The following is a 71,367-nucleotide window of genomic DNA, read 5'->3' on the forward strand; positions in this document are numbered from 1 at the left end:
AGCCCAGCCCGGCCCAGCCCGGCGCGTCCCTGCCCGCGGCGGCGGGGCCGGGGAGCCCCGTGTTCGGCCGCGATAAGGGACACGGAGGCGCCGCGCGCCTTCCCGCCCTTTGGCAGCGCGGCTCTACAGGCCGAAGACCGATCTCGCGCCGATGCTTCCCGCGCGCCCGCGCCGCAGGGCGGCGAGTCGGAAGGCGCGAAACTCTCCGCGCATGCTCCCTGCTCCCCGCGGAGCGGGCGGGCGGTTGGCTTAACCGCTCCGCGTGTGCCCGTGCAAGGCACGCTACACCCCGTGACGTCAGCGCGCAGCGTCACGCCGGGGGGACGCACAAAAGTGTAAGTTTCAATTTTTTTTTTTTTTTTACCCCCTCCCCGTTTGCAGGAAAAAAAAAATAATTAAAAAAAAAAAAGAGGGAAGAGCGGCGCGTTCGAGCGCGCGCGTCCGGCGGAGGGGTTGCCCCGCTCACTCACCTTTGCCCACCCCCCCCCCCCCACAACTCCCCGTGCAGCCCCTCGGTGGTTGGGGCGCGGGCCGGGACAGCGGCAGCGGGCAGGTGTGTGGGGCCGCGGGCGGGCTGGGGGGGGCGGTCCGGGTACGTGTATGTGTGTGTTGGGAGGAGGGGGGTGCGCGCAGTGACTGGCCGCGAGCCCGCCAAGCTGGCGACCGGCGGGGGCAGAGGCGGGTTGAGAAGTGACAGCCAACCCGCCGCCGGCGGAGACCCCCCACTCCTCCTGTCCCTTCCCCCCGCCCCGGAGCACGGGGAAGGGGGGCGGACCCAGCCGGCTCCCCCCCGCTCTCCCCCCCATTCCCCTGCCCGAACTGCCGTTGGGGCCGTTGGTCTCCCTCCTCCCCTGCCCCCTCCCGCCGGGCTCGCCAGGCCCGCGCGCGCGCCGCCGCACATGTGCAGTTGGGCGCCTCCGCAGCGGCAGCAGCAGCAGCAGCAGCAGCGCGGCGGCGGGCGGGGGGTGCTGCTCCTGCTCCGCGCTCCGGGTCCCTGTCTGCGGGTGGCGGCGGGGGATGGAGCCGGAGCTCTCTGCCTTCGGCCGCTCAGGTGCGGGCAGCCCGGGCCAGCCTGCAGCAGGAGGAGGATGGGGAGCACTGGGGGGTGGGATGGGGTTGTGGAGGAGGAGGAAGGGGGTGCTGCCGCCGGTTGTGCGAGAAGGATGGGGATGGGGTGGACCGCGCGCCCCATTCCCCTCCCCCTACCGCCGGCAGTGCAGCCCGGCGCGCGGGCGCGTCCCCCCTTCGTCGTGCCCCCGCCGCCTCTGAGGCGATTAGCGCGGCCCCTTGCTGCCGGGGCGGGGGGAGGCGGCGCGGGGCTTAGGGCTTCGCCCGGGTGGTGAGGCCCTGGTCGGGGTGCCCGGGGCGTGGGGTGGCAGCTGCCAGCCTCTGCCGTGTGCCCGGTTGCCTGCGAGGAGGAGGAAGAAGAAGAGATGGGGGGGTTTGCAAGGCCCCGAGGGGGAGCTGGCCCCTGGGGCCTACTTTCGCCTGCTGCTAGAAATGGGGGTGGGGAAGAGGAGGAGGAGGCCGAGGGAGGGATCGTTTGCCCCGCCGCGCCCCGCGCTGCGGTGTTGTAAGGGGTGCAGCTGGACAGGGACCCCGGTGGGGTCGGGTCCACGCAGGGCTCAGCCCCGCTATCGGGAAAGGAGGGATTCCCACACGTAATCGTGAGGGGGGGGGGGGGCCTTAGGGGATGAATTGGTGATGACAGGAAAGTTTTTCCTCTTTAAAACCGGTTATTTGAACACTGAATTGTATTTGGCAGTAGTCAATTGTAAAAACTTTCCCTCCTTTAATTTTTACGGCTGATGTTGTCTTTACTTGTTTTCCAGAAAATAGCACCATTGTCTCTGTGTCCTGCAGCCGTCAAGATTTTAAGAGGACTGATTTCTAGTGTTTGGTAACATGGCAAAAGATGTAAGTATGTTTGTAGCACATCATAGGTGGAAGCATAGCTCATGGAGTATCTTTGTTTCTGTTAACAAAAGCAAGCGAGGTCTTGCTTTATAATAGCTGGCATTAGTGAATATATGAAACTTTATACATTGTACATCAAGCCTAGACTGTGTTTTTCTGTAGATGCAAAAGCATAAACCAGCTTCAGATCTGCAGCCATTTTTTCAGAGTAATTAATCTCTAGAATTTACTATGTTCATAAAAGCATTTGGGCTTTTGGTGTCATGTGCATTCAGACTGAACACTAAACCAACTTGGTTTTGAATTGATTTTAAAAAAACCCAGCAAATACTGTTCAGATGACAAATTTGTCATTGACTGTTGTAGTCAACTAGCATTTCCTTTCTTGAGTTCAAGGAGGCATCATCTATATTCAAGGGAGTGAAGATGGTTCAGTGTCTGTGTTAATTGTTAATCTACCAAAAGATACTAGTTTGTGTATGTGAAAACAGTCTTTGCGGACTTTTATTGTGGACTTCCATTACCATTAATGCTAACGTTAGTGGCTCTGATTCAGTAGCCTACATCTTGAACTGTGTTTACTCTTTACTCTTTCTAATACTTCTAAACAAAATTTAAACAGGTTCTGCCTTTAAGATGTAATTAATTGTTAATACCTAATAAAATGTGGCTTTCACATTTCCTTATTGAAAATAAGACATTGCTCCATATTCAAATGTGAACGTATATCCCCTTCAGAGAAAAAATACCCTCAAAAAACTAAAGAGCATATAAGCTAATAGAAAGTGACATAATTAAAATTCTTAACCAGCAGGTTACAATCTGACTGTGTTAGCTTTCAGATAGCAAGCACTTCCATGAAATAGCGATCAGTTTAACAAACTAACCTTGTAGAGAGTTTTAGTAGTTCAGAAGCAATTGAAAAACATCTTAATGCGCAGAGAAGCAACCAGAAATGCGTAGTTGCTCAGAGCTTGCCTGGAAGAGATAAGGGTGGCCAAGTACGTCGCAGATAGCAGAGTTCAGGGAATGAAAGGCCATATAAGCGGGAAGAAAATGAAAGGGGAATGCTAAACTAGATGAAATTGAAACAGTTCAAATTGAGCTACACAAGTGCAGTTACTTAATATTAGCTTTTGGGGGAGAAATCAACTAAGTGCAGAAGTACTAGCACCTGAATACAGATGAATATCCTGGGAGGTCTAAGGGAGCAGAATGAGAATAAGACATTTAAGAACAAGCCTAATTTTTGAAAGACATAGCTTATTCTAGAAAAGGGAGAAATGACATATAATAAACTTCAGAAATGAAGGAAGATGCTACAGATAGGAAAAGAAAATGTGTTCAGTGTCTTTATTGCAAGAATTAATCAGCTGAGTTTGGAAAAAACGAAAATCTAGGTCAGGTTTTAGGTAAAATTTTCAGTGTATTTGAGTACCCGACTAGGATAGCTAGAAAGGGTATGCAATCTTAAGTGAAGGATTGTCTAACCTGTTCTTAAAAACCTCTATACATACTTAATCCTGCCTCAGGGAGGAAAGATGAACTGCTTAGCTTTTTGCAGACTATTACATACCCCACCATTACATGATGTCTAAAATGTGTAGTGAGTGCTGGGAAATGTTAAATTTCCAGGTTTGATTATGGGTCCTGTTAAGTTTGGTTTAATGCTGGAAAATAGAGATGTTATTTAGTATAGCTCTTTTTCAGAAGAGAAGAGAATTATTCACATATTTTTTGTCCAAAATCCAAGTTCTTTTCCGAGGTAAATAGTGGCATTAATCATGATAGAGACAGTATCACTGAATTTCTGGGTAGTGAATCCATGAAGACCTGCACCACTGTAAATTTAAATATTCTGACATGGAAATACGGCTGTGATGAATGGCTTGTGGTTCTGCCATGTCACCTATGAAGTGCACTAACTGACTGTGAGATGTAGTGGTGAAGAAGATGGCATAGTTGATGACTGCCCCCACCCCTTCCTTCCCTTTTTCTCAGCAAAGCTGAGATGGCTAAACTGTGGTAAGGACCATGCTGTTACTGTGCTAAGTCTGGGTTTCAGATAGCATTTACATGGCCAAACATGCTTCAGTGTGCTCCAGCCTTGGAACACAGGCTTGGTGTATGTCCTACTCTTGTGCTGCTGGGGCCTGTGCTTGCTCTGGCGTGGGTGCAGCAGGCAGCTCTGCAGAAGAGGAAAGGTGTGGAGCCAGGGCGCCAGGAGAGAACATGCTCCTCCTTAACCCCTCCTCCCACCTGCCACAGGAGAGAGCACTTTCCCTTTTGTTGCTCTCTTCCAGCTCTTCTGATACCTCTTTACAAAAACCGTAATTTGGAAAGATTTCTTTGAAAAGTCAAATACCTGTGAAAGTTTGCAGACTAAGACTTTACTGGGTAACTGAGCAAACAGGGAGCATGATGGAGAATACCAGTAAACTCAAGTGTTTTTATAAAGGATTAAATAATTGCAAAGGTACAGATTAGGTAAAATGGCAAGATGCTCATCAGCTGTTTGATCCAAGTCTGAATTCTGTTAAATATTACTTTAAAATTTATCCCTCTAATGCTTTTCAGAGTGTACAATAAAAAGAAATAAGCAACAAAGCTTTCCTTTTTTATTTTTGATTTTCCTCATCAGTGGTCAGGAAGCTATTGGGGGCAGGAGGAAAGATAGATTCATATGGAGCACCTTAAGCAGGAGCCTGGAGGTGAAGGTTTAAGAGCATAATCACAAGTAATGTTATAGCAGGATAAGTTGAAAAGTAATAATGCAAAAAAAAGTACTAGCTGGTGAAGGTTAAAGTAACAGTGGGTATATCAATATTTAAAAAAACACAAACCTTTTATATAAAGTGTAGGGTATCTGGAATGCAGTAAATGTAAAGGGGGAAAAGAGAAGCTCATTGTGGCCTGGTAATAGCAAAAGCATAGCAATTTTTTAGTTTTATGCAAATGATCATTGTGTGGTGGAGCTGAGAAGCAATTCTAACAGAATCAGGCAGATTGGCCATGGAGTATCATTCATTCAGTTCAGAAGACCTTCATTACTTCATTAGAAGACTGTCTTTTGTGTAATTTAAAGAAACAATGGGAAAAAACACATGTGGACAAGAGAACACCAATTACAGTATCTCAAGGACTTGTGTACCGTGGGAGTGGTATCATTCTATTGCTTGTCAGAGGCTGAATGACAAATGAAGTTGAGGTCAGTGGAATTTGGTACAGTTTGGCACATACGTATATTTTGCACTGTGTGGGAAGTTTCTTGGTCTGAGACAGAGGTGGTCATCACATACAGACAGTCTCCAGAAACTCCATCTTAGCCATTCTCTCTGGTTAATCAGTGTTGTTTGCTAAGACTGCCGAGTTTCCTGTAAACTCTTTCACTGCTTACAAATGTGGCAACTTCCAGACAGGAGCTGGAGGAGCCGAGCCAGATGTACGCACTGAGGTCCTCAGCCGACTTCTGCTGCTTGTTGGATTCATGGGATTAATAGGTTGGTGGGGAGTGCAGTTCTCTAGGTGGAACTGTGACCTGTCCATCCTTGGCATCCTTAAGCTTGAGCAGGAGGCAGCATCAGAAGAAGGAGCAGGGATTGCCATAGGAAGAAAGTAAATTTGGTAACTTCCTTTATTTGTCTTTCAGTTCCCACTCTAAGAGTAAGGAATACTTGCTAGCCACTCTTCTGTTATGTATTGAAAATGATCAGTAAATTAAGGCAGCAAATACTTTCTAGTATCAACAGTTAACTTACCTTCCATCACTAAATTAACACTTGCTGTAGGGTAGCTGAAGATCCCACTAGTACTGTGACCATGTTCTGCCTCTCAGGTACCTCTGTTGCAAATGGACTGTTGAGGCCTCTTAAGCAGCCATAAAGAAGGAGAAGCTTGTGGGTCTTTTCTCTAAGACCCACTGTTTAGGTAGAAGAAGCAGGAGTTGCTTGCAGGAACTTGGTCTGTTAGAGGTGGTAGTCCAGTGCATGGTGTTACTGTGGGTACTGAGGAGAAAGGGGCTAGACAAAAGGAGTGAGTAGGATTCCTTCTGATCTCAATAATTGCATATATCAAAGTAGGTAAATTACATAAACAAAATACTGTCTGTTGTAGCAGTTGCTTATGATCGTTTCAATTGTTCGTCAACATTGCATTGACTGTTTCCAGTCATTTAAAAAAATACATAATTGTTCATGAAGAACAGGGAGTTGAAAAACTAATTTGGCGTTTCATGAACTTAAACTGATAAGCAACTGTTAAGCTTCAGTTTCTCACAGACTAAAATATCTTTCTTGAGAGCTGTTCTTCTGGAAAGCTCATGCATTTTAGTATTTCATAGGTTGCTGACCATGGCACTGGATTTTGAACTGCTCGGTTCTAGAATTAGATTATAATTGTTTTTTTAATTATAGTTTACTGATGTATTTTACTTGAATTACATTATGAAGGATTTTTCTCTTCATCTCTAAGTTGCATAAAACTTACTTTATCTCTTCAGTATTTCCTGGTGCTTTTATTAATCTTACTGAGTAGCAGCTATGAGCCAGGTATCTAACTTTGCGAAGAAGGCAGTGTGCACATGGGTGAATCTGAGGGATACCATGTAAGAAGTGATGCCTGAACAAGTTCAGGACCTGATCTAATATTACTGTGTAAGAGGCCTAGAGATATAGGGATTAATGTTGAGGGTTTATTTTAATTGAGTATTTGGAGCACATTTGTGTATTACATTATTTTACAGTATTAATAAATATTTCACTCAAAGTATATTCAGAACCCCACAGCAAATTCATTTCTTACTGCAGCTTTACTGGATGGGTTTGCTAAATTTTGGGGGAAAAGCTCTGCACTTCTGCATATTAATTTTGCGAGAACACCACAGAAGTTGTACTTAATAACTTTCCTGTGGTGCTTCTACATCAATCTTGAGCAAGGCTTTGTGGTCTGAAAAAGTTACATTTGGGATGGATTAAAAAAGAAGCCTAATGGAAGTAGGAAAAATATGTATTTTGGATCTCTTTTGCATGATGCACTTTCAGTGCCTAGGAAGTATTGAAATCTTCAAAATGTTTTTCAGACTTTTCTTAAAATACCAGCATGTGTTTCTCCTTTTGTATTTATTTTTGGTTATATACTGGGAATTTCAGTGAGGCAGACTAGAAAAGTTAAATCTTTAGTGAATCTTAAGTAAATCAGGTTTTTTTGATACCATTTTAGTTCAGTGACTTCTCAGTAGCTTGATGTATTTCTGTTTGCCCCTAGTGAGTTCCACAATGTTCAGAAGTTTGCAAACTGAAGATCAAATAAGATAAAATTAGGTCTTCTAAAAAGGCATCTCAGTCTGGGATTTCGAATGTTGTTAAAATTTTAAAACATGCTTTTTCAAAGAAGGAAGAAGGGAAGTGATCTTTAAGCTTTTTACATCCCAATTACACAATAATAGTTTCCTCTTTTTCCCTTTGTATTTATAAGTCAGAAAATAGCAACTCAAAAGTTGGCCTTTCACCTTGCCAGTTTATTTGTGTAAATAAAGCATTTTCTTGTACCCTTCAAGTGTTTTTAACTTCTTTATTAATTGTATATGTTAGTTAAAAACAGCATAGATATGTATTTGTAGTATTTCTGGTTAAATACTCTGTGCTGCCAACTTACACACTAAACAAAAATGCAGCTTTTAGAAGTTAAGTTACACTAGGGATCACTTACTTTAGTGTTTGCCTGGGTATCATTTAATGGAGATTTATTGTGGCTATTCAGAAGTGGGAGGAAAAATGGGCCAATCTTTGCTAAACGTCTCTGTGTTGAAGTGGTTCTCAGACAGATAGCAGACAGCTTGATTTTAAAGATTGTCAGTGGTCCATATCCCCACAAATGCTTCTAGCTACTTGTGTTGTGTCGCGTTACATTTGCAAAGTGTCCCAGTATTGCATTAATGGTTACACAGTCTTGCTTGAAAATTACATTGTGGGCTGCTGTAGCTTTATAATAGGCTGATAAGGAGGTTGGTGAGGCAAATGGCATTGGAACGAGTCCTTTTTAACAACAGTTTGTTGTTTTCGGCTGTGGTTCGGATGCTGTTGAATATATGGCGGTAAAAATTTAATTTGGCTGGAAAAACAGAAGTCTGTTAATGTCAAGTCTAGAACGGCACCAGGAGCTTGCTGTGGAAGTGGCTGCTGGTGGTACCTCTTTGCATATGAGTGCTTGGTCCAGCACGCAAATGATGATTTTTATTTTCCAATTAGTTTATGTGGTAAAGTAGCAAGCCAATGTTTTGGTCATACTCGCCATAGGAATCTTGTATTCTGATTCACTATAACAGCTTCACCATTAGATTTTTGGGTGCCAGCTTTAAATTTTGCAAGACTTGTATCACTTGGGCAATTGAATTACTCTAAGAAACAACACAGTGTAATGGCTTTAGCTCCAGTGGTATTTTTGATCTGTGCTGCTGCTTAGACTGGACCACTGTTTGACTTACCTTCAAACTGAATTCTTCATTTAGTTTTTGCGAAATTCTAGATGTGCTGCTCTGTGTGTTCGGAATGAACAGCCAAGAAAGCTAACGAATGGTGTTGATACATTCTGCAGTAAGGAGACGTCAAGTGTCATTCTTTGTACACACAGTGTCCAGCTTATGCGTATAATCGGTGGAGCCTATATTCAGACGAAAGTTTGATGTATTTAACTGAGATACTAATCTGTATTTAGTTTTTACCTTTGCAGTATTGTGTGATCCAAATCTTTAATATGTAATGGTTTTATTAGCCCTTGCTGGTTGAAGTGCTAATAATTCCAGTATACTTTTTTGAAAGCTCGTTTCTATGGTCTAGCTCATTGCTGATTGGCTGTCAAAACACATTAATCTTGAAGGTGGTGCCATCAGCTGAGGATATGGTATGAGCTCTGTTTCGGAAGTCAGCTACTAAGACTCAGTGAAATAATACATCTGAGAATTTTGCAGGATCAAGCTCCTATAGCCTGACTATAAAAGTTATTTTGTATCACTTTATACAGTAAAGAATAGTTCTTACTGACTTAATTTGCAAAATGAAACTCTAATGTTTTAAATTTAAGAATTTTGTTCCCTTCAGTCTTCTGCTTCTTACCTTAAGTGTCTTTTAATTTTTTGTGAAAAATTAATTCGATGTTCCATAAAAAATAGTTTCCTGCAGTTATGTGATGATTCATTTCCAGAGCATGTTTGCTTTGGTCCCTGAATGAGAATCCAATGGGAAAAATAGTGCATTATCATCTTGTTGCAAATGACATGTGCTTATGTTTTCCTGAACCCAGAACAGGGTGAAAGAAGAATTAAGGTTGCTTAAGGAGTGTTACTTTGTAGCTGTGCTGATTTTCCATTGTGTGTGTTTGTTGCTTCCTGATATTAAAGTAAGGCAAAAAAAAAGCAAAACCAAAACAAACCTCAACATTGTCAGTGATAGGGCAAGTAGCAAAATTGCATGTCATAGGGCCTTTACATTTATTGCCTACTCTTAAGCAGCAAAATGAGTAGAGGTTGTCATTGTGTACCTGTTGAGTTAGGTGCAGTTTGCACAAGATGGGTGGTTGTTGACTAAAAGGCTTTGCAAACACCTGTAGACAGGAGAAGCATCCTCCTGATGCCTTTGACGACCTTTGGGAGGAAACGTACTCTTAACGGGAATACTGTTCCTTTCCAGTTCCTCTCTTTTTTCTGGTTCTGTCTTTACTGTTTCTTTTGTGATACTTTTTTAAGTTCTCAGTCCCAGCTTATTTGTCCTTTCACTCATAGTTTAGAATAGATTGTTACTTGTCTTCCTAGTTCCCCTGTTCTTCCCTTCTCAAAGGATCCAATCTCTGTCTAGTAAAGAATTCTTTTAGGTTCTTATCAGTTCTGTTGCCTGTACTTTTTCATTGACTCCTAGTTTCTCTACCTCAACCCTTAATCTGCCATCTTTCATCTCATTTTCTAGCTCATTTTCTGTTGCTTTCCTAGACAGTTCCCAGATTGTCTGTTTTTCTGTCTTTCCCATTCTGACTCCCAGTCTGTAACCATTGTTGGCACGAACATCTGGTGTTTTGCTGTCAATCCCAGTCCTGTGCTTTAATCTAGAGGGCTTAATCTTGCGTTAGCAGTTTTCTATTCTCAGTACCTTTTGGCAAATACCTCTGTTGCCATTTCTTTCTGCCCATTTTGCTCTTTCGTCTCTTTTTCATGGAGTATACTAAAAATGGTCTTGTTATCTAAAAGCAAGATGGAAGAGGTATTTCTGTGGCGTAAAAGCACCCTTTGGTTCCCCATTTTATTTAGAGTAGCAGAGGGACCTTCCTCTCATAAGCATGATAGACTTATCGCATGTACTTGTCCAGTCTTGTGTCAGTCAAGCTTCTTGGTCATGCTTTTATAGGTTGCTTGTCCTTCAGTCCACATTCAGCTTGAAACTCTTCTGCTTAATTTAAAAGTTTAGGGAATAATTTAACACCAGTTTTTATTAAGAAATTGAGTTATGAGTCTGAAAAGCTGTGGAAGAAATGATACTTTTGTCATAAGAGTGTTTCTGGTGCATAACTTCTGTCTTGTTAGTAAGATACTAAATTATTCTGTGATAGTCTGCACTAAGGGACTTTGTGCAATTCTGAGCAAATTTTGTTTCAGATTAACTTTAATCCCAATGAAAAGATGTTTCCTAGTCTACTGACTTTCAGACTGAGGGCACTTTTAGTCTTTTTAGCTTTTCCTTGTAAACAAAACAAAAATAGACTTTCCAGCCCATAGTCCCCTGACAGCTGATGACCTCCTAGCCAGCCAAAACTAACTTCAGTTGAAGTTTTGATATGTTTAGCGCATCAATTGATTTCTTTTCCTTAGAAGTTCTGAATGATGTGATTAGACAAAGCCCAGGTAGTAGTTGGGGTCTCCACTCCAGCATAGTTTCCACAACTAAAATTACCAGACTTACTTATTTGTCCAGTGGTCTTTAACCTTATTCCTCTGATTTGTGGAAAGGAGATCTTAAGTTACTACAGTTTAGAATCTATGTTGAGTGTCAAGATTTTTTAATCATTTTTTTTAAATTGCTGATTTTGTTGTAATGTGACAAAGATAAAGGGTGTGTCTGTTGCCTGTTTAGGATGTTAGGAGGTTCTTTATGTAGCCAGAGAGGTATACCTAGCTAGCCACAGGGTCTCTTTGAAGAGGAAAGCAGTACCAAATTGTGAAGTTGTATGCACTTAATAAGCTTTCAGAGTTGAGTATCAAGAGCATGGTATTAATTTCAAGCAGCTCTAGTGTTATCATCAAAGGAAGTACTGCATCTTGAAATTGAGAATGATGGAAAGAAGAAAATGTGGAATAATAATAAAAGCATTATCAGGTGAAAAAAAATAAAGTACCTTGTAAGGAGTAGCTTGGTAAGGCCTGAAAGCTATGTTTATTTTCCCATCAGAAAAAAAAGAAATTCCTTCATGTCTGAACCCTCCTTGGCAGAAGGTCACTTTTCCAGTGGGGAAAAGCAGATACTTCTTACTGGTGTGTTTGGTTTTGTTGTTGGGGTGTGTTGTTTTTGGGGAGGGGGGTTGGGTTGTGTGTGGGTTTTTTTGTTTGGTTTTTGTTTGGGTGTTGTCCCTCCCATTGTGAATCTGTGACTGAGATAGACCTTATGGGAGCTATGGTCACATTTTCCTCTATTTCTTTTCTTTTCTTCTTTTGGGCAGTGTACTGTGCTACAGGGGAGTAATCTTGGTCTCCTGTCCCAGATAACATGCTTGAAAAATGGTGGGAATTTATTTGAAATACATGGAAATACTTATTTTAGTATTTCCATTTTAGAACAAAGACACCAGAATTTCATGCAGAATGGAAGTTTTCCTTTTTTGTTTCCTTCCACCAAAAGCTTGTATCTGTGACTGAGAAGACTCAAAACTAGTGGTAAATTTTGATAACCTTAGAATTGCATAATGTATCCAGAAGGGTGAAGAACATACTAAGGCTAGGATAACAGAATTTTCATTAGAAATTAGTCTTCATTGTCAATAATAGCAGCTGAGGGTGCTATTTGCTGTGGAATTTGGTCATATTCTTTCCAAATAGTTCTCTTGGAGTGTTTCCTAGGCATACTCTTACAAATAAGTTGAATATTTACCAGCCATTTTAAGTGCTAGAGCTGTGAACCTTTAGTAAGAGACTGGTATGGAAAGGTGGTGGAATGTTACTACTGTACTCTTCATCAGTGTTGTGGTTCCTGAGGGGATTCTTCTTGTCTTTCAGTGACTGCTATTCTCTGATTTTTACCAAGTTGTATTCCTTTATTGATTAAATGCAGTGGATTTTGCAGTGTCCTCCAATTTGTCAGTGACTTGCGTAATTCCAGTCACACAATAGCATGGTCCAGGACATGTAGCACTAACCTGACCCTTTGTAATGCCAGGTTAGCTTGTGGGTTTTGGAGTTGCATACTGTTTTGGCTAATATTTATCCGTGTATATTTTAATTAGGTAGAAGAAAACTTGAAGCTTGTAACATTATTTGATACTAGGGTATAGTGGTTGGTTAAATACTTAGAGATAAAATTAATTAATAGAAATAGTTATATTTGAGACCATAATAGTTAACAAATACAGAAGGGACCACTAAGTAGCTCATTACCGAACTGCCTGATTTGTAATTGCTGAAATAGTATTTCGTATTTAATACTCGAATTTGCTGAATATCACAGCTTAAGTATTTGGCTTTGGATTATCATTGTAACTGATGTGTGAGCTTGATTTAAGTCTGCTTTTGTATATTAAACTGATGAATGGATTTGATAATTCAAAATTATTAAATTCATGTGCTTCTAAAATTAAAGACATCACAGATTAAAACAGTCATTTTATTCATGGTCCACTGATCACAAAGTCAATATATTAAATGTCTTCCCAGTCTCATTGATATCTTGTTGATTTTCATGGAAAAGCAAATTTGCAGGAATACTTGAGTACAAACCACCTCTTTTGGTTGTTGAATAGAAATTGTGAAGGACTGCATTTAAAGAAATAAAGGCAATGAGACTGCACTTCCTGTGTGGTTTAAACACTCCTGTTGTGAAATTGAGGTAGAGTAGGGAGTATAATGTAATACTCAAATTCATCTTCATATAGCCATTGGGTTCCAATGTTCTGGAATGTCAAATTGCCATACAATGTAGCTGTAGTAACATCTTTATACATGATACCAATTCATGCTGATGAACATTAACTTCTTTCTCTGAGAGTGTTTGATATAGTCTGTTACCCTTCTGAATTATGTAGTAAGTATGGTAAGTGTGATAAAGAATTAAGCTTATAAAAAGCTCTGTTGCCTGAAATAGGGCAGTATAACTGATTTCTTCAAGTGGACTTTTGCATCCCTACTGTGGGCAAGATGGAGAACAGGCACTGTTTGTATACTGGTAATTCTTGATTTGATACTTGGTGGTTCGGGAGGGGAGAATTAGGGGAATGGAGGACAGAACTGCTACAGGCTCTTCATTCTACCTGTCAGTTCTGCGGTCTCCTCACTTACGTTTTCTTTGTGCTACCAGACCTTCACCACTGCCATGCCGTTACAGGCCACTGCTCTTTATGCTTCCATTAGCAAAATTTATCTTCTGCTCACTTTCCAGCCTGTACCAGGGCTCTGTCATCTTTTTCTCCTCTCTCCCCTTTCTTTCACCAAGGACAGAAAGTTTTGTATTTTGTAAGTTCCCGGTCTTAAGAAATCATTGCTGTCATACACCTGGCAAATAACAGCACCACAGCATCCTCTAGTGGCTCTAGTTTGCTGAGCTTCTGGCAAAACATGACTAGGGCTCTTCAAGTAGACTATGAAGGGAAAAAGCTTTGTTGCTCACTGACAGCAAACCACTTAATTGTCTCTTGAAGACTGGCAGACTTGGCAGCCAGCAGAAATGCCAGCTATGCACAAAATGTGGCCAGGGACTTTTCAGCGTCTGTAACACCACACACTAAATTATGGTTAAGTGCAAGTGTTAACTTTTGTGCTATTCTTTCTAAATGTAAACAGTCTGTATGTCCTGTGTTTATTTTTTTTTCAGAACTGTTTTATCTGGAGATGCTAGGGAATTACTGCATCGAGTACTTAATGTTACTAATAAATGTTTTCTGTCCAAAACTTATTTTTAAAAATAATTTATAATGTGATCTTTCGCAAAGGATGTTGATGATTTTATAAACATAGCTCTTCCACCTAAGGGCTCAGTGTGTTTCTTCTTAATGCCCTTTTTCTGATTAAAATGGATTAAGGTGATTTTTACCACTTCTATTGTTTTTGCTGTAATGTTTTTAACTTCTATGACAGGTAAATAGTATCTCCACAGAGAATGGTGTTGTCACAGATGTCAGTGGTTCTGATTAGAAGGGTGTTCAGATGCCTGTTAAAGAACTTAGGACAAAATAGCAAAGTCGGTATAAACTGATTTCCTGCTTGCTTTTTAAGAGTATGGTATTTATAAAATCAAGTTTTAAAAAATTTTGCAAATACTATGCCACAAACAGTGCCATTGCGTAGTGTCAGTTCTGTGACCAATACAACTAGTAGTAGCAGAGACTTCTGGTGTGTCATCTTCCATTGTTAATGGTAAAGGGTATCTCTGTTTCTGAGTTTTAATAAAAGTTACTTTCTTTAACAGGCTGGACTAATTGAAGCCAATGGAGAGCTTAAGGTGTTTATAGACCAAAACCTAAGTCCTGGAAAAGGTAAGAACACAATTTTTAGTAGGACTCTCCATTTTGTGATTTTTAGTTGTTACGCTTATTATTGGCTTTGAACTATTTAAACTTAGCGTAGTTTTTGTAAAGCTTTTCTAAGTTATATCGCATAATTAGCAAGCAAACTGTAGATTTTTTTTTTCTGGTTTATCATTGTCTTTAAACTGTGTGAAGTTCAGTGGTAGTTTGTTATCCAATGTGTGATCTCCTCAGTGTAGCTTGGGTTTAAGTGTAAAGGCCAGGATTGTGTAAAACATGCTTTGGCTCTGTGTTCTAGCAAATGGGAGAAATGCAAAAGTGTAGAAGTTTAAAATGGGTTGTGACAGTTTTTATGATAGTGCATACACACTAGTGCAAGCCTATCTGACAAAATATTTTGAACAGAACTGGTTTGGACTTTCAGATAATGGCTGTGCATGCATGATAGGGTAATGTAATCAGGCAGCTTCATAAACCACAGGCAATAAACTTGAATTTGATATTTAAGCTCAAAACCAAGAGTATCTTAACTCTTGGGGACTTAGTAGCTGTACTTTGTAATTAGCATACTGGGAGGAAAAAACAGTATCACTGCTGAGTTCCAGTTGCCTGCAGTTCTGGATAGCTATGTCATATAACCTCTTCTTTAAACTGATGATGCTGTATATGAAGATTAGATTTTTGTTCCTGTATTCCTGTGGGAAGGCTGTTTCATAATGAGACTGTAGAAATATTCTGTGATTTCCAGTTAAGTATATTCTTGCCAGCTTATGCATTTTGCTGGTGGCAGTGTTATTTTTCCATTTAATAGTTTTCTCCAGTGTGTTTGTGCATTCTTTATAAACAACAGGAGGGTATCTGAAGAGTTTTTAGTTTGAGAGGCCACCTAGCCACTGTTCCCTAGTTTCCTCATCACATAAGTTCTTTTTGTCCTCTGTATTTTCATTATCGTCACTCCTTGACCCTGTTTGATGGCCTTCATTAACCTTCTTGAACACAAGTGAGCATATATATACAATTCCCAAGTGAAACATCAGTCCTATTTTTATGGGGTATCAGTAACGTTTTTATGCAATGCCATGTTTGTTTCACAGGCACCTCACAATACATTTTGGTGAAATGGCTATTTTCCTTTGTTGTTTGTTCCAAATTACAGTAGTCCAGTTTAGTCTTGTGCGTGGCAGTTGGTATGCTTTGATAGGCTGTACCAAGTAGGGTAAAATTCAGTAGGACAGAGTCACCTACTTCTTGTCTGATGTTCTCATAAACCTTACTGTTGACAAATCTATTGACTTTATGCATTATTGGTTTATGATAGTACTTTCAGATTAACCTGTAGTCCAGCACAGGTGATCTCCATTAGTGTTATTGCTCTGGCCTTTTATATGCCATTTCAGGAAACCCGTTTAAGCATTTGCTTTCATAGCCTGTTTCTGTTACCATCAGTTTAACTTAACAGTTTTTCTAGTTACATCAAGTATTTGATTGGAATCTCACTTGGTTCTCTCTGTGACATTCCCTTGTCTAAAATATACATTGCTTCACAGAAGTGAGCTGTCTGACTAATTGCCGTGATCTGCTTTTGATGAAGAAGGCGCTAAGGGTTGAGTAAGTGACACTTACTAACTGGTTCACATGTATGTTCATTGACACAGTCTCATACACCTGAACAAAAAAGGTGTGCTAGTAGATACCTGTTCCTTAACAGCTATACCATTTTACGTACCCCTGTTGGTAGTAAAACCTGTGTTTTTGTCAAAACAGGTACTTAGAGAACATTTTACACTCATGTAGGTGTCTTTGTCTAGACCTTGTTACAGTCTTGTTACAGTAGGGAGGTAGTCAAAACAGGTAGTGCAGTCTAGATAGCAGGAATTGTAAATGTTAATCTTCCATTATCATGTAGCTATTTTAAGTATAACTGGGCAAAGTAAAGGCCATTTTGTTGTTTATAGAATTTCTAAAATGAATTCAGGGGAACAATCCTGTCTTGCAGCTCCTCCAGTTTGAGAGTCATTGAAACTGTTTTCAGTGTATACCAGCATGAATAATATAAGTAAACTAAGCTATCCTCATTGAATTTCTGCACCTCACTGCTTTTGAGAGACTCTCTTAAAATTCATGGACAGCAGCTAAATCTTGAAAAGAAACAACTGTTTCTCTTGGCTTGATCATTTTACATTTCTTGCCTCTAAATTGCCTGTGTTTTATATGCAGGCTCTGTAGTCTTAATCAGAGCTTAAAATAACTAATATTTTGTCACTAAGGTACTCAGATGCATATGAGAATTTATCCAGTGAAGTAGTACTCATTTTCTGTTGACATTTTTTATAATTTTTAGGGGGGTTGTATAGTCTTTAAATACTGGAATTTAAAATGTAACTACTATACACAAAATTAGTATGTACTCTCTAAAAGTAGCTGTCTATGTTACATGCTATTATATGAAAAACTTCAATCCTCCACTGTCTTGCTATGTTTGTGCAGAATTTCAGTTCATTTCACAAGTAATAGGACTCAGTCCACAAGAATATATTTAAAAAAAAATCAAACAAATGCAAAACCCAAACACAAAGTAAGTTTTCTGCAGGGTAGCAGAAGTGTATCTGGTGTACCACTTAAGATAAGTTGAAGGAGGTCAGGAGATAATCTTTCTATTCTTCTCTTGTAGTCATCATTAAAAGTGGAAGGGTTTTTGTTGTTTGTTTGTCTTCCCCTTTGGCTTTTTATTTTTTAAAATGAAATAATCTTTTCTGGAAATTGAAAGTCAATCACAAGGAGACTTTGAGAACTGATTGCATCAAAAATCTCCCTACTGTCAGATGAGTGGTTTGATTAGTCCAGTCTGCTGCCCCCAGCAACAGTAATAGGGCAGGCTCTTTGGGGAGAGTGCAGGAGCTTGGCTACTTTTTGAAGTTAATTCTCCTTGTGTTCTCATAGCACTCAGGGTGTCATTGGATTTGTAATATAAGAGGGTGCATTACATCATCTTTTTGAATAGTACAACTTTTAAAAACTCAGCAAATTCAAAATGCAGCCTCCACAAGAAACTGAAGACCTGATGAGGTTTGCACATATTGCCAGCCAGATGTGAAAGGAGAATGAGCTCAGCTGTCAGAGGAATAGAGGGCTTAGGGGGGTAGTAGAGGACAAAAAATGGCTTGTATGCTGGCTAAAAAGGACATGATTGCATAAATACGGTTTGGGAGAAAGCAGAATATTTTTCCTGAAATGGTTCCTCAACATTTAATTAAAGTTCTGTAAGGTGTGTACGGGATGAAGCAGGTGTATGAATCAACTCTGAAAGATAAGCAAAGGTTGACTATTCTGACAAAAACAGGTTATTATGCAACAATTCTTACAGCCTGAACAGCTTTGCTGCAACACTTCCAGAATAGCCTGTGAATGGACTTATGTAAATTTTTTATTTGCACTGGCAAAAATCTGGGGAACTGTGAATAGCTTATTTTTAGATTGAGCTTTGTTAGGGTGTGTAGCGGTTGTTCCTCAGATGAGTGATGGAAAGGGGACATCACTCATCTTGCACAGCAGTTACACTGAACAGTTAAGTTGGACAGCTTCTTGCTCATAAAGTCTTAAAGCTGTAGAATCTGGAGATTTGTTCCAAGAGGAGAAAACAGTAAAAAAAAAAAAAACACAAAACTAACCAACCAAAAAACCCAAAAAGCAAACCAAACCCAAGAAAAACAAGCAAATAAAATCTCCCCAGAACAAACAAAACTCAAACAAAACATGTATCATCTATAATGTATGTAATCTTGAGAAAAATGGTTGTGGACATAAAATAGCATTTAGAAAATGCTCCAAAATCGTCCATCTTTGAAAACATTTTGAATGTAGAATAAGAGGCATCAATCTATACGTGGTGAAAAAGAGCTGCAAGCTTGTGCTTCCTCTAGTGCTTGTACAACTTCCAGGAGAGGTTGGGTATACATTAATTTCAGATTATTCAGAAAGAAAATTTAGATCTGTCATGCCACTAGGTGGCATTATTGGTATGTAACCAGAGAATACTTGTAGAAGGTGTCTTTAGCTCCTTTCACCTCTTACGCTTTAAGATAAGGTTTCATATTCTATGGGCATAAAAACTTTAGCTTTATTTTCATTGCAGACTCAGTAAGTGAAAAAATGAAGTCAAATATGTAAATTTTAAAGTTGTATTTAGACTGTCACATTTCAACTCTGTCTAGCTGTAAGATTGTCTTGTTCTTTTTATTTATATGACAAGAAACTTTTGCAATGTATTGTTACTGTTAATTTGATTTGGAAGATCAAACTCTCTCTGATTTTTGGCAGTGTCTGCAATTTTTCCTCTAAAAGTAGAGCTCTATTTCAGAGCAAGTGATTCAGGTTTTAGCAAACAGATATATACCTTAACATTGGTTATAAAATGCCTATGTATTATTGCAGCTGAAGTAAATCCAATTATTATTATCGAAAGTGAAGGTCTGGAAAGAAAACTGTTGCTGCAAGTAAGAACAATATTTTGGAAAGTCTAGAAAGACTTTTAAAAGTCTCAAGGTAAACCGCACAGTTCATTTCAACACAGACTTGGAAGTCAGGTTTGTAATAGCCAAAGTATTAGTAGTCATATCTAAGGTTGATCAGAATCACCTAAAAGTCTTGAGTTGGTGTAAGAAATTACTTAAAACCGTAGTAGTACTAGACATTGGGGAAGATTGATATCTTTGTAAAAAAAATGTTCAAAACTGCTGTATAAGTATTTTTGTTGTCTTAACAGGGTAGTGTGAGGTGTTAATGAGCAGAGATATTCTTAATTGATTTGGCACACAGAGACAGTCCTGTATGTGTTGTCTCACCTTGTGGTAGGTTGATAACCTCAGAAAAAAAAAAAGAGTTAAAAAAAAAGAGTTCAGTGTTTTCTGAAAACTAGCATGACTAACCATAAAGTATCTGTGGTGTTTGCGAAAAAGACATTAAAAAATGCAACTTCTCAGGAGTGCCGCACATCTGAGGAGTCAGCTCTTGGGATACAATTGTCACCTCTGTCTTCTTCCACACATCTTCTAATTACACTCTTTATACATATTCTGTGTATATATGTAACTTAATAATCTAAAACTAGTCAAGCTAATGCTTTTGTGTCAAGGAATGATTTTCTTTGAAGGTGATGTGGATGGGATAAAAAGTATTTTAAATGGCACCTTTAAACTATTGTTTTTATCCTAGCGCCGTCTTCCTCCTCTTGCACAGGGAAGAAAGCAGTGGTTCAGGCTCAGCGATTTAGGGTAGATTTTATAAAGCAGAATGCACTGAAAGTACTGTAGACAGTCCTAGACGGAACTACTTAGCATTTGATTTCTATTTCCTTTGTATCTTGTGTTGGGGACTGAATGACATCATTGTCATGCCTTGTGCTGGACACTGTATTGAGACAGATTAATGGATTTGAGACTTTAGTACACCATTTCCTGCTGTCGTGATGCTTTGAGGTAGAGAAAGAGGTGGGAGATTTAATTCATACAGAAAACTTTTCCTGTTTTGATGTTGATAATGGTACCTTGTAGTTTCAGGATGTTTCTTTTAGACCTTTATTTTGTTACCTCTTATTCAGTGTTAGTTGTGTAGATGAGTTGGGCACTTCTCTTAACTTACTTGGTTGTGTCCTGATGGCTGTACCAGCTTTCTGTAGCTCTGAAGTTCTTACTTTCTGTGCATTATTTCCCATCTTGACTATAGATGATATTCTGACCCCTGCTTCACCACCGTTCAAACACAGGTGCACAATCTCTGAAATGAGATAGAGGATGAATCCTGTTTTGGACAGCAGTGAGGATTTGGAGCCTTCCAGAGATTCTTCCACTTACCAAAAAGAAGAAAAAATACACATACAGAAGACTGAATCTATACCCCTTTTTTTTTTTCTTTCAGATAATTCTCATGGCTTTTATGCAATCTTATATCAACATTTGCATCTGAAGCAGGGCAGGTGCTCTGGCTTTAGAGAAGCTCTACTCCTATTTATTTGTTTATTTATTTATTAAGCTCCCAAACTAAGGAATGCAATATTCCAGATGGCATGTCCCAGAAGTGATGATCACTATGGAATCTAGTGCCTGTTTACTTACTTAGACCTCATGTTCATGGAATGTCTCACTGGTCTTTTTTGGTTTTCCAAAAGAAAACTATTGGCTCTTCAACTGATAATCCCTTAGTTATGAGTTCTTGTGACTTTTCTTAAAATAACCTTTTGCTTAACTCCTAGCCACTGATCATATAGAGTATTTACTACAGATTTGTCTGCTGGACAGAGGTTGGTTGAGATTGTTGCAGGAGACAGTAGGAATTAGTTTGCATTCTGACAAGCCACTCTTATTCTGTATATTCTCTGGGGGAGTTTATAATAATTCAGGAAGTGCTTGCAAAATTACGTGTTTACCAAATCCAGTTCTCGCCTATACTATATTGCTTCTATGCTAGAAGACTGACAAAACTTAGTTTGTTAAAGACTTCATTATCAGGAAATAGGCTTGTTCTGTTGACTGCTCTCTCTTTTGTAAATAAGGAAAACACAAAGACAGATTGTGTCAGAAGGTGGTAGAGCACTTAGAATGGATGGGATTTCTGCTTCTGCAGCTAGGAGAACCTCAAGCCATCCTCTTTTGATCTGAAGTGGCAAATTCAGAGCTGATACTGTTCCATGAACTGGAGCAGTAAGCTTTTGCAGAGATCGACTGCTTTGTCTGCAGAGGGCAGTCCTTTCTCTACTGTTACATGTGCTGTGTCTTCCTGTGGCATCTCAGGCTATTTAAAATGTCATAATTGGCTGTATCACCAGTCCTCTTTACTGCTAAAATTCTGCAAAGGATTCTGCCTTCTTGGTAAAATGATTGGGTTTATTTCTATATGCAAGCAAAGGTCCAGTTCAGAAAGCCTCCTCTAAATGTAGGCAGTAACCAACAGCTATTTACTTCACACTGTATGAAGAGAGCACTTAGATGGAACAGGTTATAGATAGATAAATAACAGATTTTGTTAAAAGGTGCTGCTCCTTCTGCTGTGCAAGTGTTACTCTGCATTACTCCTTGGTCCTGTCTGTATCATTATCTTCTGTTTGGAAGCATTCTGGAACTTCATCTTGATGGAGCTCTGTTTCCCCATAGGTTTAATGATGCTTGTAAGTTACTAAGAATAATTTTCCAAACTGGTGATGTTTGGGAGACTGAGAATTTAAGTAGAAGTTATATCCTTTTGTATAAATTTATGTTGTTCTTTATTTGGCCTTTCCCCATGTTTTTGAGGTCTTCAGAATGGGGGGTAGGAGGGGTGGAAGAATTGCCAGAGCTAGCAATATTAGTTATGTTTTTGTTTTGAAAAGGAAGAAAAGTCAAAAAAGAGCCAGCAAAGCCGTTTGCAAACTTGTGGTTTTAATTTCTGCACGCTGTTGCACTCACCATATGCTGGCCACAGAGTACAGGGATATTCAGATTGCAGTGTTTGCTGTTAGAGTAATTAACAAATAATTAGTAAAATTTCTTTGAGAACCTGAGCTGTCAGTCACTTGCAAAGTAAAGTTAATAAAATAAGACAAACAGCAAAGCCACACTCACAAAAGCACTCTGAAACCAGAGCATTGTGAGCCTTTGATGGAAGTGCAGGTGCATATGAGAAAAAGGGTTGCACATGAGGTAAATGAGAAAAGAGTAGGATGCACTTCGGCAGAGGCAAATTGAAAACACCCCTTAGAAAAATAAAACAATAAAAAAACCCCAACACACCACAGGTCTTCCACCCCTACATACCAAAATAAAAACCCCAAAACTAAACCCAGACCCCCAAAACCCACCACCAGATACGCTCAATTTTGTCTTTTCTCTCCCCCCAGCCCCATTGTTAAGCAGTTATGCTCTTCCCTATTTAGAATGATACCTTTCATAGCTTGACTTTGACTTGTTAAATGTAGTTCAAAGAAGCGTGTGTGCCCTTCATGCGGATTCAGCGTAGCTGTTTGTATTCACAGGGTGAAATGAATAAGAAGGTTGGAAGCCATCTGATCTAACCTTATAATCAGACATGGCCAGCTTCAAAGCACAAAGTCTTCAGTAGTTGAATTTTTCTGTATATCTCCAGGCAACCCCCCAGACAACCTGTCACTGTGCTTTACAGTTTTCATTGTGACTTTTATTTCCTCATATCTGGTTGGAATTTGCTGGGCAACAACTTGTGACTGTACTCTCTTTCCCTTTTGTCATGTGCTCTGTCAGTCTCTAGAACTCTTTCACTTAACAGAAGGCAGTGATTAGATTCCCACAAATAACACCCCAGTCTTTTTCTGCACATTGAACCCTGATGGTTGCTGTTGCGTGGAGTCACAAGTGCAAAATTTTGCATTTGTCTTTTTTTACGTCATAAAAGATTTTAAGAAGCAACGTGATAGCATAAGGAATTGCTTTATTATAGAAGAACGAAGTCTCTGGGTGCATCTGAAGTGTCAAGAGGTGGTCAGGATGATTATGGGGAGTCTCAGGGCGACAGTGTTCTATATGAAGTTGTCCTACTGAAGTGTTGCTAGAAGTTGTTGTCTTAGGAAAAACCTGATGACGTGAATGTTTATAAATCACCTTGTCCAGAGAATTATCTTACCTGTGAGTCCCTAAAGAGCCTAGCAATGGTACTTCTGTGCTGCTAACTCAGTATATGTATAATTCATATAGTATCAGTAGGATAGACACATTTCATACACCAGTTTCTGAAGGGCTCAGGTAACTGCAGATGAGTAAGTCAAACTTTAGTTAGGCACATTGGTTGAGCACATAACAGAGGAGTAAAATGTATGGACAAACATGATAATGGGCAGGCGTTAACAGGGCTTTTCTAGAGGGCGAGGAAAAGGGAAGTTGTGAAGTTAATGTCTTTTCAAAGTCATGCTTTGAAAGAGTCAACAACCATGTGGATAAGGGTTATCTTATCAGTGCCATGTCCTTGGATTTCTTAAAGATACCGAAAAGCCTTTGGCTATCAAGCTCCTTAATCAGCTTGTTAAAGAAACTAAGGTGTCAGAATGGGACAGTCCTCCCCTGGATTAATGATTGGTGGAAACCAAACTAGATAGGGTAAGTGTCCCAAGAGGATCTCTTAGCACTGTAGAAGATCTTGAAGTCGTGGCAGGATATGTTATTCAAATGTTGCATCAGGGTTTGGTGGGAAACAAGCACATTGAATTTTGAGAATTGTTTGGAAAAGAACAGGCAATAAAATAGAAAACGTGCTATGGAGTTTTCTGCTATAACAAAGGAATGCCATATGCTACAACAGCAGATGGCATTCCTTTGTCATGAACTATGTGTCCGTCCCTGTCCTCAGCAAAAATAAATCTCAAAGTTTAGGAGAACTAGAAAATGTATGGGCAACAAGAACCATCAGAGGTAAGGAGAGTTGATCAAATGGTGTGTTTTAACACTGGAAAGCACTTACAACTCTGATTTTTTTACTGGAAATAAAATCTTCAGATTGTTTTGATGTTTTTAAAGCAGTGAGAGGCCATTAAAAAAAGACATCCAGGACCTCCAGGAAGCTGAGAAGATACACAAGCACTAATAGCCAGCGTAGTTTATATTGCTTTGCTGTGTTCTGCAAAGAAGAGCACACAGAAAGCAGGCTGTGCTAGTGATGGGTGTACTTGAAGGGACAGGAAAGAATAACAGACTTGTATTACAGAACTAGATAGCTGCTGACTTTCTGAAAGAACACTGGAAAGTTGGTTAATAATGGAAGAACACAGGCTGCTGCATGCAGGTTTGGGGGACTGAGAACAGGTTCTTGTGTGAAGCTATTGGTTTTATGTAGTGTAGTAATAGCAGGTAAGAAGTACAAGCCTTTTCGAGAGCAAGTGCTTAAGCAAGATTGGTGTTGACTCAAGTCTCTGTGGACTGCCTGAATGCGTAAGAGGGATGGTAGGCATGAAGGTAGGCATTAGGGCCCCTCCTGATGAAATAGTTGTAAAAACGCTTGCTTACCGCTTCTTTATTGTATAACATGGAAAAGGAAGCAGAATGGGAGTTGTGCCAAACCCTTCTGGCCTCATTGGCCCCTTTAAAAGTGATCTGAGGGAAAGAACTGCTGACGTCTGCCCTTAGCAACCACAAGACAGATGTCTCCAGTATTTTAAGACTTGTTTGTCCCATTATTCTTTTTCTGCAGTTGGTCTTTGTTGCTTCTTTTATTTTATTTTAAACTGGCTTGGAGCATCAAATTGCGGGATACCTGGGATGGTATTTGGTAGCTGAATTTTTGTTTTACATGGCTTACCTGTTGATGCTTATTGTGGATAGCTTATGAACAGAGAGAGAGCAGCTTTCCCTGCAGGGTTAGTCTACTGTGTTGTATGTATTTTGCTTGAAGACTTCTGTTCTGCAATTCCTTCCTTCAGCTTGGAGGGGATACTTAGGGGAAAACTGTGAATACTCTCTTGGAAAGGTGTGTGGTAGCCAGATTTTATTTCTTGGAGCCCAGCATGTCTCAGACGGACATGTCCTACCCTGGGACATTGGGCATGTTTTTCAGGTGATGTGGGAAACGATTCCAATTGCTACAAAGAACGGGGGTAGAAGAGGAGATGATTATGCTGTTGGATGGCCATTGCCTCTACTACTGTGCTTTGAGAGAAAAACTGGGTTACAAGAAATTCAAACATGTTTGTACTAGGCTGCTGACTTAAAACTTACATAGGAGAAAGTTTGCAAGAACGTACTATGAATCTTGATTTCTTCTTTTGGTTCAAATGTGTGAATGTTACTTTTATATTGACTCTCTATGCAGTTTAGAGCTAGCTTCTATTAAGATGCATTGGTAGTATAGATGGAACTGGAGTTACTAAAATAATACAATGTGGCTGACCTGAAGCTATCTACTTGTATTTTAGGGGTTGTTTCCCTATTGGCTGTTCATCCTTCTACAGTAAATACGCTTGGAAAACAGCTCCTGCCAAAAACATTCGGACAGTCTAATGTCAACATTGCACAACAAGTGGTAAGGAGACACTGGAGTTTTCGTATTGCTTATACTATTGCTTACACGTACTGTAGATCTGACCTGTAGGTTAGTTGGTACCACTTGTCATCGGTAGACAGTCTAAGCTTGTTTCTGATTTCAGTAAACTTATGTTAAAACAAATGTACTTTTGCATAAAGAAATGCAGAGATGACTTTCAAAGCAACGTGCAGATACCTGAATATGCAGGTGGCTTTATCTTTTGCAAGTCTTGGCCACTTAAAATCAGTGGCTCACTTAGACTCTGCTTGGGAATCTGACATAGGGAAATGTAAAATGAAGTCCAACAGCACATGCTTATTGAGCTTGAAGTTCGTTGGAATGAAACTGAAAACAGAGCTGTTTTTCTTAGTGCATAATTTAGATACTCTTTTGCTTAAATACTTAATCTGATCTTTGAGTGAGGAACATGAAATTAAGAGGTTTTGAAGAACTAGTAAAGCAATAAGTAATACAAAGATTATGAGAAGTAAATTATAGTGATGAAAATTTAGTTATATGAAAAGAGTTGATCTCGGTTCATGTTCTGGAAGGCAACTATATCATGTAAACATCTGAAATGGAATTTCTTATGTTGGGGGTCCTTCTTGATAGGAAAGCAGTTTCTTATCTGCCTTTCCCAGCTCTAAGCTCTAAGGAGTGTTCTATAATTGAGGCTGCATGAATCTATAAACTCTACCTCTTCAGCTGTACAGATGTAGTGCAAATCATTCACTGTGCTGTATTTCCAGCTCTGGTGGTGAATAAACTACTTGCAGCAGCCATTTGGAAGTGTAGCTAAAAGAGTTTAACTGAATGGAATTGTTCCTTCAGTTGGAGGTCTGTTACCAGTAAATTTCCAAATGAGGAAATTCAGAGTAGGTAGATGTTCTTTTAATTTAAAATCAGTAACTAGCAGTAGGAAAATAATATTTTAACTAGATATCATAGGCCATAATGGCACAGAGGGGGCCCCTGCTGGGCATTGCTGTGAGACTGTGTACACACTTGAGTTTAATGTTATAAATGAAATCTTCTTTCGAGTAACTGAGGAAATATTTTCTTAAAGTACCAAAATAAGGGGATAACAATGAAATTACAAACCATCTGATGCTTTTTTGAACTTTAAACAATCAGAAAAATAATTTTTACAACAGTGTTGATATACCTATAAAATAAATTCTTGTGTCTTCCATCACAAGTTTAAATTGACAAATCCTCATCTGTATTATATTATTCTGTGGTATTATCTATGATTAATTTTACATGGTGTTGTTATTAAAAAAAGATGTGATTCTAAAATGACAACTACTTTTAATGGTGGTTTTGTTAGTATGATTAGTGTGGGAAATTTACATTTGGCAATCATATTTTTCAGCACTTCCTTACTCAAAACATACTAGCATTAAATTTTTTGTGAAAGGAGGGGCCCGTATTGGCATATTTGCATTGGCTGTTATCAGTTCAAAATTAGATGCTTAGTTGTATGTCATTAAAGAAGAGATGGAGGTTTTCCTTGTGTATATATAGAGAGAAATTTGGGGTAACTTTCTACTGACTTTACAGTTCTTAAGGGGATAACCAGAATTATAAAAAAAAAAAAAGTGCCTTTAGAACCCTGAAAACAAAGGGGAGTTGAATTTTCTGTCAGTGTTCAAAACGTTCTTGGGAAGCAGAACTGAGGAGTTGGCTTGTGATCCTGCTCAACTTTCTAGCCTTTCAGTGGTAAACGCACATTTTTAGTACTTAAGTACTTAATTTTCTGAAACTGTGTTCTTTGTTCAGGTAGTCTTTCATAAGACTGTCCCATGTAAGTTTTTCTGTTAACAGCTAAGTGGAGTGTATGAGCTGTCCTGCTGCTTTGCCTGTTGTCCTGAACTTGTTTATTATTGAGGAGCTAAACTGTAATCTTGTTCCCTTTTGAAATCAGGAAACTGAAGAGAAACGAACGCCTTTCTTTTTCTACACCCCAACCTATCCCCTGTTCTCTAAAACCATCCTCTCTAATTCTGTCTAGAAGCTTTAATTTTAGGGTGTTCACAGTGACTCTTTTTGTTGATGCTCTTTTCATTGAAAGTCATAGTTGCTTATGAACTTGAGAATAAAAGTAGAGGCATCAACCTTTCTATTAAGGAGCCAATAATACTAGGTAATTCCTTAAAAGATTGTGAAACTCCAGACTGTAGGGTCTTCCTTAATAGCCATACGTTAAAGATTACAATTCTGGCTGGTTTGCAGACTTTTGAGAGTTAGAGTGTGGGGCAGGTTTTGAATGTATTAAACAGAGTTAACTTTTCCACAAAAGAAATGAGCCTGTGAACTTGTACCTGCTTCCTACTTTATTCCTTTTTTCCTGCTTCTGCTTCCTGCTTTTTCCTTTGAACACTTCAAGACACTATAGAGTGTGGTACATGCACAGGATTTGCTGTTACCAAATGGTTTATTTTCTTCTTTCCACTGGCTCTCATGTTACTGCAGTTGTACAAATTTTAGATATGGCACCAAGGTGATGGTGGAGCTGCTTGTGGAATTACGAAGCTAGGGAATAGAGTGAGACCCTCTGATTTTTGCTCCTGCAAGCGAGATGTTAATCATCTCTTCTAGTCCTCTGTAACTACATTCTAGGGAATAAAAAATGGCTAACAGCTTTCCTCTGTTCTCTGTATTGTCTGTTACTTGAATAGCACACGGGTGGTTTTCACAGTCTTTCTTAGACATGTGGTGAACCAGACCAGCCAGCAGCAGAACTGGCAGGATTTTTTTTCACGGGGAGAAAGTGAGCTGGTTCATGTGTCTCCTGTGCCTGCTTGGCATCCCCCAACCTCATTCTGTTTCACACAATCAGAAGTTTCAGTTATGAATAGTAGTAGAGGAGATTAGATGACTTTCCATAAGAATAAGAAACAATTTTAAAAGCTACAGGAAAGAGGAGAAAGACCTGAGATTTTTCCAGCTGTCAGAAGAAGGTGTAATGAACTTGTATGTTAACTGCTCAGGTGGCATTATATAAAGAAACAGTAGTATAGGAAAAAATCACAGGCAGCTGAAGTCTGATGCATCTAATGGTCACTAGATAGCTTTTTGCATTCTGTATTTAAAGTTTATTCAAATTTGGTTTATTTTGACATTAATGCATAAAATATTTCATTTTATTTTTTTCGGGTTTTCTATTTTATTCTTTGAGGCTAAGGTACTGAAGTTAGTCTGAGAAAGAAATTTTTGTTGGTGAGGCAGAATGTGGCTTCAGAGCATACCAAACTTGTGAGTGTAGGTTCATTTGATGTTTGTTTCATATATTGCCAGGGATGAAACATATGTTTCCACTGGAAGGCAAACATATGCCCCAAAAGTTGTCATCTCTTTCTAGAGAGTAGAAATCTGTACGGCAGCATTTTGTTTTCCTAAAAACGTATTTTCTAGAGTGCTACATTTATAACATTTTAGGGATAGAAAACATCATCTGCAAAAGTGGAAGCTCTCCTTCAGTGAGTTTCAGTTAAGGAGAACATGGCTTCATGTGCAAATGTATGTATTAATTTGTGATCAGAATAGCACATCTTCAGGACTAAGACCGTGATCAGCTGAGTGTGTTCTCATAACATGTTCAGGATGGAATTGTTCTGCCCAAATTGGTCTCATTCACTGCAGTGATAGAGAAAGTTGGCCCTTATTCTTCCTCACCTCATAACATTTTGGTTCTGACTCTGTGGTGATAGAGACTTGACTGCAGGAGAGAAATTGGCCTTTCTGGCAGCATCTCTGCATTTTCTTTCTGCTTTTACTGATTTTCAGATCCTACTTCCTGTATTTACTGCAACTTCTTATATACAGTCTGGTAGGATTTGGGGTTTCTCTCCCTACTTTTATCCCTTTTTCTGTTGGGGAGAGGACTTCTGTGTGTTGTTCTTGTCAAAGTTAGTGTTGAATAATGTTAAGAAATCCAGGAAGCATGAAAAAATCATGTAAGGATAATACATAAATACTCACTACGTAGGGAGTGCACTAACTATATAATCTGTAGTCTGAAGGGTTTTGTAGTAATGTGTATAAAATCAATGCATCCAGTAGAAGTAGGCAGAAGAATAGTAGTGTTTGCATCGTGCATCATTTGAGTCATACAGCATATGCATATCTTGGAATACTTCTGATAATTTTCCAAATTATTTTATCTTTACTGTAGGTTATTGGTACACCTCAGAGACCTTCAGCGCCAAATACTATCCTGGTAGGAAGTCCACATACGCCTAACACACATTTTGTATCACAGAACCAGACTGGCGATTCTTCACCGTGGTCTGCTGGGTGAGCAAAATAAAAGTTACAAAGGATTAATACATTATTTGGAACTTTTGTTCTAAAGGTCAACTGTGGCAGTGTATGTACTTATCAGGCTAGCAGTGTGAGAGACATGGTGTGTTCACCTTTCCATCCAGAGCACTTCAACATTAAGTATATTGTATTAAGTGAGGAATAGTTGCACAAGAATGAATACTTCCTCATTTGTCACAAAAGGAACATTTCTGTAAAGACTGATAGATATTCTCACATTACTTACGTTTGGAGGATTCTGCTCCTAAAAGAACACATGAATTCATCTGGCTTAAGCTTTTAACTTGACACTGCTGTTCTGCTGGTTTATTAAAAAAAATACAGCGCCTTTCAGGTTGAACAAGTGTATTGTGAAGTATCATGTGAAATAAGAATGTGGTTGCGGAAAAAGTATTAGATAAAATGAATGTATTCTTCTGGTGTTTTTTCTCATGCAAGCTTGTTTTGAAGGGTCTCTTGTGAAATGTAGGGGTTATTTTTAGGACTAAATTTATCATCAGTGTCTTGTTACACATAAATAGATTCCTACTTTGGAAGTGAGATGTAGAAAATTAAGAGAGGTTCCATTGCTGATACTAATTTTGTTGATACTTACACTTTTCTTAAGTTACAAGGAACTTTTTGTTGATACTTACACTTCCCCTCAGGTTCAAGGAACTTTTTATTTAAAAGATATGCAGAAAATTTTTATAGTTACTATATTTTGTGACTTAAGTTTTCATAGCAACTTCATATACTGCGTAACTTCAGATCTGTATTTTGGTAATCATGAAATGTTTAGTGAGTTGAGCGAATATCAGACTTCATCTGTTCAGTCGGTATGAGACCAACCAGATGCTCAAATCAAGTCTGGTTTTTTTTTGTGGTCAACTTAGATGGGCTATTTAAAGTTATTTCCTGTAATTCACCTTCCATATTTTAGCATCTATCCCTCTATTTCTTCTTTTTCTTGATTGGAAGATTAAAAGGGTTTTTTTATTGACTTCTTCAAGGGATATCCCTGTTGTTAAATTATCTGCTACTGGAGCTAGCAGAGTTAACAAAAGAAGGAATTTGTACTGTGGTTCAGCATCAAGACACTAGAATTGTTAATTATTGTAAATTGTAGGGGAAAACATTATAGGAAAAAATGTTGGGAAGGGGTAAAAGCAGAACAAAAGGGAAAGCTTGGTTTTATGCAGCAGTATGCCTGTGTTTGAAAAAGAGACATTAAGTATTCCAAAGTTAAAATAATCTTAAAATATGTATTATGCATATATTTAGGAAGCGGAACAAAAAAGGAGAGAAGAATGGCAAGGGTTTACGTCATTTCTCTATGAAGGTTTGTGAGAAGGTACAAAGAAAAGGAACTACCTCATACAATGAGGTGGCAGACGAGTTGGTTGCAGAATTCAGTACCACTGATAATCACATTTCACCAAATGAATCAGTAAGTATATGGGAGGTCAGTTACATGTGAACTGAATGGGGAAGAGAAATTCCTTGTGAGACTTCTCTGTCTTTTCCTACTGCTAAACAGTTCAGACATTACCCAAGTTTACCCATTTACTGTGATGTATTTATTTTCAAATATTTTTGCCACAAGTATGTTTGATTAATGAACTGTGTCTATAGCAGGCTTATGACCAGAAGAATATTAGACGACGTGTCTATGATGCCTTAAATGTCCTTATGGCCATGAACATAATTTCTAAGGAGAAGAAGGAAATCAAATGGATTGGTCTACCTACTAACTCGGCTCAGGAATGTCAGAATTTAGAGGTATATTTATTAGGAAGTTCACAGTGGCTTTGTGTCTGAGTAAATGTTTGCATCCTTAATTTGTTCTGATACAACAGAACGTGTTCTTGCTATCTCCTGAAATAACAAGGTACAATAGTATGATCCCTTTTGGCTCTCTTATTTGTATTTACAGAATGCACATTTAAACTTCCAGATTCTTTTAATGTTTTTAGATGGTTTATGGTGGGGTTTTCTTTTTATTCTTCTATGTCAGAAATAGAGCTCTGTCACAGCTTTTAGAGTATATGTGAAGTGAATGGAGGTTAATCAAACTGAAAGATTAATGTGTGTTTTCAACATTGCAGCAGTGGCTCTAAAGAGTTATGAAAATTGTTTTCTCCAGAGGCCAGACAAATAATGCATCTGTGATGATAGATGTTGCATGTAGTTCACCATATATATGCATTGCTGCTCCTATATTGCTGCAGGACTTGAGTACTTATGACATGTAACAGCCCTCAGTTAATTTTTCTTAGTTTTTACTTTGTGCAAGGCTTGCTTTTACTATTGAGTCATCTTTGGCAGTGAGTATCAGGTGCATTAGAATCTTCTTAGACCCTGGTCTAATAATTCAAATTTTTGGCTCCTAGGGTGTACTGAGTTGAATGTTTTTCTAGATGCTGTAATTTAAGATCTCTATTGAATGTCTCTTTATTTCTAAAATATGCATGGATGGGATTATGTTTTGTAACATTACCAAAAAATAATGGTGTCATCACTCAGTGCTACAAGACACTTTCATGAGTGCTTTATGATGAGCTCTCTTACTATGCCAGATGACTCATTGTCATGCTGATACCATTTACAGATAGGAACAGCCTCATGCTTGCAGGCCCTTGTCCTCATGGGGGACTTCAACGATCCTGATATCTGTTGGAGGGATAGTATGGCCCGGCACATCCAATCCAGGAGGTTCCTCAGTTGTGTGGAAGACAACTTCCTTCTGCAAGTAATAGAGGAGCCAACAGGGAGAGGTGCCAGAGATTGGTTGGAAATGTGACACTCCAGGACAGCCTTGTTTGTAGTGATCATGAGATGATCAAGTTCAAGATCCTCAGGACAGTGAGAAGAGCGTGCAGCAAGCTCACTGCTCTGGACTTCAAGAGAGCAGACTTCAGGAACATGCTTAGTAAGGTTCCATGGGAGATAGCCCTAGAGGGCAGGGGGCCCTAAGACTGTTGGATGATATTCAAGGATCACCTGCTACAGGCTCAGGAGTGTTGCATCCCAACTAGAAGGAAGTGCAGCAGGAGGGCCGGGAGACCTCCTTGGATGGATCAGGAGCTGCTGAGGAAACTTCAGGGGGAAAAAGAGGCTTATAAAAGGTGAAAGCAAGGACAGGTGGCCTGGGAAGAATACAGGGATGTTGTCCGGGAAGCTAGGGACCAGGTTAGGACAGCTAAGACCCAGTTAGAATTAAACTTGGCTAGGGATGTTAAAGATAACAGGAAAGGAATCTGTAGGTACATTGTGAGTATAAGACAGAATAGGGACAACATGGATCCCTTCCGGAAGCTATCAGGAGAACTGGCTACCCTGGATTTGGAGAAGGCTGAAGTTCTTAGTGACTTTTTTGCCTCAGTCTTCACTGGCAAATGCTCTGACCACACCACCCAAGTCTTGGAAGGCAGATGCAGGGACTATGAGAATGAAGACCTTAGGCCCACTGTAGGAGAGGATCTGGTTCAGAATCGTCTTAACCTGAACGTGCAAAAGTCCATGGGACCTGATGAAATCCATCCGTGGGTCGTGAAGGAGCTGGCAAATGAAGTTGCAAAGCCACTGTTCATCATATTTGAAACATCATGGCAGTCAGGTGAAGTTTCCAATGACTGGAAAAAGGGAAATATAACCACCATTTTCAAGAAGGGGAAGATGGATGACCCAAGGAACTACAGACCAGTCAGTGTCATCTCTGTGCCTGGCAAAATCTGGGAGCAGATTCTCCTGGAAGGCATGCTAGGGCACATGAAAAAGAGCAAGGTGCTTGGTGACAGCCAGCATGGCTTTATTAGGGGAAAATTCTTCCTGACCAATTTGGTGGCCTTCTATGACAGGGCTACAGAAGTGATGAACAGGGGTGGAGCAGTTGGCATGATCTACCTGGACTTGTGCAAAGCATTCGACACTGTCCCACACAACATCCTTGTCTCTAAATTGGAGTGTCATCAATTTGATAGGTGGACCACTCAGTGGATAAAGAACTGGCTGGATGGTCGCACTCAAAGAGTTGTGGTCAACGGTTCAATGTCAAGCTGGAGACCAGTAACGAGTGGTATCTCTCAGGGATCAGTGTTGGGACCGGTCTTGTTTAATATCTTTGTCGCTGACATGGACAATGGAATTGAGTGTGCCCTCAGCAAGTTTGCCGATGACACCAAGCTGTGTGGTTTGGTTGATAGGCTGGAGGGAAGGAATGCCATTCAGAGGGACCTTGACACGCTTGTGAGGTGGGCTGATGCCAACCTTATGAAGTTTAACCATGCCAAGTGCAAGGTCCTACACCTGGGCAGGAGCAATCCCAGGCACAGCTACAGGTTGGGCAAAAAGGAAATTCATGGTAGTCCTGCGGAGAAGGACGTGGGGGTGTTGGTCAATGAGAAAATGAACATGAGCCAGCTTCAGTGTGCGCTCACAGCCCAGAAAGCCAACCGTATCCTGGGCTGCATCAAAAGGAGCATGACCAGCAGGTCAAAGGAGGTGATCCTGCCCCTCTACTCTGCTCTCATGAGACCTCACTTGGAGTATTGTGTGCAGTTCTGGTGCCCTCAACATAAAAAGGACATGGAACTGTTGGAACAAGTCCAGAGGAGGGCCACGAGGATGATCAGGAGACTGGAGCACCTCTTGTATGAAGACAGGCTGAGAAAGTTGGGGCTGTTGAGGCTGGAGAAGGCTGTGTGGAGACCTCATAGCAGCCTTCCAGTATCTGAAGGGGGACTATAAGGATGGTGGGGAGGGACTATTCATTAGGGACTGTAGTGACAGGACAAGGGATAACTGGTTCAAGCTTAAACGGGAAGTTTAGATTGGATATAAGGAGGAAGTTCTTTACTGTGAGGGTGGTGAGGCACTGGAATGGGTTGCCCAGGGAAGTTGTGAATGCTCCATCCCTGGCGGTGTTCAAGGTTGAACAGAGCCTTGGGTGACATGGTTTAGTGTGAGGTGTCCCTGCCCATGGCAGGGGGGTTGGAGCTAGATGATCTTAAGGTCCTTTCCAACCCTAACTATTCTGTGATTCTATGCTGTCACGTTGGTATTCATTCTCTTATTCTGATCCATGGTAATCTGAGTAACAGTCTTAAATTAAGTCCTTGTTGGAATCTGCTGGTGAGCTTCCTACACTGAGAAAGCTGTTTATTTCCTACCATTTTGTCTCCTATCTTTTATGGTATTACTTGGTGTATGTTTAATACTGTGAAGACTTAACTGTGAGCTCCATAGAAGCATCATTTCTTTTAAGCATCTTTTATAGATCTTCTCCAGTATCAGTTGACTGCATGAAGAGGCTCTGTGCCTCCTTAAATCTGGGTATTTTTCTGAGGCGTAACTTCTGTTTGCAAAGGTGCTTTTTGTCTTTTCCAGATATATTTTACTTTATTCCCCAGTGTTCCAATTCTGCTCTTTGTTACAGTAGTACTGATGTGAGTCTCGATAGTTAGATCTCTAAATTATCTGTAGAACATTAATGATTGACATCATATACCCTACCTCCAGTTCTCTGGCATTGAGATGATTTTAAGAGGAAAAAATGTTGTTATAAAATGCTACTTAAAACCAATAAACCAAGCAAACCTTTTTCTGTCCTAAGGTGGAGAAACAGAGAAGACTTGAACGAATAAAGCAAAAACAATCTCAGCTACAAGAACTCATTCTACAGGTACAGTCAAGGTACTCTTGTCTATAGGGCAAGGTAACTTATCTATATTTCTGTTGTTTTATCCTAGTGAGGGATGGGAAATTTATACAAGGTGAATTTCTGGATAAGGCATATAAGTTTTAAGTTTGCAGTGTAGTTTAGCTGGGACTGTGCTGTTGCCTGTTGCTGTTGGGAAGCCAGCAGCTTTCCATGAGTTACGATAAATTATGTTGCAGTTTAAAGTATGTTCAAACAGGTTTTATGCTGGCAGGAGCAGTAATTCATACTCTGCTCTCTGAATTTTCCAGTTCAGTTCCTGTATCCAGAATGTTTTTCTGTGCTAGAGTGCATAGGTAAAATTAGATGACTGTAGAGGCCATGTCTCATAATTCTCTGCGTCTTATCTTTCTGGGACATGACTGTTTGTGCTGTGTAAGTAGCTTCACCACTGTAAAACAGTTGCTGAGCTCCTTCCCCCCCAGTACACTGTGTGGTAAGAATGAGAATCTCAAGGAGAGTATGCAGACAGAAAGTACAGACAGCTGTGGGACAGCAATCACAACAGCTGTCTGATTTTTATCAAACCTTTGTGGTGGTTTTGGATTTTGTTTTTAATTTGTGTTTAATTTGATTCCATGACTAGAAAAATACTTTTTCTTAGTTTGGTGTGTTAGTAAAAGATTTATACTTGAGTTTCAATGATAAACTTGAGTTTTTAGTTCCTACAATTGCCAGTCTTTAAAATATGAACATTCCATTCTGAAAAGCAGTTTTGTTAAGATCTGAGAGTAAAGTCAGTAACCTTAACTGATTTGGAAATATAACATCAGATATTCCAGTTTCAAATGTTAACTGGCTTTTAGCATATAATTTCAGGAAAAAGACAGTATTAATCATTTGACTGTTCTTGTGGAGTGCAGTAGCTAACAGGGAATGGTGAACAGCGAAGTAGGATGTTATATGAAAATTCTTTCTCCTAGTCACTGTTCCTTCTTCATTCTGTCAACGATCTGTCCAAGAAACTGTCCTGATGTAGTTATTAGAATATGCAATTTTATTTTCAGTGAAATTTTATTGTGTTGCTTTTTTCAATACTCTCATTTGTCTCTCTTCCCGTATCTTAACATGCAGGAATATGGTGATCATTCTGTCATTTTCTGCATTTACTTGCTGCAGCTATTTTCTGTAGCTTGTTGGTATTCTTTATCTGAAGGATTTTGTTAACAGGATCTTAAAGGTTTAATTCATACTTTTTGTATCACTATTGCTTTTTCTAGCAAATTGCCTTCAAGAACCTTGTTCAGCGAAACCGTCAAGCAGAACAACAGGCAAATCGACCACCACCTTCCAATTCTGTCATCCATTTGCCATTTATCATTGTGAACACCAGCAAGAAGACAGTGATTGACTGCAGTATTTCAAATGACAAGTGAGTTAACAAAGTTTTCTCTCAGGCTTTTGGTATTATGATTTTTATGTCCATACTAAAGCATTCATCTAGATTTGTTAAAGATGAAATACAAATAAATTTACTTGTGCCTTTTGTAGATTGAGAACATGCAATTTCAGACAGTTTTATAAAGCTTTTTAATAAATAGAATAATTGCATTCATAGAATAATTAGGGTTGGAAAGGACCTTAAGATCATCAACTTCCAACCCCCTGCCATGGGCCAGGAAGCCTCACACTAGACCATGTTGCCTGAGGTTCTGTGCAACGTGGCCTTGAGCACTGCCAGGGATGGAGCATTCACAGCTTCCTGGGCAACCCATTCCAGTGCCTCACCACCCTCACAGTAAAGAACTTCCTTATATGCAACCAGAACTTTGCTTGATTTAAGTTTGAACCCATTACGCCTTGTCCTGTCGCTACAATCCCTGATTTAGAGTCCCTCTCTGGCATCCTTGTAGGCCCCCTTCAGATACTGGAAGACTGCTGTGAGGTCTCCATGCAGCCTTCTCCAGGCTGAACAGCCCCAACTTTCTCAGCCTGTCTTCATATTGAATAATTTTTTTTAAGGCATACTATGGATAAATGTTAGAAGCAAAACAAGGCAGCTGTGCTAAAGTTTTATATCATACATATACCAAGGAGTGTTTTCCACTGACTTCAACAAAGGAAAATGCAGCTAGCAGAATTGAAAATGGATTTTGCTTCCAGAACTGCTGTTCTCTACTTTTGGTTCAAAAAGCTAGCTTTTTCATTTGCTAAATAAAATCTGAATGTAGCTGTGTATTCTTGCGTTATTAGCTTCCTAGAAAACCATAAAAACAGGGGAAAAAAACCAACTCACATTTCCTATTCTTTAAAGAAAAAAATATTAGGCATGCAAAATGTTTAATTAAAACTCTGTATCTCTTAAACCTGTAAAGATTTCTATAGTGTATATAATGATGGTTTTAGTTGCTTGCTACCAAATACATGTATCTTGAAAAATTTGATTGCTTAATGTGATGTATTGCTAACACTGTGTGTTGAGCTTTTGAAATGCTGCAATTCCTGAACCTAGAAAGTTACTTAAAGTCATTGAAGTTAATAGAGATATTTTTTTCTCTCCAGATTTGAGTATCTATTTAATTTTGACAATACTTTTGAAATTCATGATGATATAGAAGTACTAAAACGAATGGGAATGGCTTGTGGGCTAGAATCTGGAAGCTGTTCAGCAGAGGACCTAAAAATTGCAAGGAGTTTGGTTCCTAAAGCTCTGGAACCATATGTGACAGGTCAGTTACTCCAAGAAGAGTTGTTTTGTTAATATGAGACTCAAAAAGCAATGTGAAAATATCTGAGATCAGTTAGTTTAAGTTCCACTGGTTTGTTATAAAGATTTCTAACAAATTCTCAAATAAATACACTTTTTAACATACCGTAGGGAAAAGATAACAGAGATTCATAGAGAATGGGCTGTTGCTTTTCACAGAACCATATTTTGCTTTATACCACACAAGTAGATCTTTGCATTGTGCAATTCATTTAAGATAACATTTAGAGTTGATGCACCTACAAAGGCAAAGGGTAGTAAGTGTGAACATGGTCATGGCTTCATTTTTTATTACTTCATTGTTTTCATTTTATAAGCAATACTGGTGACTTCTGACTTGCTCACTTCAAAATTAAATGTTGGGGTTTTTTTAATGTACTTTGAAATTTTTGCTGTTGCACTAGCTCCTTATTTTTTAATTATGCTGGTTTGGATATAGTATGTCAGTATGTTCTGTTGGTTTGGTTGCAAGTCTCCTTTCTGGACTTTAAAAGGATTAAGCATTTACCTGAATTACATGAGTGTTTTGAAGTATTCTTGAAATACGTATTGTTTGTTTTACAGAAATGGCTCAGGGATCAATCAGCAGTGTATATGTCACATCTTCATCAGGTTCTGCATCAAATGGCACAAGATTTTCAGCCAGGTGGGATGAAATTATCAATTAATTTTTAAAATCTGCGATCATCAAGTAAACTTAAGTAGGGGTTAAATATTTGATGAAAATAGTTTTGTTTTGATTAAATGTGATATTGGTATGTGTTTTAAGTTTATTCTCGGGCATCACTTTTGCTTGAGTAGTAGTAGTTCTTACTAGTGTCATTAAAGAAACCTTTTCCTGTATAGTGGAAAAGAAAATGATTAGGCTGGTGTTAATCTTGAATGTATTATTTTTGTTTAGTTTTGAATTTGTGATAAGAAAATAGATACTTCCCTAAAGATACAATCTGGGCAAGGTTCTCCTTTAATCATTAGTGTCTAATTTAAAAAAGGGTTCTTGGGCTTTGGGTTTTAAACATTTTCAGAGATTGGTAGAGTGGTAAACTGCAACTTGGGTTTAGCTTTTTGTGGACGCATGTAATTTCTGAACTTAAATTTTATTTTTCTCTTGCTATGTAAGACACTTTTCCTTAGGTAGTCACTACTGGATAAATTCTTGGTGTTGCATTGTATCAGCAAGTTGTCCTTGTTTATAAGCAAGTTCTACTAACTTGTTAAATGTCATGTTTTTTCTTTAATGTATCCAACTGAGCATACCCTCTGTGTGTTTGAAACTCTTTTCTCATCTGTCAACTGCATGTGCTGGTAAAACATCATTCTCAGTATTTCTTACAAGCTGTCTTTAGGTACTGGAAGGCTGCTATAAGGTCTCCCTGGAGCTTTCTCTTCTCTAGGCTAAACAAGCCCAGCTTTCTTAGCCTGTGTCCATAGAAAAGGTGTTCCAAGCCTCTGATCACCTTCATGTCCCTTTTCTAGACCTGCTCTACCAAGACAATATGTGTCTTGTGTTGGGGGCCTCAGAGCTGAATGCAGTACTCACAAGAATGGAGTAGAGGAGGAGAATCACCTCCCTGAACCTGCTGGCCATGCTCCTTTTGATGCAGCACAGGATACAGTTGTCTTTCTGGGCTGGAGGGGCGTGTTGGCAGGTCATGTCTGGTTTTTCATCCACCAGTATCTCCCAGGTCCTTCTCTACAGGGCTGCTTTCAACCCATTTATCCCACAGTCAGTACTGATACTGGGGATTATCCTGACCTAGGTGTAGGACCTTGCACTTGGCTTTGTTGAATTTCATGAGGTTCATGTGGGCCCACTCCTTCTTCCCTCAAGCTTATCAGCAGCACCACTCTGCTTTGTGTCATCTGCAGACTTGCTGAGGGTGTGCTCAGTACCACTGTTAGTCATTAATGAAGATACTAAATACAGTTGGTGCTGGTATGGACTCCTGAGGGACACGACTCATTATTGGTTTTCATTTAGACATGGAGCTGTTGACTGTAACTCTTTGGCCATTGTGCCAATTTCTTATCCATCAAACAGTCCATCTGTCAAACTTTATTTCTCCAGTTGAGAGGTGAGAATGTTCTGAGGGACTGTAATCAAAGGCCTTCCAGAAGCCCAGGTAGATTACTTATTCCCTTGTTCATTGATGCATTTACTCTATCGTAGAAGGCATGTTTTGGCCCTCCTATAATCCTGTAATCACCTCCCTGTCTTTCATATGTATGTTGTCATAACTTCCAGAAGGACCGGTTCCATGATTTTAGTGGACACTGAGGTGAGCCTAAGAAAGGAGAGAGCAAGTTCTAGATTACTTCATCTCTTTCCACGGCAATGAATGGTTTATGTCAGAATCACTGGCAGGCTCTGCCTTGTAAATTATTTGGGAAATTGCTATACCATCAAAATTCTTAAGGAAGAAGTCCTAATTTTTTGGCCATTTAATCCATTTGTGTTTAGAGGCAAAAATCCTGTATTGATGGCATTTCTTTAGACAAGGAATTCAGCTTTGTTCTTGTTTTCTAAAGATAATCTGGCAGCATTTCCTCTCCCATTTGCCTTCTGTCAGAGTTGGAAGGAGGTCTTTCTAAAGATACAGTATCTGGGTTACTTTAAAGAGGATACTACAGTTACATTTCTGAAAGTATTTTTCTATTCAAACACCTTTTTGTAGATAACGGGTTTACTTGAATGCAGAGAAAAAAAATAAAAAAAAGAAATCACTTGAAACAGTTAAGCTCAGGGATGTGCAAGACAAGCAATGGTGAGGAGTGTGGTTCATGCTGCAGCCCATTTCTGCAGCCCAGAAGTGTGAGGAATTTGTCCTGTTTTGTGTTAGGGAACTGAAGCTGAGTGAGGATATTGCCAAAATATGTTTAGAGAAACAGAACTTACACAGTACATGAAATCTCCTGTTCTTACTGAGGTTCGTTCTGTGTTAATGTACATGGAGTCAGTGAAAAAGAGCCCATGTATTTTTAAGACTTTGAAATCTGAATAGGCCACTACTATCTAAGAGACTAGTAGGAAAAACGGAGGCTGACTGTGGTTCATGATCTTGGTGAGAAGCACGAGAACTCCTTCTACCTCTGTTTCTTAGGAGGCTGGAAAAGGGGAGTGACAAATGATGTCTAATTATAGTACATGTATAAATATTCATAGCAGTAGGAAACTACAAGATATGTAGCTTTTCTGGTACCAAAAACTGTCAAAGAAAGGCTGCAGAAGACTGAAGATGTTGCTGCCAGTGCCCTCATTCCAGTTTCTTTGTCTTGCTAAGAAGCTCAGATCATGAAATCCAGTTCCATGTTTATCTGGAAGAGGGGAGACAGGTTTTGGGTTTGTACTTTCCCAAGTTCCCAGGAATGCAAGCATATTTTTTGTTGTTGTTTTTGATGCTGCTTCTGCAGATAATTCTGGAGAATATAAGTTACCTGACCACAGCTAAACAGATACCTATCTTCCTTCTGAGTAAGTGTGCAGAGCAGCAGAAACTCTTGAAAGTGTCTCACTGGACATATGTTTTCCTTGTGAGCTTCTGGGGCAGTTTTACTCTGTGTGGTTACAGACTGTTGAACTAGGTCCTTGCAATGGCGTGCATGGTAGATTATGTGCGTAAGCTGGACTGAAAAATGACTAGCAAACATATTCTTGAAAGCAGCTTAAAAATGATGAATGTCTTCCAAGTTGGAGATACTATTTCTGTGGAATTTAGAAAAACATTTTGTCAAGAATTTGTGGCCATGTTTGATTAAAAAAAATGGCAAAATAGCAAATAATACCTGAGACAGGAACGTTTTGGCTCTTAAAATAAAATAACTCTGGATACTCATATAGGTTAGATACTCATCAGTTAACTCATCTAGAAACAAGATATTTCAGACCGTATTTACAATGCATGTGTATATTTTGGTAGGAAAAGATCCCTTTCAAGTAAGAAAATAGGTACTTTCCAAATCTACTGGCTGATCCAGGAGATAAATTTTCAGTGTAGGTGAATTTTCAGTGTACACAGATGTCTACAAGAGGGAAAAATACAAGATGTCAAAGAAGTAGGTTTTTTTTTTTTTTTTCGCTTGGGGAGAGTGTTGGTTTTGTGGAATTTTTTGAGTTCTGAGGTTGGGTGCAATTTTTTGTTGTTGCTATACACTGTTGTTTTTTCTAAACTAGGAAAGTATGAGAAGAAAACCATTTCAAATTAAAAATACATCACATGTAGCAATGGTAGTTTGCCATGTAATAACAAAGTATTAAGGAGCAGCTATTAATACCCAATTTTCCAAGCCTTTTGAGTCAAGATCAGTGCTTAAAGATAGGATTCACTTGTGATGCAAGTGTCCAATGCTACTTAAAAACAGTAAAAGGCTTAGATAGTTCTGTAGCTTTAACACTAAATGTACTTTAGAAGTTACTTGGAAAACATACTTCTAAGGCACCTGTGAAATGATTTAATCTTTAGATTAAACCTAAAGGAAGAAACATGATAGGAACCTCTTCAAAATTACTTAAACTGTTTCTGCTTTTGAGAAATAACTTAGTCATGTTCAATGCAGTTTATAAAATAGCAGTGGCAGATTCATTAAAGGACTAGATGCATGATTATATTTAAGAGCACAGTAAACTGGGAAAAGTCATTAAGTAATACCAATTGGCCTATGTTGATTTTTTGGGTTTTTTTTTCCCTTCAGTGACTTTTCCAATGGTGGAGACGGGATGTTGGCTACAAGTTCCAACGGATCTCAGTACAGTGGCTCCAGAGTTGAAACACCAGTTTCTTATGTTGGGGATGACGATGACGACGACGACGATTTTAATGAAAATGATGATGACGACTGATGCCCTTTGCTTGTAGACTATTTTTTGTTAAAATTCAGCAAGCTTCAGGAATAAATTGTTCTAGGGAGAAGTGTCTCAAATAACTTTGCCCCATCCCTCAAGGAGAATATTGGTAAGCAGTTCTAAGTTTAGAAATTGCACCTCTGATAAGCAAACAAGGATTGTTTTATGTAGGATATTTTTAAATGTGGTGTGGACGTGTGTTTTTGATACCAGTGTGTTAATGCAGAGCCTTTATTTACTCTTGTTTTAGGGGGTTTTGGTTTGTTGGTTGTTTCTTGTTTGTTTTGGGTTTGCTTTTCTTTTTTTTTACTTGAAGGAAAACGGATTTTGCCCCAAATGTTCTTGCGAAGTTTGCTAAAGAAAATGTAGACACATCATTGAGAAATAAAATGCTATCCTTCTGTGGAAAATGAATACACTGAATGGCAATTTATTTGGAGTGTATTTTGATGATGCCACTTTTGGAGGAATAGTGAGCTAATGTAGTAGTGTTTTTTGTTAATCACGCAGTGTCCAAAGAACCAAACAAGAAAGATACGTCCTACTTTTTTACATGTTAAATTCCAGAAATGTTGTTGTGAACTTATTTTCCCTTAAATTATATCTAACATGATGATTCCATCAAGTTTATATGCTTTTCACTGTATGTTGGGACATATGAGTAACAAAAGTTTTTGGCAAATGTTTACTGCCAGTTGGTGCAGCTATATAAAACGTCTTGAAGGTTTGGAATGATTTATTGCTTATGGTAAAATTTGCCTGATTTCTTACAGGCAGACTTTGGAAACTTTTTATTATATAGTTGTTTACATACTTATAAGTCTATCATATAAAGACATGTACTGAAACAAATGTTTGTATTTGTTTCATAAGCATCTTCCTGTAATCTATTATAAAGTTGAAATTAAATATAGAGAATGTTTTAAGTTTTTTAACTCAAAATTTGTCAATCATTTTTAATACTTCATTTTTATAAACGGAATTTCAGGGCAGGTGGTAGTCTTTTTGAATTTATTCACAAACAATTAACTGCACAAATACTGTCAGCTGCCTCTTCTAAGACAGTAGTCTTTTTATTGAAACACGAATAAACTTTTCTGTAATATTTTATGGAATATAAAGAGACTATAATTGTTTGACTTGTTTAACCTTGGCACTGTTAGTTTTTATTAATAAAACGCGCATGGGCATTTTTAACAAGCTCTGTGGTTTTTCTAATTTTAGGGTTATTTTAGAGCATTTCCCTTCTTCTTGTCACAAGACCTAGAACTAACTGTCTCAGGGTACTGCATCTACACTACAGAGGTCCCAGATTTTTTGCTTTGATGTAGGTATTTGTCTTTACAGCTCTTGGTAACTTACCATATCTTTCCCTGTATACTTTGTTTTTTCACATCTCCTTACTTCAGTCATGTTGCTACCCAGCGTTCCAGGCCAGTCTTAGTAGTCCAGTCCAGCTTCTCTGTTTAAAATCCCAGATTTACTGTCCTAACTTTTCATCCCATGTTCCTCAATCCTGGCTTTCAACTGTACATTCCCATGTCTTCAAAATAGATCTTCATCTATTTTCCATATATTTCACCTTTGCCTAAACATTTTTTTGGTTCACCTGAAAATGCAGCTTACAGACTGGCCCATCCACTCTGCAGGTGGCTGTCACTCAAGATTTGTTGCTTCCACAAACTCCAGGAAAGTTGCTCAGAGATAACTTACAGTCTAATATAACTGCACTGTCTGTGATAAGGGATCCTGGATACACTTAAACCCTGTGGTAAATATGAAGTATGTTACATGTGTTTTTTTTCTCTGAGGGACTGTGTCGTGACTTGTCTTACCACACTTCTGTGGTAAGGGGGTGTGGGTGCTTAGTACAGAGCAGCTGGTACACAGTGAATGCTTTTTAATTGTGTGAAACCTTGTAATATGAGTGAAACAAGCAAATTACTTCATTTTATGGGCCTGGGAAAACCATTTCGTGAGGGGTCATTGCATGCTTAGCTTCTCACCAAAGATGCCATTCTTTGCAGTGCTAGTGCTAGAAGCAAGGTTCTTGTCATGGTTGAATCAGCTGATTCAAATTACCTTTGCTGTTGAAGGGCAGTTTTCTCTGTGGAGTCCAACAATAGTTATCATGGAACTTCTGACAGGCCATAGGAGTTGTTTTTTTCTCTTACATTCTAAATGTCCATTGTATGATTGAAGACTTACCTGCAAAGAGGAGTACAGGGATGCTAGGTAAGAAAAGCTGCAAGCATCTGACAATTTCCTTTTGGTTCCCATTAGTGGAACAGTTCTCCGATGAGACAAAGTCAAGGTGGGAGTGGAAGTGCACAAAACAAATTTTCTAAGACATCACTTTGCTTTTGGTTGCTGATGAATCTCTGAAATGGAATTGGAGAGTATAACGAAACAGCATTGGAGTGGTCTGGGGGAAGAAATTAATTATATGGTTGAACTTGATGATCTTAAAGGTCTTTTCTGACCTGAATGATTCTTTGATTACCTTGGTTTCAGGAGAGCATTCTAGTAAGGGTGACTAACAGTAACAAGAGAAAGTTTACTGAATTTTTAATTACATGCTAGATTTTGGTGAAATTAGGTGAAAAATTGGCTGATTAGGTGAAAAAGGAGGGTGAGGAGGGAGAAAGGAGACCAGTGGTGAAGAAGGTGGAAATGAGGAAAGACTTCAAATCAAGGAGACTCTTAAGAAATTAGTAGGAGGGGACCAGAAAAGGAAGAACAGATTGAAATGTAAGAGTTTTCACAGAGGGAAGAAGGTGAAGTTAGGAAGAAGTAATGAGGAAAAAAAAAAAAAGACTACTAGTAGAAACTTTATTCAAACAGAAAAAAAAGGAGCAAAGAAATAAATAGTACAGGTGTAATAATGCCAGGCCTGGAATGAAAAGAGCTGGAAGGTAGGAGATAACTGCATGGTTCTTATCTCTGAAAAGGGTGACACCATAGATACATAGGTACAGATGGAAAAGGAAGATCAAAAGCAGGAACAGAATGCCAGAGGAAATCATGGACAGGAAATTGTTGAGAAAATCTGTGGAAGTAGAAAATACTGTAAAGAGAGAGAAGCTATAACTCAGTTTAAGGAAGATTAAATGATGGAAAGGTAATGAGAATAATAAGGGCTCTGTTTGGGGAAAAACATTATAAGGAAAGAATGTACTGTTAATCTGTCAGTACTTTTTGTGGTCTAAAGAAGAGGAAAAGTCACAAAGTGTGTATTTGTATGTCTGAAATGGTTCTGCAGGTAAATCTTGGGACTGATGTGTATCTTTCACTGTTTTTCTAAAGTGATACTGAGCTTCGAAAGACTGTCCCTCCATTTTGACATGTGTAATAAGAAGGATTTCTTGGGGTTTTTTGTTTCAAAAGTAAACCGGTTTGCTTTTCCTTTAGGAATTTGGTTGTCTGAACTAAAGAGAAGCAAGTGTGACTTGGGAAACTTCTTTAAAATCTTCCTTCAACGAAAAGCAATCATTGCAGAGAAGAAAAAAATCAAGAGCTGATAGGACACAGGTCTTTGAAGATGAATTGTTTATAGAGGGAGGTAACTGTCATAAGATAAATCTGTTTCCGTATCAGTGAACATGTGACACATTGTGAAATTTGTCGTTAATGGGAAATCTGAAAATAGGAGGCTGCTTTAACTTAAAAAAGGAGCAGGGGGGGGGGGGGGGGGGAGAGCAGTGATGTAATAAACCAGAAATGATCATCAGTAGAAGGGAGAGTACTACATACATTTTTTTCCCAGATAGTTCAATTTCTTCCTGTAGGGATTTGTTTTCTCTCATCTGCTTTTGAGAAGAGTGCTATTTATCTTGACTACTACACTGAGTTACGAACTTTCAGCTCTTCTCAGACCTGTCTCCTTCCAGGATGATGTGGATATCATCACAGGTGCTAGAATGTTAAAGCCTTGCTAGTTTTACTTGAACTGTCATTCAGTTATCAACAAGCCAGCAACTTTTAATGTCACTACTTTGTAAATTTGGGACTTCAGATTTTTCAAAGGTTATTCTTGGGCTCTGATCCCTCCTTGAGCTTCCATGGATTATGGAGACTTACCAAAATGCTCAGGGATCTGGAGCAGTTGCTATATGAGGAGAGGCTAAGAAAGACTTGTTAAGGCTGAAAAAAAGGTGCCCCCAAGAGACCTAATGGCAGCTTTTTAGTACATCAAGCAGGTTATAGCAAAGATGGAGTCAATCCACAGTGATGCCTGGTGGGAGGATGGGAGACACACAACACACACAAATGAAGCAAGATTACTTCCATTGCAGTTAAGCTGTGGAACAGGTTTCCCAGAAATGGAAAAAACAGTAAAAGGCTGTTTTAAGTTTTGCTGACTTAGTGTTTTCAAGACTAGACGGGATAAACGCCCTGAGCAATGTAGAGTCTGACCTCACAACAGACAATGTTTTGAGCAGGGATGGACTAGAGATGACCTGAGATGCCTTCCAGCCTGAATTACCATATGGATCCCATAAGAGAGATAAAAAGAAAACAAACATTTTAGAAAATACCATGTATCAGTGTCATGAACAGATTAATAAGTGGGTCATCTGGATTGCCTGCAAAGGCTCAGCAGAAAAAGAATGGAAGCTCAGCTCCTATTCAGAAACCATCAAAAGCTGCCAAACTCCCATGATAGAAAAGGCAGCTAGATGAGGAGATAGAAGTGAAAACTTGTCTTCCTTTACGGTGGGAGTTCTGAAAAGCAGAAGTACAGCTGATGCTGGGAGCAGAATGAAGAAGGGCGACAACTGACATGCATGGGGATTTCCTACTTCCAACATTTGATAACACTGGTAGTTCTCATCTGGCTGGCATCATGGTGGTTGTCACCTAGCTGCATCTGCCTGTCACTCAGCTGGGGAGCTGCTGTGTCCATAGAGACATTCAAAGTCTGTCAGCACTAACAAGTGAAACATTTGTCACAGAAAACAGTGATTATTGCTTCATAGGTTTGCTGTGATAAAGGCAGAATATCCTGTCTGATATGGCAGAGAATAGAGACTGGTGTTGATCAGGAATCACCCATGTAATACCTTTACAAGTATTTTTCTTTGTTCTGCTATGACTTCTCTTTCTTCTGTTTTTGGGTGTTTTGAATGCATTGAAATCCAAACTTAGGCTCAAAGATCTGATCTTTTCACATATCACTGTGTATGCATTATGGTACATTGCTGTAAGTAGTGCAATGTTATGAGCCCTGACCTATCAGGAGGGCTGCTTGGAGCAGAATGGAAACTTTCTGCATTGTAGCATGTTAAAAGAATCATAGAATCATAGAATAGTTAGGGTTGGAAAGGACCTCAAGATCATCTAGCTCCAACCCCCCTTTCATGGGCCAGGAAGCCTCACACTAAACCATGTCAGCCAAGGCTCTGTCCAACCTGACCTTGAACACTGCCAGGGATGGAGCATTCACTACCTCCCTGGGCAACCCAATCCAGTACCTCACCACCCTTACAGTAAAGGATTTCTTCCTTATATCCAGTCTAAACTTCTGTTTAAGTTTTAACCCGTTACCCCTTGTCCTATCACTACAGTCCCTAATGAATAGTCCCTCCCCAGCATCCCTGTAGGCCCCCTTCAGATACTGGAAGGCTGCTATGAGGTCTCCATGCAGCCTTCTCCAGGCTGAACAGCCCCAACTTTCTCAGCCTGTCTTCATATGGGAGGTGCTTCAGTTCCCTGATCATCCTCGTGGCCCTCCTCTGGACTTGTTCCAACAGTTCCATGTCCTTTTTATGTTGAGGACACCAGAACTGAACACAATACTCCAAGTGAGGTCTCACGAGAGCAGAGTAGAGGGGCAGGATCACCTCCTTTGACCTGCTATTCACGCTCCTTTTGATGCAGCCCAGGATACGGTTGGCTTTCTGGGCTGTGAGTGCACACTGAAGCTGGCTCATGTTCATTTTCTCATTGACTAACACCTCCGCTACTCTGAATCTCTTTGCCCAACCTGTAGCTGTGCCTGGGATTGCTTGGACTCAGGTGTAGGATCTTGCACTTGGCATGGTTAAACCTCATCAGGTTGCCATCAGCCCACCTCACAAGCGTGTCAAGGTCCCTCTGGATGGCATTCCTTCCCTCCAGCCTATCAACCGAACCACACAGCTTGGTGTCATCGGGAAACTTGCTGAGGGTGCACTCAATCCCACTGTCCATGTCACCAACAAAGATGTTAAACAAGACCGGTCCCAGGACTGCAAAAGAAGAAATTCGCAGACTTTCAGCAAGCTTTGTGTTCTTTTATCATGTGAACTTGAGATAATGTATTAAACTAGAACATTATCAGATACTTGTGGCTTAATTCTCTTGAAACAGACAACCCATGTGGATGATGCTATGTAGGGTGGATCTCTACCTTTCTGATGCTGATTTTTAATTAACCTTGAAATAGTGACTTCTTAAAGACTAAAATAAGGCTTGAGTGCCTCTTTTCAAGGTGATGTGAGGAAGTCCTTTCCAAATGTGGTCTAGACAGCCTGACATCAGCTGTGAACCTCATTACAAAACCTGTTGAAGGAAACAGCTAAAAGAAAATTAAAGGTCTGGAAGGTTAAGTATTAATGACAAAGTATGGAATAGGTCTTGTCAAATGAATTTGGGAGGAGATAGCAAATTTTTAGACAATTAAGGAAGTTTTAAGATCTGTTTCAATGTATTTGAGCCTTTTCTACTTCCTTGCCCTTTGATTTTAATTTATGAACTGTTTACTGCTGAATCAAGGTAGGTTTTGCACATTATCAGTAACTGAATGGCTGCATCAGGTAAGATTGTACTTCTGTTTAATGTTTTCTTTAATAAACCAGAAGAAAAGTAAAAAATATTTTTAAATTATATTGGTTAAAAAATAAGTAAATTATGAAAAGGACAGATTAATGTGGATTGCTTGGCAAGCAGAGCATGTCCAAAACCTGTTAGGGTTAAACTGCACATCTTTTGACCAAAGAGTTCAAGCTACACTTACAGGAAGTAAGTCTACATGCTGAAAATACAGGATCTTAAAAATGACCTGGTTGTCAAGTTGGACAAGAACTGTATATGTCTTCTATGTGGTGTTCAAAGGAACTAGCTCATCTGATTTTAGATGTAGAGATGAAACTAATAATGGATTAGAAAGGGATGTTGCATTCAAATACATACAGTGAGACCAATAGTGGGCAGCTTACGTATGTGTTAGCATTGTCATTTTAAAATGGTATTGTAAAAATGGAGAAAGACACAGAAAAGCTCTTCTCCCAGTTGTTTGATACCCAAGGCCAGGATCTTTTAGTAAGAGACTTAAGGAACTCCATCTTGGCATAGTAAAATAAAAAAAAAGTAGAACATACTGTATTTATGTCAAGTCACACAAAAGGCGAACACGTTACCAGGCTGATCAGCACTGGAAAGACAAGTGACACAAGATTTATGGACTGGGACTTGAAATCGGAACAATCAACGTTAGTTATCCAGTTGATAAGGAAGGTAATAAGTCCCTGGAACATATTGCTATTGGAAAGGTAGAGTTCCCAGTTTGGTAACAGTAGGGCTACATGTAAATACACATGTTAAAGTTGAAGGGCATTATCCCAAGGGTCTAAGAGAATTCAGTTCTTTCTCATTTTAGGCCAAATGAGAGAGATGTAATGGAATCCTAAAAAGAGAATTTTCCACCCAACTTCTGCTCCTAATGTAATGAGAAATGCTGTGCATCCCTTGTTACCACTCTGGTATGAAGAAAAAGGAGAAGAAAAGTGAACAGTCTTTGTCCCCTGTCAAAGAGGTTTTCAAATGAAATTGAGGAAAAGACACGTATTCTTCCATGGACATTTTTATTTTATGTTAAAACAGGACAATCTTTTTTGAGCTTTTGTAACTGAAAGAAATGAAGTTTGTGAAGGGACTATGTGTGCAAAGCATGAAATATTTTCTGCAAGCATTACAGATGCAGCTAGTTTTCTGCATCTAACTATTGGATAGAATTGGTGAATGACGAGACAGTTTTATTTGCTGCAGAATCAACCTCTGTCTTACTTTTATTGTAGTTAAGAGATTAAAAACAGTTATACAAAATGATGATAGCAATTCCCAAGAGCAATAGTAATGACAACATGTGAGACCATTAAGCAAAGACTTTATAATTCACATATAATACTTGGTAATTCTGAAAGGTAGAGGGAAAAATAATTCAGACTTGCTGAAATCTCAGTCATGGCACAAAAAAAAATCCTTTAAGCATCAAAGAGCTTGTATTCTATGTTTTCTGCACTCTGTTTATTTCTTTTCATAATTTTTAATAATAGACATTGGTGCTTTACCCTTCAGTTGCTGGTTTTACCAGTAACAGAAATATTTGTAACAGTAGATGGAGGTGTCAAGAGAAAGATGCCATCAAAGCAACTGCTTTGTTTCTGTTCTCTCTGCACTGATCTTCAAAAGTTTTATCTAACACCTCTAAGGGATAAGCCTGGAAACTAAAACTTACTGGATATAAAAAATCATGGTGCCAATGATGCTAGTTTCATGGTGTGTCACTGTCTTCCCTATGGCTCTTCTCATGGCTAACCCCTCCTGCACAGCCAAGAGAAGAAAGGGCAGACAGCCTGGCACAGGCAGATGCCCAATTTTCTCCTCTGGTAAGGGCTGCCTGCCCCCTCCACTGCCCCAGAGACATGGACTGAGTGCTGGTTCTGTTGGGTCACCCAGAAAGGTTGTGTCTGCTCCATCCTTGGCAGTGTTCAAAGCCAGGTTGGATGGGGCTTGGAGAAACCTGGTCTAGTGGAAGGTGTCCCTGCCTAAGGCAGGGGGTGGGAACTGAATGATCTTTAAGGTCCCTTCCAACCCAGACCTTTCAGTGATTTTATGATTTTATTGTTTTCCATGTCACTTTGGAAAGATGAGCAGGGGGAGACCTGTGTTCCAACAAGGATAGAAAGTTCATTGTCATTCAGTCTCTTAGAACACAGGCAAAGCTCCACCATAAAAATTCAAACATGAAAGGTTGGGGTGTGGGGGAAAATTCTTGCATGAGGATTAATTTTTTTATTGTTTTTGAAACCAGAATGTCCATTTTTTTCTAAGGCTAAAATACCATTTTTGGTGTTGAAGCAGAAATGCTCTCCTCCAACTGGTTTCTTTCTGCAAGTTGGCTGTCTGAATGTCACTGTTAGTAAAGGTCAACCTGTTCCATCTTCCCACCTCCTAAAATGTCCAGGCAGTGAAGGTGTAAAATTATTTCTTTAATACCTTTTTGCTTGTGTGTGTGATGTTTATTCTCTGGTGGAAGCCTCCTGGCCTTCAACTAACATAAATAAACTATCAGACACAGCAGTCTTGTATCTCTGCACCATATGTGGTTCTTAGACTTCTCTGATTTCAGATTAACTTAAAGATTCAGTCTTACTTCAGCATCTTTCAGATCATTCCAAGTAACCCCAATGTTATCATTGCAATACAAGGCTATCCTACTGGAAAAACAAACAAATGACAACTTCAAGTAGTGAAACAAGCACAGTTCTCCTGGGCGTAAGTGGATGTTACAGTCTTTATCGGTCATTTTTATTAAGTTATATACAAACAGAAATTGTAAGTGGTACAATAAAAATCTGTAAGCTAGAGGACAGATTTCAGTTTCTTTTGCACCCATTGATTTGTCAACTACAAAAATCCAACTTGGCTGTCTAGTAAAAAAAACAGTGCATTGGGATACAGATAATTTTAATATACTTTTATACATCCTATGCAAGAGAGACTGAATTATATTACTTGCTAGTATCTCAAAGTATCAATTTTTCTATCAAATTATTTATCAATACCCACTATTCAGTATCATAAATTATTTATTATGGTTTCAAAAGTGACAGAAAATGTTTTGATCCTATACTTATTTTATATGAATGCACAGCTGCTTGGTTTAGAGGAAATTTGTTTTGTACATATACCTGCATGAAGGCAATAGCGTACAATAGCCATGGAATATTAAACTATGTACATTGAGTTAAACCTCATCTCCTTCATTGACTGAGAGTGGTATCTTGATTTTTAGCCATATGACTCATCTTTCAGTAGAAAATGTCTCTTTGCACTGCTGTTTGCATAAATTTATATGGCAATCATAATGAAAAAATAAATATGGATGAATGCGATAATAGGTGAGTTTACCCTTCATGTGTTTTTCAGAAGTGTCTCTGTTGCTGCTCAGTCTTCGATTTTCAATTTAAATTCCACTCTTCCTTCATACGGATCATAAACGTTATCAGAGATAATCCCAGCTCCAATGACTTTGCACAGTATTCTATGTTCTACATTCCTTGTAATGTTGAGAAATTTCACAGCTACCAAAGGATTGCTGTAGCTGGGCTAGGAGGAGGGGGGAAAAAAGTACTTTAAATTTACCCTTAGCAATTTAAAAATACAGTCTTACAATTAACCTTTTCTCCAGTTCTTGTAAGACTGAAGAAATGCTCCATATGTTTCAACTAATGCAAAGGTAAAGAAGAAAAGTGATACTGAAATATATGAGCACCCACCTGTGCCTTTTTTCCATAGTAGGGGAAGTAGTGCAAGTTGAAGGTGCCATTCACAGGGTAGTAATCCACTTCCAGCAGGGAAGACTCATCACCCTGTTTGTGAAGTAAGGAAGAAGCTTCACTGGTTAGGCAGTTAGAAGCCCGCCCTGGGAACATGGTTTGCTACTGCCAAAAGCTGTGTAGTCTGTAGTAAAGCTGGAGTTCAGCAATCTGTTTAGCACTGGCCTTAGTGTTATTTTCCAAATAAAAGAGAAAATCTCCTTCTGTTACTATTGCCAAGGAAAAGAGTCAAGTGTTCTTTCATAGCAGATGTGGATTCAATGAATGGGGATCTGCTGAAACAACCTGAAGAATCTGTGCTGAGGCACAAACTTCACTACTTGGAGCTGAGAGAAAACAACAGATGTTCTCTGCAGCACACAAAAACAATTGTGATGTAAAATAAAGCAGATGTTTGGGTTTGGTTTGGGTTGTTTGGTTGGTTGGTTTTTGTTCTTAGGTTGTTCTTAGGACAGGATGGGGCTTTAAGAAACCTGGTCTAGTGGGAGGTGTCGCTGCCTGTGCAGGGGGGTTGGAACTAGATGATCTTTAAGGTCCTTTCCAACCCAACCCATTCTATGATGCCTGCTGGTTCAAGACATCACACAGAACTGAGAATATTCCCAGTAGTTAGCCAGGATGATCTGATGTCCAGAGCTGCAGGGTGATCTTTCTGGTTGCAAATGCACTTGACTCACTGCCAGAGCTGCAGTGATTGAGATTTTTGAGACTCGGACCTCATACGCTTACCACATATGTGCAGTTCACCCTTGGTGCAGTGCCATTGCCAGGGAGAAAGTTGATAATCTGAAATAGGAAACACACATTTGGTCATCTTGGGAATTGTTTTGAGATGAAAACCAAGCAAATTATTATCTGAGCTTCAAAGGATGGCTGATGTATTTCTGCATAAAGCACTGTCAACCAGATCATCTCATTTTATGTAGCTGGGTTAAAAGCTATGTCATGGCTGGGTATTTGGGAAGCACGGCTCTGCGGTGCCCGGGACGGTCATGGCAGATGGGCTCTAGCCTGGCTAGGGCAGGTGGCTCTGAGCCTCCTGGCAGGTCCAGCCCATTGACCCACATGTGCCACTTGCTCCTGCTGATGCAGCCAGGGGTCTCTTAAACCAGCTAATTGCTCGACAACAGAGGAAAAGCTGAATCTCTTTGGTTTTCATCTTAAGCCTTTTAAGGAAACTTTGGCTTTGGCAGAAACCCGTGGGTCGATTTGATCCTGCAAGAATAGGGGGCTTGCATCGTACGGAAGCAAAGGTGGAAGGAAGTAAAGCTTCCCAGGCACTATCCTATCTTCTGCCAGGGCTGGTGTGCAGCCTTTCTAAAGGAAGCACAGGCTTTTCTTGGGAAAGCCTGCCAAAACTAGAAGCACAGCTCTCCTCTCACAGTTAGATCTTGCACAGATTGTTGAAGATGTTGAGAGTGAAAACCAAAAAATGAGTGATTTTATCCATCAGGAACTCAAGGACAATTTGAGCTCTTTCTACCAAAACTGAGCTAGAAGGCTCAGGGTTTTACCTGAAAACAAAGTAAAATGCTTATGCTTCTGTCTATGTCCTGAAAAAAAAAATAAAGGAAGTTTAGAAGATTCCCTTTTCCCTCTCCAAAAAAACCCAACATGTGTTGGTGGTTTTTACTGACAAAAGTATCCACCGGGTTTGAATTCTGGTTTTGTAGGTTCTGCTAAATATTTTCTTTGCTGCTTGGAGAAATAAGCTGTGCAAGTATCACCTCTGGAATCACTTCAGTTCCTATCACAGCTTAGTGCCTCAGCTGAACGCACATGATCATGTTTTGCAGAACAAAAGTCTTTTAGGTGATAGTTCATTGGATGAGAGCGCTACGGAAATGCTAATAAAACTAAATGAAAGCTAAAGCTTTAGAGAGTCAGTTCAGACATCACTTTGCCCTACGTTACTTCTCTAGGGGTAGTGAGCAAGTCTCATTATTTGTCTGATAACTCTGGAGTTTTCTTTGGAAAAGCATATGAATTTCTCCTCCTAGAATAAAGCAGAGATCAGAACCCATGGCAGCAGATGAAACAGCAGCTCCCCAGCACAGACTTGAGCTATTAGGGGTTTCTTGGTGATTTTTTTCCTCTTTGGCACCATGATACTTACCCTGTTCATCTTTATAATAAAACAGGGTTTTCCTTCTGGAAATCCAAAAGTCGGATCTGTGATGCCAGAGCAGTTTTGAAGCATATCTGATGTAAATTTGCAGGATAGTTTTGTTTTATTTGGGCCATCAAAGGTGTCCTGGAAGAAGTAGGTGTCATTGGTGCAGTTGATGTTCAGGTGCTGAGCAGCTGGTGTGTATGCTAGATGTGTGAAAGGAGAAAGAAAAATTCCCCTCTGAAGTTCTTTCATGTGTAAGTTACACATCCCAGTATCAGGCTGGAGTTTATATCATGGGAATGTAGTACCCAGACAAAGCAAAAAAAGAGATCAAATTGAGTTAAGACTCTGCTGATAGCTCCATGTAAAGGCAATTTCAAATACAATTTTTTCCAGTACGTGTATGAGATGATATATAGGCTCAAGAGGAACATAAATGTGTTAAGATATAAACAGGCAAATGGAGCATCTAACCTACTTTGGCTATACTCCCTGATGACACTATGCAAAAGCTTCACAAGACTTATTAGGGCACTTTGATCTTTGTAGTCATGGACAGTATCAGATTAATTTGGACAGACTAGTTTTAAAGACCTGTTTTTCCTTGCTCTTCCTTATTAAAGCTATTTAGGATTAAACAAAGTAAAAGCTCTGAAGCAGGGCTCTGCTTTTAATGGACATGTTTAAATATGTTTGATTTATAAATTCATGAGGTGATTTGCTCGGCCCTTTTAGAAGATGCAACTTCCACTCAAAATCTGTGATTTCAGAAGGGCAAATGTAAAATGGAAACACTAAGTTAAGGTCCTCAGATCTAATACAGGAGAAGTGACAGCATATTTCTTCAGTATTATGCAGGAAACATCATTTTACCTGTTAGAAAAGTCTGAAGTGTTGTCACTAAACCATCCCAGGTTTTGTTGTCAGATATGTTGTAATAAATTTGCAGTCCTCTACTCCCATAAACATCAGGTCGTAATGTTACACCTTTATGGGAGAAAAAAGGGAAGGCAAAGCAAAGGAGAAGTGCCAGACACAGATTTATTTGTTTAAACTGACAACAACTGTTAATGCTGCTTCAAGACTCATTATTGTAAGTGTAGGAGATTCCCAGGCTTTGCTGGGGACGATTTAACTCTGTATGGAAACCATCTCAGCAGTGAGTTGCTCAATCAAAACCCTAAAGCCTCGAGTGCTACTGAACCCTGTTCTTTCCATGTATGTGTGCTGTTACCAGAACAGCTTGCAAAGTCATTCCAGCAATTGCACTGGATTTCCCCAGGACTTGTTAAGAATCACAGTTGTAATAGTCACATCGGGTTGAAAGAAACAGATCGTACTGCAGCATGAGAAACAGCTTTCTCAAAGTCACACGGAATATTTTACAGGAATTATTTTGCCAGCAAACACCAAATTTACTGAATATTGGAAACTTGAAAATACAACAGCAGTAGCTGTAAAACACCATTAGGAGGAGTGAAGTTTCAGCAGTGTGCACTGATGATCTCTCTCACTGGTGATCTTCTCAGTCTCACTTTGTGTCCCACAGATCTTTACTCTTAATCCCAAGTGTCTTTGTCTTCTTTTTATGTACTTGGCTGCTGGCACAGCAATCCCGCCGGGAAAGGATTTCTGCTGTCCCAGGGCCTTTCCATGCTGCTGGCAAGCACGGAAATACCCACCCCAGGCAGCTCACCCCAGCACCTTCCATATTGCCAGGCAACCCAAAACCCATGGGGAGAGAAGGTGCCCTGCAGCCCTGGAGGGCTTCCCCACCTGCAGGTGACTGCTACAGGCAGGCACTGGTTGTCTCAATGGCATGATGAAATGAATACATATATTCATTTGTATCACAGTACATCATATTAATGTATTATATTTAATTAATATATTTTATATATAAATATAAAATATATAACAGAACAAATGACATAAATGCACCAATATTTTTTTAAGCCTAAAAGTTTTTTCAGGTGGAGGTTAAATTTTGCAGGGAATGTTTGGGCAGAATCGACCTGAGTCATTTCACATTTGTCTTCCCTTGCACTCGGGCTCTGCTGATGCCTCTCAGCCCTGCCCCATGCAGCCACTGCAGGACCCTGGGGAGCTTTAGCTTTCCCCCTGAGCAGCAGCTGCCTGGACCATGGCAGTACCTGGGGATTTCAGGTGGTCTTGGTAATCTGGCTCGTACGGATTCACTGTCCTCATTAAACAATAGATGGAGAGTGCGAAGATCCCTGACATCACCACGTAGAAAGCCAGGTAGTACAGACTGATCCACACTGTGGAAAGAAATGGGGGCAAAATCTCATTTTCCAAGCAAGGTGATGCAATATTTCCTCCATGGCTGGAACTGTCATGGCAGCAGAAACCATCTCCTATCTGTCCTTGCCCTGGGGATGCTTTCCCTGCAAAGGAATGGGTGTTGTGGATCTTCTCTACACTCAAAAGAGTAACCTCCTAGAAAATTTTGGCTGTAAATTTGTTCAGTTTCACAAGGATTTTTGCAGTACTTGGTGCTTAGCTGTGACTATTTGAAGCTAAAAGATTGTGTGGCTTCTTGAAGTAACTTCATATAGTAAGACCATTTATCTACTTACTACACATGAAGTAGGTGACACAATTAAGGTATTTCTTCAACAAAAACAAGTTGCTCCTTGTGTTATGGGATGACATATGTCAGCATTTCAGGTGTGTTGATTGCAGACCTGTATCACTTCAATGCCTTTTACAGCTGAAATTGCCGTCAGCAAAATGTGTCAGTTTTCCCTCTTATTCTGGTGTAAGATGCAGAATAATGTGTTTCTGCCTGTGCGTGGCTTTTGATGCAGTTGTATCCTGGGCTGCATCAAAGGAAGCATGACCAGCAGGTTGAAGGAGTGATCCTGCCCCTCTACTCTGCTCTCATGAGACCTCACTTGGAGTATTGTGTGCAGTTCTGGTGTCCTCAACATAAGGAAGACATGGAAGTGTTGAAACATGTCCAGAGGAGGGCCACAAGGATGATCAGGGGACTGGAGCAACTCCCATATGAAGACAGACTGAGAAAGCTGGGGCTGTTCAGCCTGGAGAAGAGAAGGCTGCATGGAGACCTCATAGCAGCCTTCCAGTATCTGAAGGGGGCCTATGAGGATGCTGGGGGTGGAATATTCATTAGGGACTGTAGCAACTGGACAAGGTGTAATGGGTTTAAACTTAAACAGGGGAAGCTCAGGTTAGATATAAGGAAGAAGTTTTTACTGTGAAGGTGGTGAGGCACTGGAACAGATTGCCCAGGGAGGTTGTGAATGCTCCATCCCTGGCAGTGTTCAAGGCCAGGCTGGACAGAGTCTTGATCAACTAGCCTACTGTGAGGTGGCAGGGGGGTTGGAGCTAGATGATCTTAAGGTCCTTTCCAACCCTAACTATTCTATGTTTCTATGATTCTATAATGTGTCTTACAGGAAGCCAGTGGTTATTTGTGGGGGTGGGTGTCAAAAACTGATTCCCTGTAATCAGCAACTCATAAGATCTTCTTCTCTCCAAACTGGAAAAGCTAATTTTGGTTTAATTTTCTGTAAAAATCTGGTTTTAAGAGTAGCCAACTATCTACACTCATGGGCTCCACAGCAGGAAAAATCACCTGGAAATTTGCAAGAGCAGGCATCCTCCTTACAATGGTCAGGGTTACCCTTCCCAGAACGTAGATCAGAAAACATCTCTTTGTTGTAGATGCAAGTTTGGTTAGAGGCAAGGAGACTCAGCTGAAATACTCACTAGCATGCAGTGATAAGAGATCAGAAGATCTACTGAGCAGACAATAATTTTAAAAGGAATTTTGGAAGAGCAGAAAGCGTTTCAAGAGATTTGGACAAAGCCTACCAGTTAAGCAAATTTCCCTATGTATCAGAACCCCTTTTAGTCAACAGTGTCAGAAACACATTGTAACCATCACCCTCAGCTATTAATAAATTAACTGTTAGAGCATAAAGTTTTGTCCTTCTGAAGAATTTGGTTCAAACCCAGTTTTAAATCTTCTTAGTATTTGCAGGAACTGCTTGGATCAATATTTTGATCTAGTTGATTCTGAATGTGGCTCAGAAACACATATAAGAACTGATGTCTTCAACAGTTCCAACATATCTAACACCACATTATTAATCAGGATGGCCCTCCACCCAAAGTTTTGAAGTGTACCAGAAGGAAGAGAAGACTCTTGTGTGTGAAAACCTACCCCAGTTAATTAAGGTCCTTCCCATGAAGAGCTTTGTTTCTGGATTCCAGACAAAACGACGGAAATCTTCCATCCGTTCACTGCAGGTCTTTTTTTCTTTTAGAGTTGCCATTTTCTCACAAAATTTCCCCCAAGGTGTCTTCCTCAGAAACTAAGAAATTCAACCAATGCCCAAACAGTCGTCCAAGAAAAACACGTTGGTTTTTATACCTTCTCCCCTGAAGGTCACCAAGATTACTTCCTATACCAGTGAAAGCTCCTGGTCACTATTATCAACCCACAGCAGATACAATTCTTTATAAAGGGTGTTGATAATGCTGGGGTTGAGGCTGGCAAGGAAAAGTTAGTTCCTATCAAATGCCCTTCTCTTTTCTTTTGACTGCCTTAGCAGGTCAGCAGAGTTACGCATTTTGCCAAGTGCCTGTAGGGCTTGCGATAGATTTACGGTGATAGCTGTTATCAGCAGATAAAGTGAAGGGGAACTTGTTTCTCTCTGAATTTTCTTCCTTTTTTTTCCCCCATTAACCTACAAATAGTGGATATGATTGTGACACTACAACCTGTAGCCGTCTGTTGGGATATAGAGGATTGCAACAGGAGTGGGTGAGGCAAAAGCACCACTTCCCAGAGTGTTTGCCATGTTGCACAGCGGGGGAAATGCAGATCCGTGTTATCCTGTTTTCTGCAGGGAATGTTTTTAGATCTCTGATAATGCTAACTCAGCTTCCAAGTATGTATAATAAAAATCTTGCCATGCAGCTATATTATGAGGCAGAGCAGAGAACTTACAGGTGTTCTCTAACTACCTTTTCTATCTGCTTTAAACTAAAGGCTCCTGTGTGCTCAGAGGCAGACAACCAACCCTGACCTCCACTGTGCCCACAGGAGCAGGGCTGAAGCTGTCCCCAGCACCTTCACACAGGTAGAAAAGCAAAGGACATATGGCAAACGGCAGAGCCTATGAGTTCTCTAAATGCCCCTGCTGCAAGGGGAGCTTGGGTTTTTAAAAGCCCTTCTGGGCTCGCTGGTATCCTTGCTACGTGTCAAAGTTGTTTGCCAATGTTCTTACTCTGTTATTGAATCCCATTAATATCAAACCCAAAATTGCCTCGTGAATTCAGCAGGGTCAGGGTTTTATCCTTTTTAACTAGGTATATTTATGTGCCGGCCTTTCACTCACTTCACAGGATGACTGGTGGGGGCGAAGTCTCTAAAATGGGCACATATATAAAGTTAGTTGAGAGACTTTGGATTATTTGGACATTGAAAGAGCTGTAACTGTGTCTGTCAGCTGGAAAAATATGGCTGTTCTGTCAGTTAAAGAATGCTGAGTTTCCAAACAGCGATTTATTGTGCTTTCTGCCTCAGACCAGGCAGCAAGATAGTTTAATGTAATAGCCACAATTTGGGGTGATGTAACTTCTTTTCAGATTATGAAATAGGAGCCAGACCAAGTAAAAGAAAAATTAGATTTACAGACGTTTGACCAGTTTCTATTTCCAATAGAAAGTAGAAGAGGATGAACAGAAAGGTACTTTCAGTCACTGTACCATGAACTGGCTGATATTCAGGACAAATAAGTATACTTTTTTAAGTTAAAATAAGACAAGGAGATTGGGCAGTGGCCTGAAAATGATGAAAATGAAACAGGTGCCCAGAGGTTAAAAGGCTCGTGGAGGCTCCCGTGTAGCAGGAGCAGAGGCGCGAAGAAGTTAGGGGGAAAAGCAAGGAAGGATGCAGCAGATCTTAAACAGGATTTAGCTTTTGAGCAGGAGCCCTTCAGTTGAATCCCATAGAGGAGAGCAACTGGACTTGGTGAGATGTAGAGTCAGAGGCTTTCTGAAGAAAGAGAACTTTCTCCTGGCAGAAAGGTGATACTTTAATAGTACATAGACTTCAGCGGACAAATAAATGTAAACAAATTAATTATTAATAATTGAATTAAATCCCAAATTATGTTCAAAAGGAAAATTTTACTTCTGTTTTCACACAGTGAAGATAATGTAGATATCACCAGGGTACTAGTGTCTGTATAGGAGGCAAAGTGGAGCCTCTTGAAACTTAGTGGTTTGTACTCTGATGAAACTGAGGTCAATGATTTTCATGTGCTCTTCTCTCTTATATTATACTTGTCTGTTCCCATCTATCATTCGTTTAGGAACCTGAAGCTCTGCTGAGTTCAGCAACACTCACCCTGCTGTGGCTGCATACTGTGAAGGAGACTGCAAGACCAGGAGGGCAGAGCCACGTGTGGGAGGGTAAGAATGGCACGAGGCATCCCAGGGGTACCATGTGGGCAGTGGAAGAGGAGAAATGTTGACTGCTTTAATTTCAACTGGGTCAAAGAAGTTTCCCAGGATTTGTATATTCCAGAAGAGGCAGAGAAACGGTGGTTGAAGGAAAAGCCACATTTCAAATTGAGGGGGAGTGCCTGGCTGCTTTTAATGCTGCATGTAACCTGTACATAATTTGCTAGCCTAGATTCAACAGTGCCAGCCCTATTAGGCAAGAATAAGAAGGCCACATGATTCGAGTGGATGATTTAAACTATTTCTCCTTATTTCTGAACCAGGGTTAGTAAAGTTCAGTGAAAACTGAAAATGAAAAAGCATCACTTTAACAGCAATGTCAACAATAAAAGGTAAGAATAAAGCAGAGAAACATTACAGATAAAAATCTGTCCTGACTAGAAGCTACAAAAATACAAATTAGATAAATGCATTAACCACATTAATATAAAAGTGCAGATAGAATTAGTATAATTATGTCTTTATTGTATAATAGACTATGTACATAGCACAAATTAAATACATAAATATGCTAAACTAAATAAATTACAAAAAAAGCATTTACATAAAAAACAGAAATAAGAAAAACAAAGTCATATAACAGTGGCTGCTTGTATTAAGACAGTTTCTGTCTTAGATTTCTCCTCCAGTATTGGAAATTGTTAATGAAAATGTCAGATATTTCAGAGTGAAAATTAAAGACGTCAGTATTTGGAGTGGGAGTGGTACATCAGTAGATACAAGCTGATAAACTTGCATTTTATTGATGAAATCACCAGGACTTCTGAGCCAGCAATCGAACTTAAAAACAAGACTTGCTTGTGGAAGTGGTGCCGTCTGTGCCACCAGCCAAGTGCTCATGGCAGTCACTTGGTGCTTGTGAACAAGTACTTTCTATTTAACATTGGTTGGATAACCACAGAAACAATTTTTGTTAAAAACTGAATTTCACTTGATTGATTTTGGCAACTTGACTTTGAAATGGAAAAAAATAATTTTCCAGGTTTATGTTTATTAAATTGTTTGTTAAAAAAACCCCAAACATCAAAACCCCAGCACAAACAGCAAACAATAGTGTATATAATTCATATCATACAGGTAGGATCAAGCAACAGGACCCAGGGATTGCAACCACTGCTAAAGAAAGGTGTCAATAAGCCTGATCACCCATGTGGCTGAGCCCCATCCCAGAGCATGCAACAGGTCCCCTCTGCTTCATGTCAAGCCCCCCCCCCCCCCCCCCCCGATGGTCTGCCTGCTGCACAGCCCTACTCTCCTCCAAGGCTTAGACACGGAAAAACATGCAAAAATATTGATTACATCTACATTGAGACCCAAGAGGCATCATGAGAGGCTTGGAGGAGCCTCAGGGCTGTGTGCTGCACTCTGTGGATGCAGCCTGGTCCAGAGTCAGGCACAGCCATGTTGCCTTCATGGGCTTGTCCTCTTTCCTGCTTTTGCTTCATGGCAGCAGAGACCATGAGAAAAGAAGGAAGAGCTGCATCTTCCTATGTGCCTGAGTACTGAGTGTAGAATTTGGGGATTTTCCACCACCCTGCAAACAAGCTGACTCAGAACTTGGTATTTCCCCTGAAAGGCTGGAGTAAAGTTTGTGATGAAAGGAGCGGAGATTCCTAATGACAGATTTTCCTATGTTTTTTTTTAACATAGAGAGAAATCTGTCTCCACAGAGCTGACCAAAGGTCTTGACACCTTTGTTTACCTACTGAACTGCACAGGAGGCCAGGGGAACCTCCTCGTTGTCTCCTGCCACATAAGGTGGATGAAATATGGGAGATGGAAAGCTGTGAGCAGAGGGTACTGACACCTGTGTGTGTGCAAATGTGGGGGATAAGGAGGCATGGCAAACCTGCTGGAGGAGTGGGAAGGGGAAGTGTTGGTGCACAGAGCTGAAATCGGAGCTCCATGATACACTGGCTGCATAGCATGGCTGAGCCACGGGTATGACGCGTATGCAGCTGTGACAAGTATGGAATTCTTGTGTACAGTTTGTGAATGAGGATGAGCACTGTCTGTCTAAGGGGGTTCATCAGGGTGGGATGGAGTGATGGCTGCTCTATGGGATCTGCTGAAGGGCTGCTAGCCACTGCAGTGATTTGCCACTTGTTACTGACCAGTGGACAGCTCTTCACAGCCCCATGGGAGGATTACTGGTCTGAGCACCCTCTTGCTATATAGTCCGTCAGGACTGAACCAGTGCCTGCTTTCCTTATCTGACCATACAGGACTGCCCTCCAGCACCCAGTACTGTCCCAATGCCCTGGCTTTGTGGCACCCAGTCCTGGTGCCTTTGCTGTGCCAACCCCTCAACCCTGAGCCTTTTGTTGTGTTTAATGTACCCAGAGCTGCTTGAAGAGGGACTGGTGTTTGCTTTCCTTGGCTGGTGCTTATTGCCTGCGTTGATGACCTTGGTCTGGCCAGTGAAGGGAAGGACAGCTGAAGGAGAAGGTGGCACAGGAGCATGGGGTGAGACCATGGCCCCGCTTCCCCTCCCAGGGTGGGCAGCTGTGCTAGCACCAGTGTTATGGTTTGCCCAGGGCACACTCTTCTGCTTACTCTGGGCATGGTGTCTCAGGGCAAAGCAGCCTCCATTTCTTTTTCCCTGTGACCTAGGTGCCAGCAGGGCAAAACATGGGCCTGGGGAAACCCTGACTCTCCAAAACAGTCATGGACAGTGTGCACAGGACGGCTGCACCGCTGTGATCAGAGGGAGCGGGATTAGTATGTACAAAGAGGGAGATGAAGCCCCTTCCTCTTCCGATGGTTTGCACATTTAAGCAAGCTTAAGTAATGAGCCTGAAGGCCACCTCTGTAGCACCATGCTTTAAAGTTTAGATCCAGGATGAGCTGTTATCTCCCGGAGATGGTGCCCTGAGCAGATCTGTATGTTGGCAAGCCACAGCAGGCTAGGCCTGCTTTACACAGAGCTCCTGATATTATGTACTTGCTTGAGCTGTTTTACGTTTGCTTAGCACCGAATATATCAACATTAATAAAGCACTAACTTTGTTGACTCACGATCAGAGCACTGATTCCTTGTTCATGGGCAAAAGGGATACTCGTCAAGTAAAGCCAAGAATTTATTGTTAGTGTAACTGAAATCTTCAGATTCTATTCATTACTGCTCCAATCCAACTTATATGGGAAACAATAATGATATCGTATATAAATAAAAAACCAAGAAAAGCCAACATGTCAAGGACACCTGGTCCACTAGAAAAGCTGCTGCTACAAATAAATGAAGTAAACCAGAGCTGCTGGGAAGTTGAGAGAGGCCCTCACTGAACATGCCTGACGGGCCTTGCTCCTGAGACTTGTTAGCAAGCCCATGTCTGGCCAATGGTGATGGCAGCCCTACACCAGGGCATCCTGCCACCCCTGGGCAAGCCAGGCATCCCTTGGGAATCACAGCGCCTGGCCTGGGGGTTGTTGTGGGCTGCAGGGACAGCCAGAGGCATTCCTCACTGGAGAGAAATCCCCCTTACTGAAGTTATGGTACGCTCAGCCTTCAGATCTGTCCAGGTGTGCCAGGCTGGGCTTCTCCGCATCTCTGGCCCCACCATAGCTATAGAGACACTGCCACTTTGTGAGGTATTGCTTCCCCTCACCATCCTCTCCTTCCTTTAGGCCTCCCTGCTTCAAAGACTGTTGCAATATTGCTTAGCCAAGCTATTAATAATGTAATAACTCTTCAATCTTACTTCCTAAGCCAGTTCTCCTACATTCTGTTACTGCCACTTTCCTTTGAACTTCTCCCAGCTTGTCAGTGTCTTCAAGGTAATAAGGTGCCCAGAATTGAATGCTTTTGAAGATGTGGCCTCACCAAACACAAACCCACTAAAATCAATGGCGATGTGCCCATTGGCTTAAATTTACCTTGGAATATACCTTGCTCTCCAAAGAGAGCACTGCTTTTCAGCTTGTTAACATGATGTCTCAGCATGAGTCATTCAAAATGACTTAGGGCTTTCTTTATTTTTTACACAGCCCTATCAAATTGCAGATTAACATGTAGCTGCTATTCAGCAAATTCTCCAAACTGCTTTGAGTGCTGCTTATTTACACTGTCCTTCCTTATGGCTATTTATATATTTGCCCTCTAGTTTTGTATCTTGTACTTTGCCACACTGTTAATTTCTGTTATTTCGCCATGTTATTTTACCATGTTATTTTCTGTCCAGGTTTCTAACCTGTGAGATGTCCTTGTGCTCTTGCTCCATTTCTGTTGTGAAAGTCTGCTGCAGACAGGCTGACCATTTCTTTTGCATCAGTACTAGATGCTCACTGATTCTCCGATGGGTTTATGAAGCTTCTGAATGTGCTGTTTTAGACATTAACTTGACATCAGATTGGGCAAGCAAGCAAGGATCAGCTTCAACTGGGTGAGAAAACAATACTGAGTAGAAAGCAGCATCTTGAGCTGTGGGTGTTAAAATACCACTGGGAAAATATGCTTTTACAGATGCCACTCATACTCGTTGAAAATTTCCCTTAAGTATGCATGGCTGATTCCTCCTCTGTTATCAATCTGAGTAATACTGTATTTGCTAAGATCTAAATCCCCATTGGCCTTATTTCCTCTACTGGTGCTAATGAAATATATATATTAATATATATTAAATATATATTTTTTTTTCTTTCCAGGCCAATACATGGAAATGAGGCCAGCTAGAAGTATAGGATTTCTTCCAGTATAACCACATGGCTCTTCAGTGGCTAATGAGCTCACTTTAGCATGCAGGCATTCTTTGACACTCCCTGTCCCTCTGGAGCTGCTCAGCTGTCCTCCTGGCCTTGTTACAACAGACTGATGCTCTTTTAATTGGCATGGTTTCTGTTGCTGCATAAGGAGATACTTGTTTGTGTTGAATAAAGTATTCTGAGCTATCGAAAAGCTATTGTCCTGGGTTCAGCTGTAGCAGTCATTTTTCTCCTTCTTAGTAGCTGGTGTAGTGCTGTGTTTTGGCTTCAGTCTCAGAACAGTGCTGATAACACACCGGTGTTTTTAGTTGTTGCTAAGTAATGCAAAAGGATCAAGAACTTCTCTGTTTCTCATGCTATGCTAGTGAGGAGGGGCAAGGGAAACTGGGAGGAAGCAGAGACAGGACACCTGACCCAAACTAGCCAAAGGGGTATTCCATACCACAGCACATTGTGCCCAGTACATAAACTGGGGGGAGTCACTTGGAAGGTCCAGGTTGCTGCTCGGGTTGGGCTGGGTATTGATTAGTGGGTGCTGAGCAATAACATTGTGCATCACTTGTGTTTTTTGTTTTCCTTTTCCTCCTTTTAGTTTCATATTCTCTTCCCTTGTTATTCCCCATATCATTATTATTACTGGTGGTAGCAGTAGTGGTTTGTGCTATATCTTAGTTACTGGACTGTTCTTATCTCAACCCGTGGGAGTTACATTCTTTAGATTCTCCTCCCCATCCCTCCAGGAGTGGTGAGAGGAAGAAGGGAGGGGTAAACAAGCGGCTGTGTGGTTCTTAGTTACTGGCTGGACTTAAACCACAACAGCAATAAATGACCCCAAATTCAAAGCAAATTGTTTCTCAAAGAGTCAGTTCTCATTGCCTCTTGCTGCAGTAAGGGTGGTGGTTGGGCTGTGATGCTGCTGTCCTACACCCATACATGCAGCAGTAAGGTGCTGGCACAGGCAGCCACCACAGCATCCTTCCAGGGCTGCCCAAGAATATGCAGGGTGGGGACAGCACCCCAAGGGTCTTCTGTGTTGAGCTGTGCATGTTTCTATGGCTCTAGAAACTGCTACACACCTGCCTTTGCACAGCTGCTGAACCATGCATGCTGAGAAGCATTTTAAAATGACTCCTTAGTGGTTAACAAAATTGCAAAAACAGTGCATTCAGTCTTTATCCAGAGGCAGAAAGATTTCACAGAATGGCTTGGGTTAGAAGGGACCTTAAAGCTCCTCCAGTTCCAAACCCCTGCCTTGTGCAGGAACACCTTTCACTAGACCAAAATGCTCAAAGCCCTGTCCAGCCTGGCCTTGAACACTGCCAGGGATGGGGCAGCCACAGCTTCTCTGGGCAACCTGTGCCAGTGTCTCACCATCTTCATGGTAAAGAACTTCTTCATAATATCTAATGTAAATCTACCCTCTTTCAGTTTAAGACTCCTTCTCCAGATTCCTAGTGGGCCTCCTTTAGGTACTGGAAGGTTTCCTGATAGTATGACAGTAAATGTTAAGGAGGGATCCTCAAGAAAAGAGGAGGTAAGAGAAATCTGAGGACAAAGGTTCAGTACAAGCAGGTTTAGTATCAAATGATCTCTGTGTGCCTACTTGTGGAACTATTAAGTCATAGGCCTAAGCTACACTGTCTTCTGATACAATGTTACATTTAGATACCTAACATTAAAAAGGTACATGGCTACAGATGAAACAGTTCCAGTTCTAGCTATTTGGCTACAAAACTTAGAAAACTGTGTCTTGAGAGGGCCAAGGTCAACAGTTTTAATGGAGATATCATCAATACAAATGCTGGCTGAACCGACATTTCAGGGGAAGGCCAGACTGAGAAAATTATTTTGAACCTGACAGTGTCATTAAAATGGATTAGGAACATTTATGACACTTTTGTGTTTAGCTGTTATCCTGCTGAGATGGGCACAATTCAGAATATGGCTATGCATCAGAATTTAAGTATCAGCGTATCTTTATATTGATCTGACTGCCTCGGATCAGCATCTATAATGGATAATGAAGCTTGTGATCTCAAGGCACCATTATGAAGCTCCAGTATTTAGAACTAACTACTGCTAAAAGCAGAAGTTGTGGAGATACTTGTGAATACAGGCCTGGCTCTCAGGATATATTCCAGTTACTGTAAAGAACTTGTTCTGTTCCTAAGCTATAAGACTGGCACAAAGATGTATTTGTTGCATTAATCAGTTGCCTCATGCCTGTAGCTAGATTTATTCCTTCCTGGAAATAAGTATTAAGATTGGCAGACTTCATGGCAAAGGTCACTAACTACCTTGCAAGACAGTGAGCCTGCTTCTTATCCAACTTTTATAGCATCACCAGAAACCCATGCATGTAAACCTGACCCATCAGCTGAAGAGAGAGGAAACAACAGATCTGATTTAGCTATTAATTTACCACAATCACTTGAAAGATGCTGTTTGAGCTATGTGCTTACAAGCCTGGGGTCTCACCATGTGAGCTGTTTGCTTTTGGTCCCACAGCGAAGTCTCTCATTGCCTTCATAAGCCATAGAGCACAATTTGACTTCTTTGATTCACGAAGCTTGTTTAGTCCTTGTGCTCTGCATACTCATAATGAGTAACAGCACTGCTTCATACACAGAAACAGAAAGCTACTTACCCTGGACACTAAAGCATTCCCAAAAAGAGGGCCCCTTGGGGTGCTTGCAGAGGGGAACATGGAGATGGTGGGCATTCATGAGACTTGCCAAAACCGTATTTTGGACATGATCAGGTTTGATAATTCTAGACCAACTTTCTCCAGCCCTGCAGCACAACCTGTTCAGAAATAGATTTTATCCAGTACTTTTATTGTCTTCCCTGGCCAGACTCTATCTGAGCATGAAAATGAATCATGAGTTTATCCTTTAAGTGTAGAATAATAATTTTGGGGCTTTCAATGAAATTGTAAAGCTGATTTATTTGCTCAGTGAGTGAGTCTGAACTGGTAGTCACAACATCTTTTCAGGTTTTTCCATTTACATGGATATCTGTACTTCATATTCCAGGACAAACACAGGATGAAGAAAATACCTTGCAGATACAAAACTGTGATGAAGACCTCAGGCTGCTTCTGTGGCAATGAGTCAGATGCTAAGGATGGGGTGATAACCTCTCACAGTCTGTACTGAACACTATTCCTGTAGGAATAAAAGTGAGTAGGAAATGTCTTCTAAATAACTGATTCCAGCAGTGTTGTTGCTTGGTTGTTGTCCAGAGGTGTGCACAATGACACAGGGTCTTTGGTTTGATTGTCCCAAATCACTGGCATACCTACAGATGGTGCTCAGTTTTACTGTTTTTTCTCCCAGTTGTGTTTAACAGTTCATGCTTTTTCCTCCTGCCCTTTAAACTCCATGTTGCAATCCACTGCTGTGAAATTGTTACAGGAGAAGTCTGACTTCGCACTTGAAATGTGGCTCAGTAACAATAGATCATTTGGAAGGTGTCTCGTGTAATAGCGCTGAGCTAAAAACAGAATGAGTGGAATGATGCACAGCAGAACCAGGGGTAAACAGGAGCAATACAAGAGGACATAATGACTAATAACTATGGCGACAAGATGCTTTCCAATTAGAAAGCCAGGGACTTAAGTGAAGAGTTTCTTTCAGTTTAGAAAGACAAAGGCTTGTCTTAAGGGTAACCATATATACACAGAAGTCAAATAAAAAAGATATCTGTGCTTCAGCTGCTAAAGTTTTTTAAGGAGCATCTCTTAAAAAGGACACGGGGCAATGTTTTTTATAAACCTACTGTAGGACAGCAGAGAGGATTACAACATTTCTTCAAGGGCTCCGTGGCAGACTGTTGGAGAAGGAAGACCAGCAGTAGGTCCTGGGAAAGCCAAGCTGGTGAGAGGTTAGTAGTCCTTTCTCCTCTCAGTTACCTGTGCTATGCCCTTGGCTCTTCTTGCTCACACTATAGATATACAGACCTGCAAATGGTCTAGCACAGACTCTGCTGTTATTTTGTCATGCTTTTTTTTTGTATCCTGCTCTTGCTCTCAGTTGTGAATATACTCCACAGTGCCTCAGTGAAACTTACGTGCTGAGATACCTTAAGTATGTAGGTGCCTATGCCTTGCTGCAAGTGGGTAAAACATGGATGCTAGGGGATGTGTTCATGTTGCCTGCATACTGGTGACCCTGTTGCCTGTCATAGGGTCAGAGTGCCTATGTGACCAGTCAGGACTCC

At 40.2% G+C, this 71,367-nt stretch overlaps 2 protein-coding genes across 5 annotated transcripts; one reads left to right on the forward strand and one right to left on the reverse strand.

The window, feature by feature from the left end:
• The first annotated feature begins 260 nt into the window (after positions 1-260).
• Positions 261-44,406, forward strand: TFDP1 (transcription factor Dp-1). 4 transcript variants are annotated; one of them, XM_034059957.1, is made up of 12 exons: positions 261-335; positions 1,833-1,917; positions 14,568-14,634; positions 25,529-25,635; positions 29,816-29,937; positions 31,228-31,393; positions 31,579-31,725; positions 35,558-35,626; positions 36,883-37,034; positions 38,165-38,331; positions 38,934-39,015; positions 43,059-44,312. In XM_034059957.1, exons 2-12 carry the CDS (start codon positions 1,906-1,908, stop codon positions 43,204-43,206), a joined length of 1,239 nt encoding a protein of 412 aa, XP_033915848.1. In that variant the 5' UTR covers positions 261-335; positions 1,833-1,905; the 3' UTR covers positions 43,207-44,312. The 4 variants fall into 4 exon arrangements, with proteins under 4 accessions (XP_033915848.1, XP_033915849.1, XP_033915847.1 ...); XM_034059958.1 differs by lacking the exon at positions 261-335 and adding an exon at positions 516-553; XM_034059956.1 differs by lacking the exon at positions 261-335 and adding an exon at positions 920-1,051 and having other exon boundaries at positions 43,059-44,406.
• Positions 44,407-53,418: 9,012 nt separating this feature from the next.
• On the reverse strand, positions 53,419-60,248 carry ATP4B (ATPase H+/K+ transporting subunit beta). Its single transcript, XM_005151511.3, has 7 exons — positions 60,137-60,248; positions 58,077-58,205; positions 56,797-56,910; positions 55,927-56,126; positions 54,540-54,596; positions 53,751-53,843; positions 53,419-53,580 (listed from the first exon to the last, which is right to left on the reverse strand). Exons 1-7 carry the CDS (start codon positions 60,246-60,248, stop codon positions 53,419-53,421), a joined length of 867 nt encoding a protein of 288 aa, XP_005151568.2.
• Positions 60,249-71,367: the final 11,119 nt, after the last annotated feature.

The sequence above is a fragment of the Melopsittacus undulatus genome, chromosome 2 (assembly GCF_012275295.1).
Source record: "Melopsittacus undulatus isolate bMelUnd1 chromosome 2, bMelUnd1.mat.Z, whole genome shotgun sequence".
Classification (NCBI taxonomy): Eukaryota; Metazoa; Chordata; class Aves; order Psittaciformes; family Psittaculidae; genus Melopsittacus; species Melopsittacus undulatus.

What these genes read in the sequence shown, in the direction of transcription:
- TFDP1 (XM_034059957.1), top strand. An exon ending in AAACCTAAGTCCTGGAAAAG is followed by an intron (nt 14,635 to 25,528) that starts GTAAGAACACAA and finishes CTTGTATTTTAG; the next exon opens with GGGTTGTTTCCCTATTGGCT. An exon ending in TCTTCACCGTGGTCTGCTGG is followed by an intron (nt 29,938 to 31,227) that starts GTGAGCAAAATA and finishes GCATATATTTAG; the next exon opens with GAAGCGGAACAAAAAAGGAG.
- ATP4B (XM_005151511.3), bottom strand. Translation starts at nt 60,248, where the DNA reads ATGGCAACTCTAAAAGAAAAAAAGACCTGCAGTGAACGGATGGAAGAT. An exon ending in GGGTGAACTGCACATATGTG is followed by an intron (nt 53,844 to 54,539) that starts GTAAGCGTATGA and finishes CTTCACAAACAG; the next exon opens with GGTGATGAGTCTTCCCTGCT. An exon ending in ACTATGGAAAAAAGGCACAG is followed by an intron (nt 53,581 to 53,750) that starts GTGGGTGCTCAT and finishes CCCTCCTCCTAG; the next exon opens with CCCAGCTACAGCAATCCTTT.